This window comes from Eutrigla gurnardus, assembly GCF_963514095.1.
Source record: "Eutrigla gurnardus genome assembly, chromosome: 7".
Lineage (NCBI taxonomy): Eukaryota > Metazoa > Chordata > Actinopteri > Perciformes > Triglidae > Eutrigla > Eutrigla gurnardus.
The window spans coordinates 19,335-90,691 of NC_139921.1; the positions used below are offsets into that span (position 1 = coordinate 19,335).

Here is a 71,357-nt window from a genome sequence, read left to right on the forward strand (position 1 = left end):
CACCAGAATTTGCTGGTCATCTCTTTGCAGTAGCATGACTGTCTTCTTAAATCCTTGGCAAAGCCTGTTAATCCATAATCCCACTGGCCCTTCACTGCTCCCTTTAGTCTCTGTGCAGGGCCTGTCCAACAACACACAGGTCTGGGTGTGATGCAGAGCGTAGAGCAGCTCTGAGGTTTGATTGGCTCCCCCATAATTCTTCATCCCTCATTGGTTCATCATCCAACCTATACGAATGAATGGAGAATGTTGCTGTCAATAGCAATTAGGAAAGTGGGCCAGGTGGGTTTGCATCAGTTATAAACAGACTGCATGACTGAGATTAGCTTGTGAAGTGACTTAAGTTTACTCATGAAGAAATCATGTATGTGCCATATGTATCACTTTTAATATACAATTTATTGGAGTGTTACTGGAGACTACTGTGACAAATAACCCTTGATATACTCAACATTTAAAACATAATGCATTACTGAACCCAGAAACACCAAGATAAATACAGTAAAATGCAGAGAGATTAAAAAAGACAGGCTTTATATATTTTACTCTCTAGCTGATGTCGCTATAATTCAACTTTCAACAATTATGGCTAACTTTTTGGAACATGTATATATATATATAGCTCAGCAATGTAATACTGATGGTTATATATGGTTATATATATGATGGTGTGTGTGTGTATATATATATATAAAATATAGCTCAGCAATGTAATACTGATGGTTACACTTTTCAATTGGTCTTTCTTTACTAGCAGTTTCCTACTTTTCCTACAAAGGATTTTTCTTTTTCTACAAAGGATTTTTCTTTTTCTACAAAGGATTTTTCTTTTTCTACAAAGGATTTCCTAAAACGTAGCTGGATAATTCTTGGAAAGGGTTGTGTAATTTGGTAGTAAATGGAAAGTAAAATGATCAGGTTCAGTTGGTAGCTACTCGCTCATGTACTTAAAAAAAAGAGTATAATATGCAAATATGAGGTTTGACAAACAAAACTAAAAAGTTTCAAGAAAACCACAGTTAAACATACAATTAACCAATTGTGAAGCTCAACTGGACTAGTTCCCAGTGGATCTTTATCAGTTGAAAAATAAGAATCGTATAAGATTAAATGAAAATGAAATGATTGATTTAGCATGTGTAGATTACAGACATGGTAAACACTCACCCCCGAGAGTTTATTGCTGGCTCACTTCCACACGTCTCAGCCACTGAGATGCCTGGTGATCTTGGTGGAAGATTTAGACTTGGCCTACGGTCTGAATGGCTACGTCGGATAAAGGGTCGAAGTCCTTGAACAGATACAGGAAACCTCCCACGACTTCCCCAACAACGTGAGAGAAAGGAGACCCCGGTAGATGTCCATGCTTGAGGGGGCCGAGGAACTAGACAAGGCTGGGCCTCAAACAAGGATGGAGACACAGGGCAGAAGACTGAACGAGCATTACTGATCATCCGATCACTAGATGAATCTTTGCTCCTCTCCCTTGACCATCTTTGTACTTTTGGCGAGGCTGGTGGAGATGGTGCTTTTAAAGGGTAAGAGGAGGATGAGTTTAAGATATTCTGATTAGCAACAGGTGGGCTGGGGAGCCTCCCTTGAACAGCCAGTGATGTGGGGAGTTTAGCAGGAGGGCTAGCTGCAGAGGGGGGAGTCGGTTGCCTTTTGAAGTTATGGGGACTGGGAAGTCTTCGATGTAGACTGCTTGGTGTAGAAGGTGTGGTGGGCAACATTCGCCCCCTATACATGGGTGGTGTAGCAGGTGGTTGGCTCCTGATCACTGAAGGAGGCACTGTACACACTGTAGTGTTAGATTCAGGCACTGAAGGTTTGCCACCATCTTTAATGGCTGCTAATTCTTCTTGACTGGCAGATGGATTTGTTGCTACATTGCTTGTCGATGATCTCTGTACATCTGAAGAGTGTCTTCGGTGTATGATCTTTCTATCTTGCTTGTAAAAGTATTCTTTTTCCTTTCTTGGGTCTGCCTCCAGTTGGACGTCTGATTGACAGGCTTTTGATGGTGCAAATGCGTTTTGTTGATTCGCTTTAGGATGGGAAATAACCTTGGACGCTTGTGGCAGACCTCCTTTACTTGGCAGCATTGTCACTGACTGAACTGAAGCCCTCAGTCGTTGCGATACTGTAGCCCTTTTTAATAAAGGTGATTTTCCAAGTTTATCTGCTAGGCCATTTGAAAGATTCTGGGCACTCTCAAAAGAATTGTCCATTAATACTTCCAGTGGAGGCGGAGGAAGACTATCCAGATCAAAATCATTAGTTTTCTCAGATGAAGTGGATTCAGATTTACAGCTGGTTATCCCTGTACTAAGCACGGCTTCAACATTTCCTAAACCAGGTAACACAGGAACGCCACACTTCCGAACTCCTTTGAGAGGCCCCAGAAGTTTAGGACCTTCTAGATCCTCTATACCTTGACTGAAGGTATCAATCAGCTTTTTGACTGAGTTCCTGCCTCTGTAAAGGCCTGAAGATGGCCGTGGTGATAAAGGAGGGCTAGGGGGTGGGGTTGCTTTTAAAGGACCCTTGGCTGTTTTCTTATCCTTCAGTTTATCATCTTCAACATCACTGACTACCTCCTTATTTTTACTGTTGCACCTTGTAAGACCTGATTTGTTATTAAGTGGTTGGGAATTGCTGTTCTTCTGTAGAGAGGAATTTTTACGATATATTGCTGGAGACCGTGCTGGTGAGGTTCCGTGATTTTGTTTGGATGGACCAGTCTTCATGTTTCCACCTGCCTTGCTTTTACTCATCCTCTGCAACCTCTGGTTTAAATCCTTCTGGGTCCTTTCTAGTTCAAGCAGAGTCGGATCTTCACCTTTGCTCCGCAGGGATTCTGCTGACTGGGAACGTCGCTCTCTAGCCACTGCAGTCTTATTTACCACTACCTTCTGAATAGGTACTGTTGTTTGAGGCCTCTTTGGAGATTGTTCCTCCTCCTCCATCCACTGCAGTTTACTGGTTTTTGGGCTGCCTACTACCTTTGTTTTGGCACTCGCATTCTGTGATGGGACAAACTCTATCCTACCACTTATAGCATTTTTCATTTTGAGAGTCATTTCGACATTTTGAGGATTTTCGATGCGCTTTGGGGGTAAGCACTGTCGGTGCTGTTGTTCACGGTTTACAGGTGAAGAATTTGATCCCTTCCTTAACCCTACATCTCCCAAGCCTCTATCCATCTCCTCCTCATCATCATCATCATTATCTTCTTCCCCAAAATCTAAGGAGACTGATCCTAGCAATGAGTCACTTCGGTAATTAGCCATTATGGTGCATGTAGAACCTAATGAGTTGAGTGAGGTGAGGGAAACACTTGGACTTATCTCTTTGCCTTGCCTAATGTTTATGGAGGTGAAACCCACAGGACTAACAGGAGTTGTTCTATTTGTCCCAGAGGACGCACAACTCTCTCGTCTTTGGCGTATTTCAGATCCAGCAAGGGATTCACTCTCAGCCCCAATACCACTGTCCTCACTAAAGAGAGCAGAATCCTCTGGCCCAGGCTTTCGCAGAGAGGCCATTTCAATGCGAGACAGGAGTCGCATTAGCCTATTCTCTACTGCACGTTTGACTTTCAGTTTCTCCTCTAAAAGCTCTGAGACAGAGGCAAAGTACTCCACTGCCTCCTCCAAAGCACACTCCCCAATTGCTGCAACAGTCTGGCTCACATTTCTCATTCTCTGTGTGGTGTACTGAAGCAGCTGCTGCAACAAATCTGGTGGGGGCTCAATATTAGCAGAGCCGGACTTCAAAGGTGTAGAAGATGAGAGGTTTTCCATTTGACTTGGCCAAGCAAGATGTTCTCCATTTTCTTTTAAAACTTTTTCTCCCTCATCTGCCATCTCCTCCATGCCGTGAATTATTTCCTCATAGCGTAGAGCCACAAAAGCAACCATAGTCTGCACAGAAACCTGTGTTTGGGTTGCTTCTTCCAAAAGTCCTAGTAAAACTTCATATTTGTTTATGCTAGGATTCAAAAAGGCATAAGCAGCTTGGTGAGCTTTTACTAAAGGTTCAGGGAAGTCCACTTTCTTTTCCAGTGGTTTGTCTTTGTCCTTTAATTTCTTTTTCAGCCCCTTAATGCCTCTGGTATTTTTGGGGGGTTTTCTGCCAGGCTTTTTTTCTGTCACATCCTGCATGTCAACATTTTTGTCTTTTCTCCGTGTAACTGTGCTGTTGTCCATTCCTTGACTCCCCAGTTTATCCATGTTTACTGCTTCAGGGGCTAACTCAGTCACATATCTCTTTTTCTGTGTCATATGAGCCTCTTTCTGAAATACCTGGGTTTGTCCGGTTGCCTTCCTCTCCTTTGTATCCCCATCTGTTGGTACAGTTGAATTACCATTCTCTCCATCTTCTAAGTAGGAATCTCTGGGACTTTCGCGGGGTGCAGGAGGAAGCATTCTCCCCTTCCTCATGGGACCCATAGTCCCGAAATGGTTCCCTTTGGATGGTGAACAGCCCATTTTGGATGTTTTCAAAGTCAAGCAGGTTTTTGTGTCTTCTTTGAGGCACCAAAACCTATTTGCAAGGAATAGTCAAGGTCCTTAGCCACCTGCTGTATCGGTCATTTTCAGATGGCTGAGCTTGTTGAGTTTGAAAAGATCCCTCTCCAGAAGGATGCTACCCAAACAAAACATTGATGCATCCATTTTACAAATCTCCCCCACCTGTCAAAGAAATAAATCCACAGATCGATGCTCATGTTTATAAAAATGTCCTTGTAGTGTGCGCTGAAACACACCCTTCACTACCTTACAAAGGACAAGCAGCTGAGAGGATTAGTGAGGCTTTCAGTGAACTCCTCAGCATGCACATATGTCACGTTAAAGCATATAAAACTCACCTACTCGTAAGACTATAATCTCATTTGCCTAAGGAGAGTTGGCCTTAGGTGGCTTTTTATAGCCTACAAAACAATATCTCCCAATTTAGCCATAGGGCAATTTCCATTGGAAAAACAAACAAACTAACAAACAAAAAAATCGGTTTGATTTATAAACATGAAAGTGTTGTGTGCCCCCCCCCCCCCACACACACACACCTTTGCATTGAATGCAGTTGCAGTTGATGCAGAAGACAGGTACTGCTTATATTCTACCAAATGTGGAACATTTGTATCATTGATATTTCAATAAATACTAAAAATGTTTCTGTTGACATAATACCTTAAAACAACCTTAAACACCATGTTATATAGTTACTGTTACTTTGGTGACTTGCTGATCTTCTTTTAAATTGGAAATCTAGCATCAGTTCACTGGAACAGTGAGGCAAACTTTAAAATAACCTCTGAAGTAGAGATTGTAATGAATATAAAACAGAGGATTGTAATAATATTTCCTCTTAGGCCTTTCTTTATAATCCAGTCAAGGAAATAATACAAATAATTAAAATCAACAGAAGAAACATGAATAAATAAGAAATAGATTTAGAGGGGGGAGCGCTGTCATTTACGTCAGAATGAACCAATGTACACTTAACAATGATGTGATGAAGGCTTTTTGACAAAGACATAATTTGTAATATTCGGCACATTTAGCAGCCATTCCTGCAGGCTGGTAGGAACGCTGAGTGAACGCTGAGTGAACGCTGGCGCGACTAGCTGCCGCTGCTCTCCGGTTATTTTTAAAGTTTTTATGTTTCTATGCCTCGCTCTCAGCAGACCTTCTACTCATGATGAAAGTGCTACTGTTGATTCCCACCATGGGCCTAGTATAAATGCAATTTGTTTTATCGGCCTTGTGTTTGTGAACGTTCGGTTTTCCGTACCTGGAATACCTGGCTACTGCTACCGCTGCTCGGACCAACAGCCCGTGGATCATGACGTGGATCTACAACCTTGCTGTGAGCTCTGTGCTCTTGTGGACTGTCCTGTCTCTTCTAATAAACCCAGCGTCAACCTTGATTCAGTACATGAGTGCGGAGCTCCTCCAACTGCGGTATCACTACCGCCCTGCTCCCCCGTCAGTACTGCACCGCTTCCCCTACATCGCTCGCCGGAGATACACCCACCGCGGAGCAGGACGGAGTTATAACATCGATGACTCCACTGCCATACAGTCCATCTGGTCCTCCTAGCTAGGCCGGCTAACGTTGGCTTCTCCAACCAGCATTCTGACGTCAACTTTGGACTAATCAACACCCGCTCTCTTACTGGCAAGGGACAACTACTGCAAGACCTCATCCTCGACCGCAAACTCGACTGTCTCTGTCTTAGTGAGACATGGCAAACTCCTGATGATTTTTCTCAGTTGAATGAAAGTACACCACCTGGGTTTGTTTACACCTGCAAACCTCGTCTCTCCGGAAGAGGAGGAGGTCTCGCGATACTTCACCGCGAGACTTGGAAGGTCGGTCATGTTACTCTGCCTGTGTCACAGTCATTCGAGGCTGTGGCTCTTCAATTAATTGGACCTACTCCCACTGTTTTAGTCAACATTTACCGCCCACCCAAACATAACAAGGACTTCATTGATGAATTCACCACACTTCTCACCCACATCTGCTCACTCTCATCCAATATAATTTTGCTTGGTGACATAAATATTCATCTAGACAACAACAATCTGGCATCTACTAAGGACTTCATTTCATGCCTGGACAGTTTTGGTCTCACACAATATATTGATTTCCCCACCCACTGTAAAGGTCATACCTTGGACTTAGTCTGCTGCTCAGGCTTCACTCCTAAAAATTGCTCTGCTGCCGACCTCCCCATCTCTGACCACAAACTTGTCTCATTTAACCTATGTCTAACACTGTCCAAAACCAAGCAACACCGTGTCATATCCTTCCGTAACATAAAAAATATCAACCTAGCCGACCTCACAACTGGCATTGAAAATCTCTCCATTATCACCCCCCCATACACCCCGGATCAGTTGGTTGAGTTGTACAATCTTGGTCTCAAATCTCTGCTCAACTCACTTGCCCCTATTAAAACCCGGTCTGTCTCATTCCCCCACTCTGCCCCCTGGTTCTCCCCCCATCTGCGCCAGCTAAAGGCCAAAGGTCGTCAGCTGGAGCGTCTTTTCAATAGCACTGGACTCACTATACATAAACAAATGCAGCATGCTCACATCCTCCATTATAAAGACGCCATTTCATCTACCAAATCCCAATACTTTGCAGACATCATCAGTTCTAGTGCTGGCAATACCAGGGCCCTGTTCTCAGTGGTCAACAACTCTCTCCGCAGCCCTGATTCCCTCCCACCACACTTCTACTCCACTGACCACTGTAACTCCATAATGGCATTTTTTGACTCCAAAATATCCACCATCCACCAGCAACTGACCCCTCACACGTCTAGTCATCCGCCCCCCTTTGTTCCCAATCCCCCCCTCTCCGTACCTCTCTCCTGCTTTCAACTCCCCTCAGCGACTGACTTAACAAAACTCATCCGGACTTCCAAACCATCTACCTGCCAACTTGACCCCCTGCCATCCTCCCTGGTTATAGCCTCCCTTCCCTCCCTACTCCCCCTGATAACAGCCATTATTCATTCCTCTCTCACCTCTGGTTCCGTCCCATCCCAGTTCAAATCTGCTGCTGTTACACCGCTACTGAAGAAACCTGGTTCAGACCCCAACATTTTCAATAACCTCCGCCCCATCTCAAACCTGCCATTCATCTCAAAAATTCTGGAAAAAGTCGTCGCATCACAGATTCAGGCCCACCTCTCCAACAATAACCTCTATGAACAGTTTCAATCCGGTTTCCGCCCCCGTCACAGCACAGAAACAGCACTCATAAAAATTACTAACGACCTCCTGATGGCAGCTGACTCTGGACATGTATCCATCCTCATCCTCCTTGATCTGACAGCAGCCTTTGACACCATTTCCCACTCCATCCTCCTCGACCGACTAGCCTCCATTGGCATATCCGACACTCCCTTAGACTGGTTCCATTCCTATCTCTTCGGCCGCACTCAATTCATTCAGTTAAAATCATTCTCATCCCATACCTCCCCCCTCTCCTCCGGTGTTCCCCAGGGCTCTGTCCTTGGCCCCATCCTATTCATCATCTATCTCCTCCCACTTGGTCAAATATTCCGTAAACACAACATTAATTTTCACTGCTACGCGGACGACACCCAGCTCTATGTCTCCTCCAAACCTTCATCCGCCCTCCCACCCCCCTCCCTCTGTGCCTGCCTACAGGAAATCAAATCCTGGTTTTTCTCAGTTTTCTTCAAACTTAACAGCAACAAAACAGAGATAGCCCTCATTGGCTCAAAATCCACACTCACCAAGCAACCCAGTTTCACCCTCTCCATTGACAACTCCTCAGTTTCCCCCTCCCCTCAGGTCAAGAGTCTGGGTGTCGTCCTCGACAGCACCCTATCATTCCATACCCATACCAACAACTCCATCCGGTCCGCCTACTTTCACCTTCGGAACATCAACCGCCTCCGCCCGTCACTCACTCCCAACAGCACCGCTATCCTGGTCCACTCTCTGGTCACCTCACGCCTGGATTATTGCAACTCCCTTCTGTTTGGTCTCCCCCACAAACTCCTCCATAAACTCCAGCTGGTCCAAAACGCTGCTGCACGTATCATCACCAAAACCCCTGCCATCTGTCACATCACCCCCATCCTGCACCAACTTCTTTGGCTCCCTATCAAACACCGTATTGAATACAAGATCCTCCTCAATACATTCAATGCCATACACAACCTCGCCCCCCCATATCTGTCTGACCTCATCCAAATCAACACTCCCACCCGGTCACTTAAGGCAGGAACACACCGGCCCAACCGTTGGACGTCTGAAGCGTTTGGAGAGGCTCGGACGAGGTCGGGAACACATATGGTTGGTGTGTACAGCTGCGTCGGAAGCTTTCGGAGCCGCGCGGACGTTGTCTGATCAGACTGAGCATGCGAAGTCTGAGGAGGTGGGCTGTTGGACGTCTGAGCCATTGGATACTCTGATTGGCGGTGTGCTAGCGAATCAGAGTATCCAATGGCGGTGTGTGGGCGGGGCGGAAGTGACGATGGTTTCTCCGTATTACTCGTTCCCTATTGAGACGACGTCTTCGTAAAATAATGAGCCCGAGAGCACACAACGCGAGTGTCACACTAGCCAGAGCCATCTTTCCAGAAATGCCAAGTATTTAGTCCACAAAGGTCTTCTCGAGTCGAACGAATACTGAACCAAGACTGTGTGTGCATTGTTTTTATCTGCACTCCGTTCCGTCATTTCCTGTTTTCCTGTTTTGGAGTACTGGCACGAGACTAGCGCCACCCGCTGTTTAAGGAGGCTTATTGCATCTCGCGCAAGCGCAGAACGTACACGCTGCTGTGGTGTCGGAAGCACGTCGAAGCGGTGTGTACAACGCAACTTTTCTGCCGAACGGGTCAGACGAGAGGCAACAGAGTGGGCGGAGAGTGGTCGGATAAGGCAGTTGGACGTCTGGGCGGTGTGTAGGGGCCTTTAGATCCGCCTCCTCCATCAACCTTCACGTCCCCCCTGCTCGTCTGTCCACCATGGGGGCTCGAGCTTTCAGCCGCTCCGCCCCACGCCTCTGGAACAGCCTTCCCCCGGACATCAGAAATATGGACTCACTTCTCACCTTCAAATCCCACCTTAAAACTCATTTATTTAGACAGGCATACTCACCAATGGACTGAAAATCTGCTGCAAGCTCTGTGCTTTTTAAACTTGTTTTTAATTGTGTTTTTGCATTGTTTTCTGATTGTTAGGCGACCTTGAGTGCCCTGAAAGGCGCCATATAAAATAAATGTATTATTATTATTATTATTATTATTTATTTCCGTGAGGGAGTCATCCCAAAGGGATCAATAAAGAGAAGTTTAAGTCAAATACAGTTGATTTTGGGTATATATTACCCTATTATATTAGAGAAAGAAGAAGAAGAAGAAGAAGAAGAAGAAGAAGAAGATGAAGATGAGGATGAGGATGAGGGGGAGGAGCGCTGCGGTTGGTCGTCCCGTCCCCACGTGCACGTGTACTGATGAGTAACTGGCGCGCGGTCATCTGAAGCGCGTTCCGACGACTCTCTCCTCCGTCCGTGTTTTGTCCCAACTAATGGCGGCTTTATCCTCAGGTTAGGGGTGTAAATGTGTTAATTATTAGCGTTCCTTCCCGTTCTCAGGGGTATTATCTCCTCCAGCTCTTAACGCTGCTGAGTATTCTGTCCCGTTGTGTTACTGATGCGGGTTTTAATACTGAAATCGTTGACGTTTCATCGATTTTCAAGGCTTTCTACTCAACGGTGCTCCACTCACTGAAGTGAAAAGGACATAGAGGTGAGGACTTGGTTGTTACTGCTAACTTTAACTTAACTTTAAGACCGGTTTCCCAAGTTCACTGAGCCAGAGCTAGTTCGGAAATATCGTGGAAACCGGAAGCTATCAGCTAGCGTTATTTTGCTAGCTGGATGTGACAGCTAGCTTAGCTTAATTCTGCCCGTCATCGTGATGTGACGTTATTGGGTGAAAAGCAGGTGCTGGGTTAAACTTTTTATTTTAATTACGTTTTGTGTGTGTTGAACAAGCAGTAGGAAGACCACGTGTAATGTTTTTCTACCTCAAACCTCTTCTCTATCTGCTCCCAGAACAAACAAGTCAGATTAAACTGAGGCATGATGAAGAACACACACAATGGTTGCCAGGCTGCTCCCCCAATCAAGCCCAGCAGCTCACACCAAACCAGAAGAAGTCTCCGGCTCAAAAGAGCCAACGACCCCGTCGCCCAGGGCCAACCAGGGAAGAGTCAGCCGAGCCAGCGTCGGGAGAAGATGGATTATGCCAAAAGGGCCCTGGTCCCGACTATTGCCATCCAGCGGCAGGAGATGGCATCGTTCTTCAAACTTTTCGGTATATATACCCCCCAAAAGCCTGCTTCAATGGCATCACTCTTACATTTAAACTTGAAACTGACATTACTTGGTTCTGTTTGGGTACAGATGATGATGTGATCCATGATTTTCTGTGGATGGACTGTTGCTGTAAAATGTCCGACAAGGTAAATATTTTGGTGAAAGTGACCGAATCTCTCTGAAGCTTTAAGATCCCTGCAATCAACCGGCTCCAACTTTTATTCCTTATTCACCAGTACCTTCTGGCCATGACCTTTGTGTATTTCAAAAGGGCCCGCTTCACTATTGCTGAATACACCAGGAAGAATTTTTTCATTGCACTGTAAGTTTCAAAGGAAGAAAAACAATTTGCTATCCTGTATCTTTTGTGTGTTGTTATTCTGCTCAAAAAGTTAGCCCTGTGTACGACTGTTACCCTACATCTGGTTCATGTGCTCCATCTCTAGGTATCTTGCCAACAATATGGAGGAGGATGAGGAGGAGAGTAAGTATGAGATTTTCCCGTGGGCGCTGGGCAAGAATTGGATGAACCTGTTTCCCCGTTTCCTCAAGCAGCGAGACCAGTTTTGGGCTCGCGTCGAGTACAGAGCTGCTGTCAGCAGGCGCTGTTGTGAAGAGGTACACACCAGTGGGATGGCATCTCTCTCTCTGTCTCTCGTTATAGATAGATAGATAGATAGATAGATAGATAGATAATAGATAGATAATAGATAGATAGATAGATAGATAATAGATAGATAATAGATAGATAGATAGATAATAGATAGATAGATAATAGATAGATAGATAGATAGATAATAGATAGATAATAGATAGATAGATAATAGATAGATAGATAGATAGATAGATAATAGATAGATAATAGATAGATAGATAGATAGATAGATAGATAGATAGATAATAGATAGATAGATAGATAATAGATAGATAGATAGATAGATAGATAATAGATAGATAGATAGATAATAGATAGATAATAGATAGATAGATAGATAGATAATAGATAGATAATAGATAGATAGATAGATAATAGATAGATAGATAATAGATAGATAGATAGATAGATAATAGATAGATAATAGATAGATAGATAATAGATAGATAGATAGATAGATAGATAGATAATAGATAGATAATAGATAGATAGATAGATAGATAGATAATAGATAGATAGATAGATAATAGATAGATAGATAGATAGATAGATAATAGATAGATAGATAGATAATAGATAGATAATAGATAGATAGATAGATAGATAGATAATAGATAGATAATAGATAGATAGATAGATAATAGATAGATAATAGATAGATAGATAGATAGATAGATAGATAGATAGATAGATAGATAGATAATAGATAGATAGATAGATAATAGATAGATAATAGATAGATAGATAATAGATAGATAGATAGATAGATAGATAATAGATAGATAGATAGATAGATAGATAGATAGATAGATAGATAGATAGATAGATAGATAGATAGATAGATAGTTTTTGCTGCACAGTGCAATTTTCATGGTTTTTGATTATTGCCAACATCACTGTTGTTTTTTGCAGTGCTTTTTTTCTGATGAAGTTGTATTATGCATTTCTTGGTCTGTGTCTCCCTGTCTTTGTCGTCAAGGTGATGGCCATCGTGTCCTCTCACTTTGTGTGGCAGCGAGAGCGGTCAGAGCACCACAGTGGCGCCCACCGGCAGTATGGGGACCAAGACCATACTCGTTTTCCCCGCGGGCCCCTTTCCTCCCCGGTCTCATGTGCCGTCTGTAACCATGGCAGCAGGTTGGATCAGGGCCCTGGCTCCTTTTCTACCTCCAGAGGCTCTTCTACCCAGATCGCAAACCCCACCTTTTCACGCCCACTCACCTCCGCACTGAGTTTGGAGTTCACCCCTCCCAGGGTTGCATCCTCTCGCAGGAAGCTGGTGGAGACTAAAATCCAGACACAACATTCCTTCTGCTACTGGGCTGAGGAGGTTCCAAGTAGGTGTCATGTTTCTACATAAGGCTAGATCTTAAATCCACCCCAAAACCCTTTGGGCTGTCTTCAGACAACTACTAGCATTTACTATTTATTACTATATATTACTACCATTTCTGATATTATTTAGAGCGTATATGCCGTTTGCCACACACCTGTATACAGTAAGTCTGATATCCAACTGAAAAGATGACTGAAAGACACCCACAATTGATGCATTGTGCATACCGTATTCATTCATTTGTCTGCTGCGTTTAAGGTTTATTTGGGGTCTGCCTCAAGCAACAGCGTTATTAATCAAAGCTCCCTTTGTTGTGCTTGCCTGGGTTTTGTGTGGATGTGATGTATCTGGATTACACCTGAAAGGTATTTCACAAAGAAGGATTAGAGGGAAAACTGGGAAACATGGTACGATACATATATATATATATATATATATAACCTTTGATACAGACTTGAAAAGCTTGATTAGGTTGAGTAATCGGGTTTGAACATACATTTTATTTTCACTTGCCCATTCATCATAAATCTCTCTGACTGAAGTTAATCTTTACCTAAATAATAATAATAATAATAATTCATTTATTTTATATAGCACTTTTCAAGAACCCAGCGTCGCTTACAAAACAAAGAAAGTACCACGGACAAACCCACATACATACAAGACACGAGCAGTAGTGGAGTGGGGAATAACTACTAAATAATAATGGTACCAACAACAAGGACAGGAGAAATGGTGCAATGAGGAATAAATAATAATAATAAAGACAACCAGGACAAGACATAAAAGACAAGACGGGAGCAGTAGCAGTCCAATGGTGGCAGAGATGCAGTGGAGAGTGGCGGGGTGGGGATGGAGGGGCGTGAGGAGGGAGGAGAGCCAGGAGGCGATGGTTATGGATAGGGGAGGTTGTATGCTTGTGAGAAGGGTTAGGTTTTCCAGAGTCGGGGTGCTGCTGAGGAGAAGGCTTTGTTGCCGAAAGCTTTTAGTGGGGATCGTTTGGTGATCAGAGTGAGAGTGGAGGAGTATCGGGGGGCTCGGGAGGGTCGATTGGGGGTAAGGAGATCGGACAGGTAGGGGGGGGGCAGGTGATGGAGAGCTTTAAAAGTCAGGAGGAGTATTTTGAAGGTGATGCGTTGTTTGATGGGGAGCCAGTGCAGAGAACAGGAGTGATGTGTTCACGGGACCGGGTGTGGGTGAGGAGGCGAGCAGCAGAGTTTTGGACCATTTGGAGTCTATGGACGGAGTGAGAAGTGATGCCAGTGAGGAGGAGTTGCAATAGTCCACATGTGAGGAGATGAAGGCATGGATGAGGGATTCTGCAGCAGAGGGGGAGAGGCAGTGTCTGATTTTGGCGATGTGGCGGAGGTGGAAGTATGAGGTCTTGATGATGGAGCTGATGTGGGGATCAAAGGAGAGGGTGGGGTCCAGGATGATGCCACGGTTGCGTGTCAGGGGGAGGGGGTGATGGTCGAAGTGCCGATGGTGAGTGAGATAGCCCCGGTTTTATTGAGGGTGGATTTGGTGCCTATGAGGAGGAGTTCTGTTTTGTCGCTGTCGAGTTGGAGAAGGTTGTGAGTCGGCCATGATTTTATTGTAAATGACCTCATTTATATAGACCAAGGTGGAAGAGGTAGCAGATGAAGAGCAGGGGGCCGAGGACTAAACCCCACACCAACTGTTATGTTGTTGCACATAACAAAGACCAAACTTAATTGTCATGTTTAATCTATTTCTATTTAAGTAAATTGATCTGAAGTAGGGGCTGCACGGTGGTGTAGTGGGTAGCACTCCCGGGTTCGATTCCCGGTTCGGGTTCCTTCTGTGTGGAGTTTGCATGTTCTCCCCGTGTAAGCGTGGGTTCTCCGGGTTCTCCGGCTTCCTCCCACAAAGGTTAATTATGGTTAATATAGGTTATAAGTTAATTTGTGACTCTAAATGTCCCGTAGGTGTGAATGTGAGCGTGAATGGTTGTCTGTCTCTACATGTCTCCCTGTGATAGACTGGTTACCTGTCTGTCTCTACATGTCTCCCTGTGATAGACTGGTTACCTGTCTGTCTCTACATGTCTCCCTGTGATAGACTGGTTACCTGTCTGTCTCTACATGTCAGCCCTGTGATAGACTGGTTACCTGTCTGTCTCTACATGTCTCCCTGTGATAGACTGGTTACCTGTCTGTCTCTACATGTCTCCCTGTGATAGACTGGTTACCTGTCTGTCTCTACATGTCTCCCTGTGATAGACTGGTTACCTGTCTGTCTCTACATGTCAGCCCTGTGATAGACTGGTTACCTGTCTGTCTCTACATGTCTCCCTGTGATAGACTGGTTACCTGTCTGTCTCTACATGTCTCCCTGTGATAGACTGGTTGCCTGTCTGTCTCTACATGTCTCCCTGTGATAGACTGGTTACCTGTCTGTCTCTACATGTCGGCCCTGTGATAGACTGGTTACCTGTCTGTCTCTACATGTCTCCCTGTGATAGACTGGTTACCTGTCTGTCTCTACATGTCAGCCCTGTGATGGACTGGTTACCTGTCTGTCTGTACATGTCTCCCTGTGATAGACTGGTTACCTGTCTGTCTCTACATGTCTCCCTGTGATAGACTGGTTACCTGTCTGTCTCTACATGTCTCCCTGTGATAGACTGGTTGCCTGTCTGTCTCTACATGTCTCCCTGTGATAGACTGGTTGCCTGTCTGTCTCTACATGTCTCCCTGTGATAGACTGGTTACCTGTCTGTCTCTACATGTCTCCCTGTGATAGACTGGTTGCCTGTCTGTCTCTACATGTCGGCCCTGTGATAGACTGGTTACCTGTCCAGGTGAACCCTGCCTTCACCCAATGACAGCTGGGATCGGCTCCAGCCCCCCCACGACCCTGAATACAGGATAAGCGGTAGACAATGGATGGATGGATGGATGGATGATCTTAAGTACGCCACCAATCTAAACTCCTCTTCCCAGGATAATGAAAATTCCCACTAGCACTTCAGCCCAAACTATGTATTTAGCTGCAGCCATTTTCTCAGGCGTGAGCAGTGCACATGAAACTCAACCGATGAGAATGAAGCGAGATGGCTCACTCTTTAGCTGTTTCCATCATCAGCTCAAACACAATGTCTGGGCATTTCACCGTCCCCGGGCAAGCGGGCAGTCCTTATTGTCGAGCCCTGGGAATAGGATTAATTCTAGCACAATGATGATGCCTAATTATATATTCTCAGAAGCCATTTCATGTTTCCAGTTGCTCTAAACTACTTGTCTGTCCTCCTCCTTTGTTAGGGGATGAGTCTTCCTGTGGGTCCACCCTTCATGACCCCTCCATGGACTGGATCAGTAAGGAGTAGAGTATCACCACCTCAGCTGCTCTGTCGCTCCTCTTTCATGCCCCTTTTACTCTGAAGTAAAGGTCAGAAACTCACTGGTTTGTTTACCTCCGTTACATAACTTTGTTCTGACTAATTTAATCAGCTGATGGAAACATGCAGGATGATACCAAAGAGTCTTTTAAAGATGTTTACTTCCTATTTATTTATCTATTTATTTATGTACTGAAGCACTTCTGGGATTTTCTGCTCCTCTTATTTATACACAGCTGTTACATGACTGTCAAAGGGTTCAACAGTTTTGGCTGAATCAAAATATAACAATTGATGCATGTCATTTGTCACATAGGATTTAACAGTGTGTTTTTAGTATTGTTGCCAATAAGCATGTTTTGTGATACAACACTGCCTTTTGAGTTTTGAATAAAGACTTGAACTTAAATGTGTCTATGACAAACTTCTTTCATGCACTATGCAATTACATATATATGTTGTGTCCAGTGGCAACATACCGCCCCCCATTTACAGAGCCTTTTCACTCAGTTCACAAATCATTTATTACCCAGGATTTTTTTTACTTTTTAAAGAAAGAACTCATTGAAATGAATATCAAAATAGACTACAGTGATGATTTACAGTAAAAATTAGGTTGATAATCCTTGTTGTCCGAGGTTCTTTACAGGCAGAAGAGCTACCGCACACACTTCCTCAGTTTCACCAGGAATGCTGAAATGTAAGGAATACAATGAGCATTCATCGCAGCATCCACAGAAACACTGCTGCTGAACTGGTATCTGACCTGTGTGGCTCATTTGTTCAGGATGAGGTCTGGCAATGTAGGGAATACTCCCGAAGGCTGGCTGTTCCTCCGTGGACTTCTCTTCTGGAATGCAACAGTAAAATGAAGGGAAAAAAAGCATCATGTATGACCCATACATACATACAGTCGCTTTGATGTGTCATGTCACTTTAAGTCAGCCTCACCTGACGTGTCACCTGCCTCCCTCTGGTCTTCCTCCAGGATCGGAGCTTTCCTGATGCAGAACCTCCCGTCTTTCTGGAGGGCTGGAGCCACTGCCCATTCTCGGACCGGAACCTCGATGATGCCTTCGCACAGCAAAGGCAGCGGCAAACATCGCAGCCCTTCCAGCAGGTCAATGACCTGCGTTATACTGTGTCACACAGAGGGACAGTCAGAGTTCAGTGTATGCAACCTGCATACATTGAACATCAGCCCCTGGTCTTAGGTGTGGTTTAAAAAGTGACAGTGGAGATACACACTTGGCCAGGTAGACGGCACATACGGCTCCAGGGTGCAGATGTGGGGTCACAGTGGGTAAAACCAGGTGAGGGTTGATCAGGTCCAGAGCCACCTACAACAGGCAAAAGTCTTTATACATAATATCAGGTGTTGGTTTCGTTTCAGGCTCAAACTTCTTTACACCAGACAACTGACCGCATGGAATCCCTGAGCAGCGAGGAGCGAGGAGGCCTTGCCGAGGTTAGCGTTGTGAAACTGGACATTGTCGGGCCACTCCTCCCCCCGTCGCAGACGCCACGATGTCCTCCAGCGCTTGTAGTTCAGCACCGCTCTCCTGTGGTGGTCCTCCCTGACCTCCACACTCAGCACGCTGCCTCTACAGCCAACTGGGCAAAACGTACACTGGAGCGTCAACTTCTGTTACCTTCAGACAGAGAGTTCCTCGTAGCATACAGGAATACACTACACACAGTATTACATTCATTGGCAAAAAAATAAGTTCACCTTTTCTAGATCACTTTTGTGACATTTTTCGTCACCTCAGCCACTTCCCTTCATCTCATCAGTAACTGCAACTATGTATTTATGTATGTAAGCATCCATACATTGCTATGTAGTGGATGCAAACTAGGGTCAGGACACTTTATCGCAGATTGGGATAAAAAAAACAACTTGAATTGATCGCGGTGAATTTCCATAATCAGGATAATCGTAAATGTCATAAGGAGTGACTTAAACGGTCTAGTTCACTATTCTGGTAGAGACACGAACAATAAAAACTAAACATGGAGGATATTTGATCTTTTATTTATGCAGGAGACCTTATGATTTATGATGTTATTGAAGAATATTTGATTATTTTTCCACTTAAAAGCATGTTCACTAAAAACAGATGTGTGTCTTATCTGTGAAAATACAAATATTTGTTTCTGAACCAAATTTAAAATGGTTCCAGTATGTTTAAGTGCAATTTTAAGGGTTTCAAGCCAACTTTGATGATTGTCTGGATAATTTGTGAATCGCTGTTACTGAATAAGCGTGGAATAACATTACGGTCCCATGCCAATCGTAATGGAAGACAGTGTGATGGCTGCAGACCTGCTCTTGACAGGATCAGAGACATGGCCCCTGATCCAGATCCCGACTCCAACACGCAGTCTCCCTCTGTGACGTCCATCATCATTAGCATAGTTGCTGCATCCTGGGAAAAGAGAGAGAGACACAAAAACAACATCTGTAAGCAGGGCACAACAGGAAAGCATGTGGGACCATGAACAAATACTGAACCTTGGGGTAGGCGATGGCTGGCCCTCTCTTCATATACAGGACATAATCCTGCAGACTGGCCCGACGCACCAGGATCAGAACCCCCCTGCTCGTCTTCATGAAGCGACCCGCAGGCTGCCCCGCTATGTCGTCGTGCAGGATGACCCCCCAGCTGCTCATCAGTCGCGTCCCCGTCTGAAGCTCGAACATCTTCCTGAACTCCACCCGCCCCTTCTTGCGATACTCGGCAACGAGCAGCTCCCCGAACGCCAGCACCCTGTCCCCGGGGAGAGTGGGCGCCATCAAACTCATTTTCTCGCCTATGGCTCCGTCCAGCTGAGTGTCTGAAGTGCTCGTATCCACAGCTGCATCTGATGCATGATGGGTATCGTCCTCTTCACGTGTCGCCCCATATTCGTCCTGTGTGCCCGGTACCTGGATGTTTGGGTCTTGCAGGTTCTGCTCCCTCAGCTGCATCACCTCGGGGCTCAGGGCATCCTGGGGCAGCAGGCTGCTGAGCCTCTCCAGGGGGGACAGGGCCCGCCTCCTTCTGGGCAGCAGTGCTTGCCTGGAGTCTGATTTGTCCCACTTATTATTCTCGTTACATTTCATAGAAGCTGTGGAGAAATGTCTTGTCTCACTCCTACATTTATGGAGCACGTCCCCGCTACTGAGATGTCTTCGACTGGAAGTGCTCAGTCTCACCAGTCTGTGCATAACCAGGAGTCCAACAAAGGGCACAGCCATTACTTCAGATCATAACTTAATATATGCGCTAAAAGCAAGAACTACGTCCATCCTGAGACCCCATCCAGTGAATTAAACGTCACCTGTACTAGTTAAATATAATATGAACGCCTGGGAAATGACCAACTCAACGTAATTATAAGCAGGAGGTCACCATGCTGGGAAAACACACGTGAGCTACGTCATAACTGAGCGACAAGTGTAGTAAATTAAGTCTACCAGCAGATGGTGATATTATACCTACCGGTATTCATGTTTCATACCGGTATATACATTCATGGCTCCCTAAGCCCAACCTCATTAGCATTGCAGTGTGGAATTCCCTTACCCTTCCTAGAAACGTCCTTTCTGACCAATCACTAGGGCCCTGTCCACACGAAACGTTTTAGTGCGTACACGCAGAAGTCCTGTGCGTTCCGGCCTGCCGTCCACACGGTCCGGCGTTTTTAAACCAGCTCTCAGTGTGGAAAAGAAAAAACGGCAGCCCTCCGCTTCGTGTTCGTGTAGACGGCGAAGACTAGTGTTGTTACGAGATGTGCCGAGGCTTCAAAGCGTGTGTCGAGTAATGAAGGGGGCGTTTCCGCGAAGCGCGTATCGAGGCTTGCTTCATTTAGAGGAGGAGCCACAAAGAAACAGCGCCACATATAGGCCTGGAATATGTACTACAGCGCGCTGAGTCGTTTTCAGTGGATTCGTCTGGATGCAGATTTTATTGAAACGACGCCAAGGCAAAACGGAGAAAAAAAGTTCGTTTTAGTACGTGTGGACAGCACATAGGAATACACGGCCCTTTATTAGTAATACCAGAGAACTTCAGTCTGAGAGAATCCATGTCAGTGTGAAAATGGGTCTTTCTTTTGAAGAAATTCGATTTTCCACTACATGAAGTATGCACCTTTCCCATACTTACATTCATTAGTTAGCTTGGGTTGGGTAAGTGGCTAATATGAACCCAATTTGGCCTCAAAACCGATCTGGATTCTTCTACGCAGAGTCCATGGGTGCAGTCGAATAGTCAAAAAATAAGGTCCTAACTCCTATTCCTAACTCCTATTCCTTGACCTCTGGGGAAAAGGTCACGGGGTTAAAGAAAGGCGATAGGAGAACTCAAAAGGACTTAGGAAAAGTCGACCGCGGTGCTCAGAGAATCCGACCGGACTTTTACTAAGCTACGTCATTATAATGCGGCCGCTGATGATTGACAGCTGATGATCGGCACCGGCGTTTGACGTGCGTCTGCGCTGGAGAAACTACAATAATGGACTACAAAAAGCGCATCGTCCACTTCTCCCCATGTTGGTTTTATCAACAGCTGGTTCACTGACCGGCTTCAGGTCCAGCAGCTCCTCCTTTCTGTTTGACCGTTGTTTTATTTACTTTTCATTTGTGGTTTTAGTTTCGTTTTTGTCAAACATTTGTAACATGATTGAAATAAATGAAAAAAAAAAAAACATTCGATTATTATCACTGTCCACACATTTATTATCACTATTCCAATTACTATATGTCTGCATGAAAGTAATTGTTAAATATGTAAATGCACATATCGTTTGTTTTCATGAACGGCCGAGGTGTGCGGCACTTTAAATGTTGCTCTCGCAAAGAATTGTGGGTCGGCGTAATCTCCTTTCCTATGGCATAGGAAGGTCCGTTGCATCCTATGCTAAAGGAGCTCTGAAAGGAAGCATTGGAGCTCCTTTCCTTTGCATTTAGAGAATTCGAACAGCTCTTATCATGGCGGCCACTTGTTTACTTCCGGGTCACTTCTTCAGTTAGGAACCTTCCTAAGCAAAAAAGACTATTCGACTGCACCCCAAGTGTTGTGATGCGTTCATGTCCTGTAAAAGTCGTAATTCTGGACCCGACAAAGTAATGCAGAGATAAACACTTACATTGTATTATGTATTGGTAGTTGTTAAACAATTTGGTGTAATGCCCCTTTGTACAACATTTGGGAAAGATTTGGAGGTTTGTATATATATATATATATTTTGAACGTGACTAACAGTTTATGTTCTATTGCTAAGTCTTTGGGTGCAGTCGAATAGTCAAAAAATAAGGTCCTAACTCCTATTCCTATCTCCTATTCCTTGACCTCTGGGGAAAACGTCACGGGGTCAAGGAAAGGCGATAGGAGAACTCAAAAGGACTTAGGAAAAGTCGACCGCGGTGTTCAGAGAATCCGACCGGACTTTCACTAAGCTACGTCATTATATCGCGGCCGCTGATGATTGACAGCTGATGATCGGCACCGGCGATTGACGTGCGTCTGCGCTGGAGAAACTACAATAATGGACTACAAAAAGCACATCGTCCACTTCTCCCCATGTTGGTTTTATAAACAGCTGGTTCACTGACCGGCTTCAGGTCCAGCAGCTCCTCCTTTCTGTTTGACCGTTGTTTTATTTACTTTTCATTTGTGGTTTTAGTTTCGTTTTTGTCAAACATTTGTAACATGATTGAAATAAATAAAAAAAAAACATTAAATTATTATCACTGTCCACACATTTATCATCACTATTCCAATTACTCTGTCTGCATGAAAGTCATTGTTAAATATGTAAATGCACATATCGTTTGTTTTCATGAACGGCCGAGGTGTGCGGCACTTTAAATGTTGCTCTCGCAAAGAATTGTGGGTCGGCGTAATCTCCTTTCCTATGGCATAGGAAGGTCCGTTGCATCCTATGCTAAAGGAGCTCTGAAAGGAAGCATTGGAGCTCCTTTCCTATGCATTTAGAGAATTCGAACAGCTCTTATCATGGCGGCCACTTGTTTACTTCCGGGTCACTTCTTCAGTTAGGAACCTTCCTAAGCAAAAAAGACTATTCGACTGCACCCTTTGTCAATTTCATAAGTTAATTTTCACATTCCCAAAGCTATATTTCTAAATTCAATCCCATATGTTGAAGTGTAAACATAAAAACAGTCAAATGCAGTTATAAGCAGTTATTTTGAATGTTAATTAATTGAAATGATATGTAAAATATATGTGATAATGTAATGAAGGGGCAGGACATGATAAGCATAGCTTCCTCCTGTCCCTCCTCGAAGTTGACAGATTTTACTATTAATGTTTTTGAATTTTTCATAATGATATATTTCATGTCATGCAATTATTGTACTTTGTATTCGATGAAAATAAAGGTCAAATCAAAATCTTAATAAAGTTGTTTCTAATTGAAATCTCTTGAGGAAACAGAAAGAAAGCGACGTCAGTAGCTAATTTACTTATTAATTTATTATTATTTGTATTTATATCACTTTTGTTGTTGTTGTTAATGTATGCTTTTGAAATGGTGTGTCTGATTATACATTCATACAAAAAATAAAATGAATAAATTAAATGAAAAAATGAAAAACAAAATGCGTTTCCTACTGTCTGATGGAAACGCATTAAAATGACATTAAAGGTAGTTGAGGTTATTCCGAGGAGCCCTGAAGGCACCACGAGTGAACGCGCTAACGCGCATGTCCTCGGAGGTCCACACGTGGTCGGGTCGTGTAAACCACGCACGCAGACTCAAGCAGCGGGTTCAGAAATGGCGGCCGATGCTGGCAGCGCTGCGCTGCAGCTCCCCTGCGTGTTTTCACCAACATCCCGACAGTACTTAGCGTTGTGCGCCCAGGACGGCAGACTGCGCATCTGGAACACAGACAGTAAAACACTTCAACAAGAATACGTGCCTTCGGCCCATTTGAGTGCAACTTGTGTCTGCATCGCCTGGGGACCATGCCGGACAGTCAAGGTACGTGAGGCTGCTTCAGCGAGGCCCGAGCGGGCTACTCGGGATGGTTCCGTTCAAAACGCGCACAGTAAACCCACAGACGTGTCACGGGTGTCGAAGGAAACCAGCAGAGAGCCTGGAAGCTTCATCTACGGGGTACTACGGACGCGCTCGTGTATCCGACGCGGACTTGGTTTAGCCACGTTAGCAGCTAAGTAGCTAGCTAGCTTCCAACAGCTGCGCAGGACGCACATGTTAGTCCCACATGGTAGGCGAGAAGAACGCGTGGACAATGTCTTCATGTGGGATTTCAGGGCGAAGTAACCCTGAAAGAAACGTACCGTGGCTACGTCGAGCCGGCCCATAACTTCTCCCTCCATTTACACCGCCGGTACTGCAAATAAACTCTTTATGAAAGTTAGCATTAGCCAAGCAGAGCTTCAGAAGCGTGTTCCACCATGACACCTCAGGGTGCACCAACTTTTACCTCCGTGGCTCTACTGTCAAACCCGCTCCAAAATAGCCACTGTTTAGTGGCAAGGAATATTAAACATTGACTTGTGAACGCTGTATGAAACATGTTGACCAGTATATTTGACCGTACTCATGTCCAGTAACTTTACTTACCAGGGGGCCAAGCTCATATTTAAAATGCAGTTGTCAATATGCTGGTGTAGGATTTCAGGTCGAGAGATCCGAGATCTTGTCAGTGTGAAGCAGGCACACGTGTCACACTTATCATTACTATATCCACTATTACTACATCATTACTTCTAAATGTGCTGCGACTTCAGGAGGGACCTCAGAGGAAGAAGAGGAAATCGGATGCTCGGCAGGTGGAGGAGAAGGCAGACCTGCTGGCGATGGGCACGGCAGCAGGCAGCATCCTGATTTACAGTACAGCGAAGGGAGCGCTGCACTGTACCCTGGTGAGTCTGACACACACACACACACACACACACACACACACTGGGTAAGGTTATCTTAGACGCTTCCCAAAATTATATCTTGGCATGTGGAGAACCTGTAATCTAGAATTGAATGTGTGTGTTGAAAAAACATGCTTGTGTCAAGGTAGCGAGTATATTACTGTCCAGTTTTGTGTAATAGAATAATGTACCACTGCTCACTATGGTTTGTGTCTCTGCCAGGATGGAGGCCACAGTGGAGGGGTGAACTGTGTCCAGTGGCACCCTGAAGACGGTTTATTATACAGCGGCTCAGATGATACCAACATCATTGAGTGGGATCTGCAGACGGGCAAGAAGCGAAGGTCAGTATCTACTAGGCATGCAATACAGTTAGCCCACGGTTCAATAACTACCTCGGTTCTTGTGTTACAGATTCAGTTCTGTTTCGGTACACATTTTATACGAAAGGAGAACAAAATTGCTATTTATATATTCTAAAATTATTGCTTTATTTTGCTTATGAGCTAAGAATTTTGTTTTGCATTCACACATTCAAGTCTATTGTATGATAAAATGAACGCTAACACTTTCAAATGCAAAAGTGCTTCTAGACGACTGGTACAGGCTAAAAGGGGGTAAAACCATTTCAAAAGTAAATGTACATATTTGAAATAAACAAAGTCTAAATACCTGTACTTCAGTAGCCTATATATGACTTTCATGTAGGGGACGGGTCTGAAGTACTGCTTCATCTCCCACTCGACGCATAGTGGACCGTCAGTGAGATAACTCCAACCATCCGGGTCAGTGCTAGGCTCTGTGCTCATCGAGCGGTTTGATTAGGTGATGGAAAACCGCAACTACAGAAAAGGGCTGCAAGTCTTAGAAATGAGCGTCCCACAGCACTTGTTATGTTCTTGTGTTGTTCTGCACCGGTAGAATCGGCTTGTTGGAAGGCATCAGCAACAGACAACTGTTTTTAACTCCGGTGTTACCTGCTCAGCTGGTAGGTGCACCGGCACATCATCTAGGTTAGGGCTGAACGATTCATCGTTTTCTGACCAAAATTGCGATTTCAGAAGATGCGATCATGTGATCGCCAAAGCTGCGTTTTTTGTAGCGCTCCTGACTGACCCAGGATCTGTTGTGTCAACTATTTTACACATACATGCCGTTTTCCTACCATCCGCCGCGCTAAAGTTGCAACATCCAGTGGAAACGCAACCAATGATTGATTATATCAACGCAACCGGTGATATAATCTCCCGCGAGAGGGTGCATTTCACGGCAGGGGTGCGGTTTACGGCACAACACCGGCACTTGAAAAATCACCACAGACATTTGCATGACTGAAAATGTCCGGTGAAAAGTCCGGTGACTATGATGATCAGGCCCACTGTAGCAAACAGACTACAATTACAGCATCGTTTGCCAGTGTAACTCGGTATGATAAGAGCAGCCGAAGACACCGGGAGATAACGACGGCCATAACACACTATATTGCTAAGGACATGGTTTCTGTTAACGCGGTCACCAAAGACGGATTTATAAACCTCCTCCGCATGCTGGACAGAGGATATATAATTCCCTCCCGTACCTTCTTCAACCAGGCTGCCATCCCACAGCTTACAAAGTGGTAAGCCATAAATGAATGACCCACCTATTTTAATGTCTGACATATTTTCCAAAAGGGTCATTTTATTTTAATAAGTTTTTGTAATTTATGCACAATTAAATTACAATGAAGGATTTTTTGCATTATTTTTTTAAGTTAAGACGGTCAAAGATGGCTTTTCGTTCATTTGTAATAACTGCCGTTGGTCAAGGACTTTAAAGAATGTACATGCATCCATCCATCCATTGTCTACCACTTATCCTGTATTCAGGGTGAATGTACATGCATGTTTCTTGTTAATAAATACATTTGGAAGCCATTTTTAACTTTAGCTTTCATCCTTGCATTAGAGTAATAGCATTTAATGTTTTAATGTTACTGTGCATTGTGAATATTGCACTGAAGCTTGATTTGAAGGGAATCGTGAATCAAATCGAAATCGCAATAAGATCTTTTCCTGAAATCATTCAACCCTAATCTAGGTGCACCCAAAGTTTTTCACTTTTGGCACCACAATAATACACCTATTACATCTTTTCTTTACACTTCCCATATACACTAATGATTTCCTAATACAGTATGTAAATGACTATTGAGACTAAAATAAATCTCAAACAAACGCAAAATCACAATAGCCTCAATTGCTTAAAAATGAACTTAAAATGCTCTTGTGAAATTATAAGCTGTGTTAAATGTTATCATATCTGACTGCTGTGGGTTGTGGCTGCCTGTTGCTGGGGAGCTGCTCAGCCCACCATGCACCTATACACTTTAGGCATTAGGTTTTCAGCAATGAAACCTCAGCCTGAAACATGTTACAATTTGATTGTAATATAACTTCACTCCATTTAAGTCACATTCCAGCCACTCTGACTCTGCATCCACAAGCACCGCCATAATCACAGCCATTGTTGCGCACTTGTCTAAGTATTTATCTTTTATTATCTTTTTCAGGTTAATATAGCAAATGTTATATTACATTGACAGTTATTTGCCAGAATTTGTATTTCCTCATAAGTTTATTTTATGCACCATGCGCTTGATATGACGCATGCAACATGCTTTAAAAAAAGTTTTTCTGATCGTGGGAAGGCCAACTCATGATTACGATTAATATTCAATTAATTATGCAGGCCTACATCTGCCTGTATTAATTAAACTGCCAAGCCTATGAGATTGTTGGGTGTTGTAAAAGTTTGGCCACCCCAAAAGTCAGGATCAGCTAAAAACAAGAAACTTGCAACTTGAATGATACCCGTGTTTAGGGCTGCACAAAATCGCGATCTCGATTCACACATACACGTGATCTCATTTCTACACACAGCGATTCTGAAGCATTTTATATCTCGAGCTGCATCACAAAGCGCCACATTTTTGAAGCGCCCCCAAACGCAGCACTGCCGCTGCCTCCTCCCTCAACCTATGGTAAAGCGTCTTTACAACACGTGATTCAGTGGAGGAAGCCGCCTGCAGTTGAGTGTTTGGAAAGAGAGAAGGTTGTCCACAGGCAGCGGTGTTTCCCCGCGTCCCATTCATTGCGCCGGGCTCGACTCGCCGCCTCGGGAACCCTCGCGAAAATCTTCTAAACTGAATGTTGTCGATCTAAAATAAAGACAGATTCAGCAACTGCATAGCTTATTTCTCGCTTAAAATGTTTTCAGAAACACCTTTCGGTGAACTATTTTCATAAAATAAGAGAGTTTCCAAACGAGCCGCCATGTTGGTCTGCGTGAACTCCGGAGCAGAGAGGACAGCTGTGAAAGCGATCATCCAATCAGGTGCAGCCATGAAGTGTGCGCGTGATTGTATGAAGGAGAGCGCCTGTCAATCATCCTCTAGTGGCAGCCCACCAAGCGTGCAATACTGGGAAGCGGCGCGTCCACTCGCGTTTAAAATCGCCCCTGTGGAATTTTTTTTTTTTTTACTTTTGTAAAAATGACTTGTCTTCCAATGATAGAACTACTACTATGCCTCTGCCAAAGCAACAAACGTGTTTTTGTTTTGTCAAAGTTCATCAGTGCAATAAACATTTTGTGGAAGAAAATCGTGCAAGAGAATCGTGATCTCAATTCTAAGCAAAAAATTTGTGATTCACATTTTTTCCAGAATCGTGCAGCTCTACCCGTGTTGCTCTTTGCGAACTTTACAAAATGCTCTTTTACAACTTAATTGTGACTGACAATTTTTTGCTTAAAAGTTTCTAAAGCAATGGACCAACCACAAAAGTCCAAGTGCAGCTTTCAGATGATAGTAGCTGGTGAACCCAACCAAAGCATCTCTGCTGCCTTAACTCCCACTCTGTGTAAACCTTAAATTAAACTACGTGAAAGTTGTAGAAAATATCTTCAGGTTGACTGGCAGGTGTCCTTTAAAATCATGCAATGTGACGGAGTATCTTTATTCTATTCCCCCCAGGGAAATCTCAGCATCCAGTAGCATATACGATGCACCAAAACAATACACACAGGAATAAAAAACATAATAGAAGGAAAAACAAAAACACACAGCAGTGAAGCCAGCAGAAGTGCGACAGAGATATGTTGCTATAATGGAGTGGAGTTGATGGAATCTGATGCCGTTGTTAATCTGTCAAATAGAAATGGCATTCCTGCAAACTCAGCTAGAGAGAAAGTTCTGCCTGCAAAGTGACCTGAAACTGTCTCTCGTCAAGTACATTTTATTTATATAGCTCAATTTCTCAAATTACAAAGTAGCCTCAGGGGGCCTGAGGATGTGTACAGCACATAACACCCTCTGTCCTTTGACCCTCCTCGTTTCTCCACCCCGCCTACTTGTGCTCGTCTGAAGGCGAGAAATCAACACCACTTGAAGCATGACACAGCAGAGCTTTCTGCTTTCGAGACGCCATGGCCACTGCCGGAGTTGGAAACAATCTTCCTGCATCCCTAAAGTCACCCTTGTGCCAACATTTTCCATATAAGTTATGTAAACAACAAACTTGTCATTGACAAAAAATAATTTGTAGGCTGTAGAAAATGTAGAAACTACAGCGATCAATGGAGCCCAGCAGCAAAGCAAACGGCACTCAGCCAACCGTCGATTTCGGCTGTCGTGGCGTATTTTCTCTTGAAATTTATTTAGCTAACGGTGAGTTCGTGGTGCGTTCAGATGTACCTCGTAATCTCTGAGAAACCTCCTGCTGTCTAGTGGATCCTCTATTTGTTATTTCAGTTTGTGCCCAATTTAGTGGTGAAAGTAGTTATTACATACCGTAGATGACCAAATAATCGCCCGCGTGCAAATACGCGCCTGGTTCTTATAAACGCCTGGGCTCCAAGTCGATTTAGCATATTAAACGCCCGGGCTACTAAATGGTCATCTACGGTATTTAATAAATTATTTAATTTTGACTGAATAAAAAGCTTGATTCTACAAAGTTTGTCCTTCAAAGCAGAACTCAGGACATAATCAATGATCGTTTTAAACTAATCAAAAATGTATCGTCTAACTATGGCATAGCTGTCAGTATTTGGGGGGGTAAATCGACCGTGAATTTGTCGGATCGTACATTTTGGGGACTTGCGACACCCCTGTAGATGATGAAACCTAGAATGTGGAAAAGAAGAAGAAATGTATCGGGGAGGTTGTCGAGCCTGACCCACACAAACCCAGAAAATAAAAGTAGTCTGCACAAACACAAGACGTAAAACTGAAGCACATCATTCACACTGATGGAAAAATTCAGCTTGGGTTGCAGCGATCGGATATTTTTGTAGTCGAGTAATTACCGATTATTCCATCGATAAATCTGATAACAAATTAACATCGTATATAGTTCCCATATACACTGTTAATTTCTTAACACATTCGGTCAATGACTATAAACGGGAATAAAGATGAGAAAAAAGGGGAGGGGGGGGCTAAAGATGGATGTTTTTTCTTTATTTAAATCTCAACACAAACAAGAAACCAAAATAACCTTAAAATGCTCGTCTTTGGTGACTATCATTTCTGACGCTGAGACACTGCGGGGAGGGAGGAGCTGCTCGGCTCACCACACACCTGTCCCGGTACCGGTTGTGTCTCTGGTGCTTTTTAACGATTCTGGACGACGACGCTCCGACGAAGGCAGCGTTCCCAGCCTGGCTCTGGCCATCTGCATAATGTTGACCCGCCCGCAGCGAACCGGAGACCAAATCAAACGACCGGTTCTTAAAACTACACCTGACCAGACCGCCCCGTTCTTAAAACTACACCAGACCGCCCCGTTCTTAAAGCTACACCTGACCAGACCGCCCCGTTCTTAAAACTACACCTGACCAGACCGCCCCGTTCTTAAAGCTACACCTGACCAGACCGCCCCGTTCTTAAAACTACACCTGACCAGACCGCCCCGTTCTTAAAACTACACCTGACCAGACCGCCCCGTTCTTAAAACTACACCAGACCGCCCCGTTCTTAAAACTACACCAGACCGCCCCGTTCTTAAAACTACACCCGACCAGACCGCCCCGTTCTTAAAACTACACCTGACCAGACCGCCCCGTTCTTAAAACTACACCTGACCGGCCCATCCAGTTCTTAAAACTCCACCCGACCGGCCCATCCCGTTCTAAAAGCTACACCTGTCCAGACCGCCCCGTTCTTAAAACTACACCCGACCAGACCGGCCCATCCAGTTCTAAAACCTACACCCGACCGGCCCACCCAGTTCTTAAAACTACACCAAACTTTTGGCTTTTTATCTTTTAACTGTGTAAATGGCAACAGGTTAAACGGTTAACAATTAATATCTCAACTGCAAAATCTACTGTTTGTATCAGGAAAACACAAAGTTGAATGTAAAAATATGAGCAAGAGGATCATGTTTTCAATTTCATACAGTCAAAGTGAGGGCTATCTGATGAAACCTAAAAATGTGTTTTCAAAGTTATAGTTAGAACTGTAATGGTATTAAGTACTCATCATTACTCAGTATCGGCAAGTACTGAATTCAAGTATGTGTACTTGGTCTGATCGGTGCATCCTTACCAAAAATCCATTCAGAAATCAATGATAATTTGCAGGAGCCTCGGCAAGGTTTCCCTTATTTTAAAGTATAATAAGTCACCTTCTCCTCGTGTTCAAATTGTTTCAAGTCGTTTATACATTGAGTGCCTGCGTGCGCCTCTTATCGAAGCCGACATGCCGTCATAAGTGGGAAGCACCGGGCCTGGGAAAGATCATGGGGGAAACACTCAAGTAGGACTGGCTATGTGTGTAGGAGCAGTTAACCAGCCAATGCTGCAGCTCTCGTAGCTCACATGACGAGATGTATGAAATTAAGCCTCCGTCGTCTCTGGAGTTATCCTTTTGAAAAGTGTTGCAGGCAGAGACTAAACACCCGGTGGAGGAATGTACCATTACAGGTTTGAATTTAAAACAAATGGACAGAAATAACTTCAGTCTGTTGCTCCGTTTTGTGATGAGACCTGTAGAGCTGCTAATTAATAATGAATAATCTGTCATGAAACATGTCCCTTTTAGATCACATCCCTCCTATTGTGTGCCTATCTAACAAAAACATTACAATTCTACTGTCGGGTTTTTATAGCAATATACAATATTTTTTCTTCTTATTGGGAAACAAAATGTGCCGCATGGTTACATCAGCTAGTACCAACCAATAATATCACAACATCCATCCATCAATCTGCAACTTCCACTCTGCACAGAGCAATAGAAGGCCAACCTTGTCTCCATATGGAGAATGTTTACTTATCTTTCAGCTCAGTTTTAAAGGGAAAACATGCATCATATCCAATTTAATAATTGAAATAATCAACAGTTGACTCCCAAAATAGTGTTAGTTGGAGCAGCAAAGACTCCTTGGGTGGAGGTTCAGCGTGCAGGAGAATAACGCCACAGTGTTTGTATAGTTCTGTATGGGACGGAAGTGGACGCTAACAGACAGCTCAGGGAGTTTGCCTGTATGTATTGCCACAAGATACTGATTGAACTAACTTACACTTTCTCTCTTCTGGTGCGCAATTTGTCAGCGTTATTGCTGTAAACTTTCAGCCACTTTCATAGTTTCAAACTAGCAGTTATGTTGGTAGTTAACGGGAAAAGAATGCAGAATGTTTCAAGAGCACCTATCTCTAACTATTGTAACTTTGAAACGACACACGTTATGTCCTTACCAAAGCCGTCTCTTACCATCTCGGCTTCTCATGTAGAAAAGACTGATCGTTTGATTGGGGGGGGGGGGGGGGGAATGCAACCTAATGCCAGCTCAACCACAAACGCCAGGACCCGACACCTGCAACCGCTGAAATACACCAAAAAGCCGTACCATGGAAGGTGGTACCGTCATGCATGTAATATCGCTGTACTTAATCATTAACGCCCGTTTCTCTGATAGCAGCACAGCCAGCTGCACAACAGTAAGCTTTAGTGTCACAAGGAATACTCACTGAACCCCATTTGTGGTCCACAGAATAGTCCTGAGAACGTGTTGTACTGCTTTCAGGTAGAGCACAAAAGTACATGGTTTACATTGAATGTAGACGTGAAGTTTCAGGCTCTTCACTTAAATATAAAAAATATGCATTCTGATGGAGAACTCCAGCAGAGGAAGTGCTACTAGGATCTGGCAGTGGAGAACTAAGCTTCTGATGCTCCTGATGCTGTTGAATGTCATCAGTTAGAAGATAAACCTTACCCACAATGCATGAACACACATTGTTATTGTGTTTCCCCACAGCAAGTGGAAGGCGGACCGCGCAGCAGTCACCAGTCTGTGTGTGAGCCCCGATGGCAAGCTGCTGCTCTCTGCTGGTCGGATCATCAAGATGTGGGACCTGGACACCAAGGAGGTTTACAGGGTGAGTGACAGCCCAATTAAAATTCACATTGGTTGAGGATCGTGGCTGGTGAAGGGTTCTGATCCCGGTTCTTTATAAGAGCATCTATGAATGTTATAAACATGAGTGAGATATTTTCAGCAGCTGATTGCTCTTTGTCCCCTTTGCAGAAGTTCACGGGCCACTCCACAGCTGTGACGACCCTGTGCTTTGCTACCGCGCGACCTCCTGACAGCAACGGTCTATACTTCCTGTCTGGAGCTGCACACGAACGGCTGCTCAGTGTTTGGTGAGTGCACGCATCATACCCAGACCCGTTCCCCGCTAGTACTGCTGTGGTCTGGCTGCGCCGGGCTTGTTGTCATGGATCTGATATGATGTTGTCTCACTGCAGGCAAGTACGAGAAGATGGGAAGGACAAGAACTCAGTGGTTTCCTTCACACTGACGGACGAGCCACGACACATCGACCTGGTGGCGTCTAACAGCAAGGAAGAGGTCTGAGCAGACAAATGTTATCAATGTCAATTAATTTGGCATGCGTCTTAATATGGGGTCTCTGATGAAAGCTACTTGAAGGGTACAGGGTCATATGGAGGGCAACCAGTTCCATAGTATCTTCCTCAATAATATTTGCTTGGTTTACCTTTTTTAAATAATCAGTATTGGGCATTTAATAGGCTACATATATTAGGCCGTATTTAACGATTGATTTAATGATTCCTCACAATCTTTTCTTAATGTTTCTGTGTGATCACAGGAAAACGGAAATCATTATTATTATTTATGCTTTCTGTGAGGAACATTTAGCTCGGTTTAATATTCATGCCTCTATATAACGACATAAGGAATTGAGACCATCAGCGAGACTTTACAGGGGTTCTTTACTTTAGGTGTTTCTTTATAGTTAGTAGGGATGTCCCGATACCGGCCGATCCAAGCATGTATTAAAGATTAAAGATATTTACTTATTTTGTTGTGAGACTCATGTTGAAAAGGGTTTCACTCTTAAGAACAACTAGCCAACTTAATTAGGTTAGTTTGAATAATCCACAATGGTTGGTAATGAGAAGCTGACCTGTTTATTCTTAACAGGGTTAAATAAACACAAAATAGTAGTCAATTAACCACACAAACTGAATTGGCATCAGTGCTCTGTTCAAGAGTGTAAACCAAGGCTTAAAAAAGCCATCACTGTAAAATAACAATAGTTTTTTGGGTAAAAACTGAAGAAAAAAGCTGGAATGGATTACCTACATCGGTGTGCTGGAAAACACGGACCGGAGCTTTGAAAACTGTCGGATAACTGTCGGACAAATATCGGATCGGGACATCCCTAATAGTTAGTTCATACTTTATTTTGAATGCTCGTCATCGGTGCCACCATCTTTCATTCCTCTATGAAATGACACGAAATCACCAGAAACTCCATCAGCTCATAACCAAGCAAGTAGAAAAATTTCTGTTCATCTCAACAATTAATCAGTTACACGTTTGAAAGTCATGAAATGTCACATGACATTTGTCACATATGAGCCTAAAGTGTGTCCACCAAAGCATCCCCATCAGCTGAAAAACGTGGGCGACTCGTGGGCTTCCTGTGTGCGAGCAGTAACTTGTGGGTGGCGTTTTGGCTACAGCTGACTTAATGTATACAAGGACAATGATTATATTTATTCAGAAAGAGCTTAGGATTCAAGCAGCTGCGTGAAGCTGTGCTCAAGTGTTCGTCCCTGTGGTGTCATTTTGCTGGAGCTATATTGACATATTGCCTGTTTTATGAAGCCTATTTACCGAATGCAATTTTATTTATTTGTTTTGCTTTACACAGGCGGTGAGGCTGGCAGTGGTGTGTAAGGATGGTCAGCTGCATCTCTTCGAGCACTTTTTAAATGGGTAAGCCCTCAAACCACCGTGTCATGTACAAGGCAACATATGACAAGGTAGCTAGGAAACATTTGGTATTCAGGGAATGACTTTCTCTTGAATGAGAGACATTTTGTATTCCACTCTTACCTTTTAACTTCCATAAGTGTGTCCATACCTACAAAATGTATTCAAACAAAGCCAGCATCTCAACAATAGTGTGTGTTGCTCTTCTGTTGCATCACCCCCTCGATTGCACTTTGAAAACGGTGTTTCTTCAGATCATTGGAGGCTGATTTTTCATACTTGTTTACTTGCTCACATTTGGTGTTTGCCCTCTCATAGCCTTTTTACTTCCCACAGATTACACTAACGAAGCAACATTTACTTCCGTTTCCTGCAGTAATCGTACATTTGTGTTGAATAATGATTTTCAGCGTCATCATGTTTTGGGGTTTTGCTGTATAGTAGCCGTGCTCACGGCCTGTTTGAATTTCTGTCTCACAGGCCCTGTAAGAAGCCACTGTCACCCTCGTGTACGGTGCAGATGGCCGACACCAAGGACTCCCCGGTGCCGATCCCCCTGCTGGCCGCTGCCCTCGGAGCTGATCCGGGGTCTGTGCAGCTGGCCTACGGCAACCACCTACAGCCTGTGATGGAGAAAGTGGTAAGTATACCAAGTTTGACGACCAAGATTAGACCGCTAAGATTTGAGAAGGCAGCTTTGTTTTGTGCAGCTTGTAGGGAATCTAAATGGTTGCTTTCTCACTTTTAGCCGGGCTCAAAATCTCAAAAAGATTGACTGCCAGTCTCAAGGCAGCCACACCCAGTGCATTGTATGGGTGGGAATCTCTTGGCACCTCACAATTCGATTCTAAGCCGATTATCGATGCATCTCGATGCAGCAATCCTTTTTTGTGTACACTTCCATGCATGATTTAAAATAAATGAATAAATCTGAGTTTGCTACTCAGTTTGCCAGTCACTTCCTACTTCTCACTCTCGATAGATGGATGGATGGATGGACCTTTTCTTTTAGAAAGTGTCATGCTGCAAAACGTGCAGCCTCAACATCATATTTTTATTTCAAATTATAAATAATCAAACTCGTATTAAACATTTCCATGTGAAGACTTTTTAAACAGAAATTGTTGTATTTCTGGCCAACAGTGAAACAACTTTTAATAATGTATGGTTATGAGTAGTTTTTTTATTAATTTGGGAAAATATGCTTATTGCCTCCACATTGACAAGAGGAGAATATGCTCCTTTCATTCTCGCCTTGCAAAATAAAACCCAGACATGTACATGGCATCACTGCTCACCAGGGGAACTTAAATTACACCAAAGTAGCTTACGATATGTATTTATTACAAAAATGGGTATTTAGCAGCTGCCGTTGATCCGGCAGGTTTTAATGCTGTGACACCAGCGACGTAATTAACAGTGCAGAGGAAACATTCATTTTACATATGAGCTCACTATATATTCCTCCACATAGAACTCCCTGTATAGTGAGGAGGGAATGAACAACCCATGTCTCAGACATTCTTGCTTCATTGTATACAGGCAGGCATTTCTCACATACACAAAATCCACATACTATATAGACTATATAGTCAATTTAGCATCATTCTTATTATGGATAGTGTGTTGGTATGAAATATGCTCTGTGTTCTTCCCAGAAAAGCTCATCCTGTTCTTCGTAGGAAGGCAGAGAAGTATGTTTGTGTCTTGTTGTTGGATGATGATACACAATCACATTGTGATAAGTCGTTGTCAGATGAAGCTTTGAGCCTGAAGATGACACATTGTTGGTTACAGTCCGTGTTGGTGCATTGTTCAGTGTGAAGATGTCCATCAGGCTTAGTATTTACCCGCCGTCCTTCTTATCTGTGCAGGACATCAACACCGCTGAGAGACACGTCTGCTTGACTCGGGATGTTCACACCAGCTTGTCTCTTTCCACAGAGACCACCGTTTCCAGGGTAACAATCACGGCACACTGTTTTTGATTTGCATCAAGAAGACTGACTTCATGAGGTTCATTTGCCACACTATGGGCACCCTAGATACTTTCAGACCAAACTATTCCCCAAAGAAATGTAGTTTCCAGATAATTTCCACATTAGCATGTTTATTGGCTAGTGTAGTAAAAACGGTTATTAAATGTATTAATGTTAATAGTGGTGAATTGTTACCGAGTACATTTACTCAATTACTGAACTTGATTACAATATTGAAGTGCTTGTACATGAGGGTTTCAATGTAATGTTAGGGCTGTTGGAATGAACTTTGGCAATCAAATATAATTCGAATAGTAAAAAAGTCAGTATTTGAATGCTGAAATTAGTTTTATTTTATTTTTTCTCTTCTTTTTTAGGGCATTTAGCAGAATTAGTATTATATGACTTGAGCATATTCAGTAGGCTCACTTCCTGTTCCTGTAGCGCTGCCATTTCTCCACTAATCATCCAGCTGTATGAGTGAGTGATTTTAAGATGAAACCCTGAGAATCTTTTTTGTCCTCCAGGTGAAAACCCCTATTGTCAACGTCAAGAGCAAAGTGCTAGTCCCAGGACTTCCTGGTCACCAAGCCCCAGTCAAGGGGACCCAACAGGGATCAGAGAAGAGGAAAAAGGACACGGACACCAAAGAGGTGTGTGTCCAGTAGCTCGCTGCGTCTGAGACGACGACACATGTCCACCACAGTATTGCTGCAGGCAGGGCTCCAGACTAACTTTTTCCTTGGGTGCACTGGTGCGCCTAACTTTTTAATTTGGGTGCACCAGCACATATTTTAGGTGCACCCAAATTACAATATTACATTTTCAGCGTCAGTTCACATAGACATTACGTAAACTGAAGTAAAGGTGTAGAAACGTTTATTTAAATCACAGCGCACAACAACAACTTGGACAAACAAACTTAAGTGAGTCTTTGCGCATAGGTTCGTTAAGCATGCCTGTCTGAATTTGTACATAAAAACATGCCACAAGCTGACAAATAATAATAATAATAATAATAATTTTCATGTTGGGCAAATGGCCCAAAAAAAAAAAAATTTTTTTTTTAAGTGGGCGCACCAGTGCGCCCACGTAAAATATCTGGTCGCACTACCCCGATTTCTGGGCGCACGTGCGCCCAAATTAGGCGCACTCTGGAGCCCTGGCTGCAGGGATTAGTCACATACCAATCTTCTGCTGGTGTCGGCAGATTTGATTGACATTCATGATGAGCAATGGAAATAACATATTACATTAAGAATAATAATAATAAAGAGAAAATTATACCATGAAGAAAAAGTAACATGTACAACTTTATGCCCCCCATTATGCTTTATTATCATTATTGTAAATATGTACACACAGGACACTGACTTGAGACTTGCATCAGTTCACTCTTCATTTCACATCGTTTTCTCAATGAATCAAAGCGGACTGCACATTTGGAGGAGTGTCAATTTGCCGTTATGCATTCAGACTGGTTTCCTTTTGATGTGGTGGTGGTGTTAAACCTGGCTTTATACCACACCTGTTTACCTAAAGTCCCTGTTCTCCTGTAGATGTCAATAGCAGAGCGTCTTGGTGAAATCGATCTGTCTGCAGTCTCCACCGAGAAGGGGGCTCCTAAAGGGACGGCCTCTTTACAGACAGACAACTTTGTAGTGCTGCTGGTGCAAGGCCTGGAGAGCAGCGATGCCAACATCCTGAATGTAAGTGTTCCTCCCGAAGTCTGAGCTCTGAACAAAAACACTTCCTACATTGGTTTTGCATAGATATCCTGCTTAGTTGCCATTCAACGACGTGCCCTACCAGCCATTCATTAAATTGACTGGGTGTGAAGATGTAAAATTCTATCCATAATCCATATTCTCAAACTGGTAAACGCTTTTGTAATTGAGGACGTTGACCTGATTGTCCTGGATGTTCCGCTCATCTAGCTCTATATGAGATCTTGACTTGAAATTGGTAATATCGATAACTCTGATCCCCCCTCCCACAGAAAGTTTTTCAGACTCGTAAAGAGATGGTGATAAAGAAAACCGTTGCTCGGTTACCCCTCCCTGCCGTTTTACCTTTGGTGGAAGAGGTGAGTTGGTTGTCTGTGCAATGAACAAACCGCTGCCATATTCCTGTGGATTCCTTGGTGAAACTGTGTTGGCTGCACTTTTTCTAATCAGCCCTTCATCTCCTCTCCTGTAGATCACAAAGAGGCTCCAAGGGCACCCTTTTACGTAAGTCAAAGCTTGACAGAGCAACTGCAACGAATGATGGAATTCATGGGTATTTACGAGCATGCAGTTCTGGTTCCCACTCCACCGCGTACTAATGTGTTCCTCCTTCCAGGGCGGTTTTAATGGTACGATGGCTCAAGGCTGTACTTCTGCACCACACATCATACCTGGCATCGGTGAGTCTGCTTCACCAACATGGCATCCTGCTTGTAGCACCGTTGTGCAGTAGTGCCACCACATCGTTGCTGTTTGTTTGACTCTAATGGTCCTCCACCTGGTACCTGCACACATTCAGCAGTTTAAAGGCGAGTCCACACCGGAAGAACTGCCAACTCACGTCGGTAAATGAAGTCGGGCTACTTAATATGGCCGACTCGAACAACGACATGGGCGGTTCACACCTACGGAATTACAGCCGACGCCATACGTTCCGCGCTTGCGCGAGATGTAATGTCTCCAAAACAACAGGGGGCGCTAATCTGTATTGTGGGCCAAAAAACACGAAAACCGGAAGTAGCCGGTCCTCTCTAGACCGCCTTCTTCGATTCCACTGGTTATCTGGTATGTTTACCATCGTCACTTCCGGGCTTCACTGATTCGCTAGTCAAGCTGCTAGCCTCCACCAATCAGAATGGTAAAAGAATGACCGACTCGAATGGCGGATTACACATTTGAATCGGCTGAAATGAACGCCGACGTGGGCCGATTCGAGCGACCACACAAAGTAGACTCATGTCACGGACGCCGACTCTCTCAAAGACGCAGATTTTCGGTCCGGTGTGGACCCGCCTTAAGACCATGTCCACACGTACCAAAACAACCTTTTTCCCCCCGGTATTCCATGGCGTCGTTTCAAGAAAACCTCGTCCAAACGAAACATCTTTCAGTAACCAGCAGCTGAATATCCATTTACTATGGATACCACATTTACACATTGGTGCTGGGAATATGGAAGACCTTTGACCTTTATCATCGCACCGACCTTTAAGGTCATACAGACGGATCATTTGCTCTTCAGGTTTAGCCTACTCTGAAATAACTAAATGTAAGTCAGTGTGCTCTAGATTCTAGGAAAGCAAGAGCTATGAGGAGTTTTGTGCTACTGATTTTTTTTTTTTACCTTCAACGGAACAATCTGCATTTCCCAACAGCTGCCAGACCTGGTGAACCAGCTGGGAGTGCTGTATCACATGATCGAGAGCAGAGTGAAGATGTTCCACAAGCTAACGAAGCTGCATGGGAAACTCTATCTCCTCGTCACGCAGGTAGGTGGCGCCGCGCACAAGTCTTCTGGTCGATACTGAGATCACCATAATGCATTTAGAATAACAGTTTGAGTGATTGCATCCATTTAAGAGCAACATTAAGTGGGTCGAGCTATGAGGAACTTTGTTCTCTTGTAAATCCTATGATATGATAATCTGTCGATTCTCATTGCAATCTAGAGATGGGACGATTTAGGATTTTATCATCGATCGCGTTTTAAGAAAGATACCCGCAATAAGTTTATCGTGGTGAATTTCCATTACTGGGGTAACGGGGCTCCAGACCAGCTGTTTTACATTGGTCACACTGGTGCACCTACAATTTTAATTTAGGTAAATCGCCCCATCACTCTCATTCTGAACGACGACGCTCCGACGAAGGCAGCGTTCCCAGCCTGCCTCAGGACCGGTATCTTACGGGACACAGTGAGACAGGACCGGTATCTTACGGGAGGGGAGACAGTGAGACAGGACCAGTATCTTACGGGACACAGTGAGACAGGACCGGTATCTTACGGGAGGGGAGACAGTGAGACAGGACCGGTATCTTACGGGAGGGGAGACAGTGAGAAAGGACCAGTATCTTACGGGACACAGTGAGACAGGACCGGTATCTTACGGGACACAGTGAGACAGGTCAGGTATCTTACGGGAGGGAGACAGTGAGTCAGGACCAGTATCTTACGGGACACAGTGAGACAGGACCGGTATCTTACGGGACACAGTGAGACAGGACCGGTATCTTACGGGACACAGTGAGACAGGTCAGGTATCTTACGGGAGGGAGACAGTGAGACAGGTCAGGTATCTTACGGGAGGGAGACAGTGAGACAGGTCAGGTATCTTACGGGAGGGAGACAGTGAGTCAGGACCAGTATCTTACGGGACACAGTGAGACAGTACCGGTATCTTACGGGACACAGTGAGACAGGACCGGTATCTTACGGGACACAGTGAGACAGGACCGGTATCTTACGGGACACAGTGAGACAGGACCGGTATCTTACGGGACACAGTGAGACAGGTCAGGTATCTTACGGGAGGGAGACAGTGAGACAGGTCCGGTATCTTACGGGAGGGGAGACGGTGAGACAGGTCCGGTATCTTACAGGAGGGGAGACAGTGAGACAGGTCCGGTATCTTACGGGACACAGGAGGGGAGACAGTGAGACAGGACCAGTATCTTACGGGACACAGTGAGACAGGACCGGTATCTTACGGGACACAGTGAGACAGGACCGGTATCTTACGGGACACAGTGAGACAGGACCGGTATCTTACGGGACACAGTGAGACAGGACCGGTATCTTACGGGACACAGTGAGACAGGACCGGTATCTTACGGGACACAGGAGGGGAGACAGTGAGACAGGACCAGTATCTTACAGGAGGGGAGACAGTGAGACAGGTCCGGTATCTTACGGGACGGGAGACAGTGAGTCAGGACCGGTATCTTACGGGACGGGAGACAGTGAGACAGGACCGGTATCTTACAGGAGGGGAGACAGTGAGACAGGACCGGTATCTTACGGGAGACAGTGAGACAGGACCGGTATCTTACGGGAGACAGTGAGACAGGTCAGGTATCTTACAGGAGGGGAGACAGTGAGACAGGACCAGTATCTTACAGGAGGGGAGACAGTGAGACAGGTCAGGTATCTTACGGGAGGGGAGACGGTGAGACAGGTCCGGTATCTTACGGGAGGGGAGACAGTGAGACAGGACCAGTATCTTACAGGAGGGGAGACAGTGAGACAGGACCGGTATCTTACGGGACGTGAGACAGTGAGACAGGTCCGGTATCTTACGGGACGTGAGACAGGACCAGTATCTTACGGGAGGGGAGACAGTGAGACAGGACCAGTATCTTACAGGAGGGGAGACAGTGAGACAGGTCAGGTATCTTACGGGAGGGGAGACAGTGAGACAGGTCCGGTATCTTACAGGAGGGGAGACAGTGAGACAGGACCGGTATCTTACGGGACGTGAGACAGTGAGACAGGTCCGGTATCTTACGGGACGGGAGACAGTGAGACAGGTCCGGTATCTTACGGAAGACAGTGAGACAGGTCCGGTATCTTACGGAGCGAAGGGAGACAGTGAGACAGGTCCGGTATCTTACGGGACGGGAGACAGTGAGACAGGTCCGGTATCTTACGGGACGGGAGACAGTGAGACAGGACCGGTATCTTACGGAGCGAGGGGAGACAGTGAGACAGGTCCGGTATCTTACGGGACGGGAGACAGTGAGACAGGTCCGGTATCTTACGGGACGGGAGACAGTGAGACAGGTCCGGTATCTTACGGGAGGGGAGACAGTGAGACAGGTCCGGTATCTTACGGAGCGAAGGGAGACAGTGAGACAGGTCCGGTATCTTACGGGACGGGAGACAGTGAGACAGGTCCGGTATCTTACGGGACGGGAGACAGTGAGACAGGACCGGTATCTTACGGGAGGGGAGACAGTGAGACAGGTCCGGTATCTTACGGGACGGGAGACAGTGAGACAGGTCCGGTATCTTACGGAGCGAGGGGAGACAGTGAGACAGGTCCGGTATCTTACGGAGCGAGGGGAGACAGTGAGACAGGACCGGTATCTTACGGGACGTGAGACGGGACCAGTATCTTACGGGACGGGAGACAGTGAGACAGGTCAGGTATCTTACGGAGCGAAGGGAGACAGTGAGACAGGTCCGGTATCTTACGGGACGGGAGACAGTGAGACAGGACCGGTATCTTACGGGAGGGGAGACAGTGAGACAGGTCCGGTATCTTACGGGACGGGAGACAGTGAGACAGGTCCGGTATCTTACGGAGCGAGGGGAGACAGTGAGACAGGTCCGGTATCTTACGGAGCGAGGGGAGACAGTGAGACAGGTCCTGTATCTTACGGGACGGGAGACAGTGAGACAGGACCGGTATCTTACGGGAGGGGAGACAGTGAGACAGGTCCGGTATCTTACGGGACGGGAGACAGTGAGACAGGTCCGGTATCTTACGGAGCGAGGGGAGACAGTGAGACAGTGAGACAGGTCCGGTATCTTACGGGAGGGGAGACAGTGAGACAGGTCCGGTATCTTACGGAGCGAGGGGAGACAGTGAGACAGGACCGGTATCTTACGGAGCGAGGGGAGACAGTGAGACAGGACCGGTATCTTACGGGACGTGAGACGGGACCAGTATCTTACGGGACGGGAGACGGGACCGGTATCTTACGGAGAGGGAAGGAATAACTAGAGAACATGCTACAGCGTGATATCGTTATGGAGATATGGAAAGACCTCTATTGAAATGGAAGATCACATAATAAACACGCTGGCTGGATATGAATCATGACTACATGGCTGAAACACCGGCGCCACAGAGCCTGGTAAATGAGACGGGGGTCAGAGGAAAGCAGGAAAGTGGCCTTCGCTGACATGCCGTTGTAGAGGAAAGGGGAGCGCTGGATTTATAATGTAAGACGGAACAAAAGTATCATTGCCAAATGGTTCTTCTTGGCACAATGATCGTTTTCTTTTTATCTGGAAGCCCACATTGTAATTGAAAATATCCGCAAAGCCCCTAATTTGAGTGCAGTAAGTAGTTCCGTGCAATTCTGCTGCTGCCAGAAATTCAGTCATAATGCTGACAAATGTGAGAGGAGTTCAAGGATGGAGCATTAATTCTGTGTTTGCATACGACTATAGATCCATTAAACAACTATAATTAATACGGCTTGCCCTGAGGGGGAAATACACAGGGCCCTTGTCCCATTATGAATGATTAACAAAAATGACCATTTACACAACTCTTCATGCACAAGGCTTATTTACATTCAACGTTGAAAACTGAATACATTTGCCATTCATCTGTATTTTTAACCTTGAGGTTTCCATGCCAGTCCTGAGGCACATCTGTCCCACAAGGGCTGTTGTCTGTTCCACAAATGCAACGTTGATACTCGCGACCTTGTCGAGAAAGTTGTTTCCCCGTTGTCTCCGATGGGGCAATCTGTTTATGTAAGTGGACAGATTTTTCCAAACGGGTTTTTAGCTCCGTCCCTGACATAAGCATCACACTAAATTCAGACAAAGAGGCATCTGCAGATTTTACAAGGACAAGGACCTGCCGAGGCCATAATCGGTGCTGGAACTACAAAGCTGACAGCTCCTGACCTTGTAGTCGGCCGACGTTCTGCTTGTGAACAGACGTGCTCCCTCGTAGGCTCAGACTGACTCAACATCATCCACGCCATTAATTCAGCCACTAAAGCATCTCGCCTGCTGCATCATACTCCAGCCGTCTCTGGCAGGACTGGACTTCCTTCATAAAGAATCCATCATGTCCACATCGGCTCGTCCACACCTAATCCAGAGAAGCTGTCATGAAAACTAATTGGATCAGGTGTACAACAGTAGGAATCAAAAGAAACTGAATCTTGCATTTAACTGGTAAAACATTCAACCATGTGCGTTTATCATGGTGACGTCCTTGTCAAACTAAACATGGCTCTGTATTGAATCACATTTCCTTTTTATATGAAGATTAATTACGAAGTAATTCATTCCGGGATTAAAACCTGAAAAGCAGAAGAAATGAATCTGCATAAATTCCTATTTACCCATCTTCCCTTTCACCACTAGGTGGCGACCACTGACAGCAGCAACACAGTTACAGATGTTGACCACACAGCGAAGCTGGTGTATGAAGAAGGTAAGTCTTCTTGCCGTGTCCTTCTCCATGCCACACGTTTTCTAACGTAGAAACACAACCTCGGTCACCTCATCAGTCCCAGTGATGAGTCTGGTGAGCAGTTTGAGTGACTCCTTAAACCCACTGGAGGGCAGCAGTCACACCGGCGCTCTGACTGGTGGGGGTGGGCCTATCATATCGTTGTCACATCGTGATATTCGGATTGGTTGGCGTCATGACTCTTATGCTGCGGACATAGGCTCGCATTCAGCTCAACAACATTCAACAAGCAATACTTCAGAAGAAATAATTCCACTTCAAAACCCTGCGAGACCCATTGTAGCGTATACGCTGCAAAAGACCACGTTGTCTTTAGAGCGTCGTCACTCCTTAATGGTTTATGTTAGAAACACACGGTTTTCCCTCTTAAACTAGACAAACGGGCCTAAACAACGGTACCCTGTTGGCCCATGTGAGACATTTATTTCTGACAACAAAACGACTGCGTAAAGTTGTAAAGATGTGACTAGATGTCTCCTCGTCTCCGTGGAGCATTTCTCCATTTTGTTTGTTTATCGATCGTTGTTTTTATCCGCCATCTTGCTCTTGACGTATGGAGTTACGTTTATGCATCGGACGCTCGTATTGGCTCCTATAGTGGCTTTTACAGCCAATCGGAAAGCCTGATTTACGCTTGGCCGTGAGTTGTTTGCCCAAACGGGAGACACGGAGGAGTTCAGAGGAGAGAAAAGGATGGTCAAAAAGTTACTGTAGTGAAAAAGTTAAATACATAAATGGTACAGAAGAAGTACACTATATACACACATATTTAGGGCAGGGAGAGGAAAGGACCATTCCTGGCAAAAATAAAATAACGCCCATACAAAGAATGTCCATATTTCATAGACAAAAGCAGCTGGAAGCTTCAAATAACTTCTAGCATAATCCAAACAAGTGTGCAACTTTCTATGTTGAGCTTTTCTTTCATTATAACAGTTTGCAGTGCAGTTTATTTCTTTTTAATTTATGGGCTAAAATCCCCTATTACGGTGTATATAAGTATTTATTGAGTGATAAACAGTTAGCGGATGTTGTTCTGGGGGTGTGTAGAACTTGATGATACTGTAAATGACAATCTTATAGGGCAATACACAAAAGTATGAAAAGACAGAAAGTTCTCTCTGTGGGTCTCAGAGGGTTAAAGCTGTTTACAAACTGACTAAACTGAAAAAACATAACTGAGCAGTATAGATTTGTTTTAGTATTTACGGAATATTTCAAGGTGAATTGTATGTCCTTGAAATGAATAACCTATTTTTCAGTATTTTGTCATATGGTCAAATATATCGTTATTGCCTAAATACCCTGAAATATGGTGATCTTCTATTAGGGCCACATGCCCGCCCCTACAGACTGATGTCATTCTTTATCTCAATTCACCATGCGCTGCTGTTGGGAAGACTTCACTGAATCAGTTGAGATTTATGAAGCCACTGCCGGCCATCATGCAGCCACTCGGGGTGATGCGCTGCATGCAAGCATGACTCCTGTTGCCTGGCAACCTGATGGCAGCGTTCAGACCCTCCCCTTTGAGTAGAGCAACAATGCCCCGCTCTGTTCACTCTTCATTTCTCATTACCGTACTGTATAAGACGACGCTTTATTGAAGCATGGAGAAAGAGAATTGGGTTTCATGGAATAATTAAGCTGTGCTTTTGAGTTCCAATACCCCCATCAGTAGGGTTGGGCATCGAGATCCGGTTCCTATTTGGAACCGGATCTCGATGCCCAACCCTACCCATCAGTGGTCCAGGATGTGAAGGTTCATTTAGAGATGAAGGGAGCTGATGAACAGCAGGTTGGTACAGTCCTGTGAGATGGGCTGATTATGGCCCCAACATGTGAAGCTTCAGAGTTGTCAGACTAGTTCCTGAAGTTGCAAATAACTGTTGCTGCTTTCTGATTGAACTTATTGCCTGTATTGGCAACATTAATTATACTGTGATTAACCATCGTGCAGCAGGAGCTGGTACAGTTGGAGTAGCTGCAGACACAGAATACAAGATTAGCTTTATTCCTCTATTCATGTACAGCAGTAACCCAGGGGGGCTGCAGAGAATGGTGCTGCGAGGTAGAAAATGATTCATGTTATGGAAAAACGTTTTCACAACAGACCAGTTATTTCATTCCAACTGCTCCAAAGTGTAACTACCACATTCATATGATCAGTTTACTTTATTATAGTCATCTTTAGTGGTTATCTGCATAAACACAATCAATTAAAATGAATAGGAAAAAAAGCTTACTATAGAGTAGAGCTGTCGATAATTAATCTAGTGATTATTTTTTCGAGTAATCGATTAATCTAATTATTTTTTCGGTTAATCTAACAATTTATTTTTCAGTTATCGATTATTTCAGGGGCCAGTCCGGCCCGATGACCGCCACCACTGGACTGGAGTGTGGGACAAGAGTTAATCTAGTTGTTTGGGACGACGTGTTTATGTACTCGATTACGCCAACGAGTCGTCCCAGCCCTACTATAGAGGATGAACATATAATGTAATTGGATGGAGCCTCCATGTGTCAGCATTTCAAGCTTTCCTCCTGCTGAGTTCAACACAGATTTGTAGAATTGGATCTGTGTGGATCAACTACGGTCGGTTACACTTGAAATGTCCCGTTGTGTCCCCGGAATAAACGGTGGCCGTTCCTCTGAGGCTGCTTGAATTCCCCAAAAGCAGTTCTATTTTTGACATTTCCCTCCACCTCATTCTCCTGGTCCACAGCCATAAGCATATTTGCAGTTGTAGTATTTGTATTATCTGTTTCAAAGTCCGCCGGGCGCCGTTTGCTGCAGATGATGCCTGGCTGACCTCAGCGGGCAGATAGCCTCAGCAAATCATATTGACATTCCTCACTCCTTCAGCGCACAGTCGGCATTGTTGTCATGACCAAACGGCCCGCTGTGGTATTGAAATGCAAATATCTGCCGTCTCTTGCATGATATCTATACACAAGTGAAAGCATGAAAGGCCTTTTCCTTTGTCATTCCGTTGCGCGGGCGTGGGTTGCACCAACGTTGATGTAGTGGAAACGGCTTTGCAGTGTCGCTGATGGGTTTGGTTTCCTTGTGTCCTTTTTACAGAATCATCTGATGAAGATGAGGCCTCTGGTGACGAAGGTCTCCGCGATGGTGACTCTGATGTAAGTTCCAACAAGTGTCTGCTTGAAGAAGTGAACACCGTTTTATTCGGAATGAGCACTAAGATGTTTTTGTTTGGCCCCACAGAACTGGGAGGAGGAGGAGGAGGAGGAGGAGGTGAGGGAGGAGGAGGCGATGGAGGAGGAGCAGCAAGCAGACGAGGACGACCCAGAAAACAGAACTGATTCCAAAGCAAACGGGGACGAAGACATGGAGCATGGAAACGAGAGCGAAGAGGAGTGAGAACCGATGAGGAGAAATGATACAATCGTACATAAAACGGACCTGAAAGAGTTATATATACTTTCATTTTATTTTCATGCTTTTGATTTTATTATCCGAACTAAGTGGTTTTACAAAATCAAGGGACACGGTGTTGAAACGTGGGCTGCTTGGCACCCCCTGCCTCACCACATGACAGTTCGGCCACAAAGGTCAGCCCCCCACCCTTTATTGAAAACAACTGTCCCGTTTGCCTACATTGCAACGTGCATTCCACATTGTACAAGTTTTCCAGTATATCGTGTGACCAGTTAACAGTAAATGATGGCTTTATTCTGAGGCGGTCTGGAGTTGGCCTGGTTTACTGAGCCCACATCCAAACACGGTGCATGTGTTGGGATGCAGGGCCCCCTGGCTGTTTGTTGTACAGAATACTGCTCGATCCAGAGGTGGGCTTGCCAGGCCAGACCATCCATCATGTCCCCACAGTGTAAATCTGTATGTACAGTGAAGTGTTTGTATGAGCTCTTCCCTCTACAGCTACCCCCACCCAAATGCTTGGGATTAAATGAACTCCTGTAAAGTCTCTCGAATGCTTTTTTTTTTTTTTTTTTTTTAATTTTCAGTTTTGTTGCAACCCTCTTGTTTTAACTCTGTGCGTTTAATTCCTGGGCATGATCTGATGTCTACTGCCTTGAACCCATTATTCACGGGGCAACTCGGAAGAAGAAAATGTGAACTTTGCTTGAATAGGTGAATAAATGGGTTTTCAAATTGGCTTGCCGTGTCTGATGGGAGTGAGGACTGGAAGTCCTTGCTGAATAAATAACTTATGAGGGGCCGATATACTGAGGCCGCCCAGGATGCTGCTTTTTTTTAATTTTTTTATATCTGCCCGTCTGCTGAATGTGCCGCAATAGCCAAAAGGGAAATGAGGTCGTACATATATACAAGTGTTCACATGCAGCCGGAAATATGGCTACAATTTGGTGGTTTCTATCATTTCATTGTGCTATTGACAATTTTCTGTAAAGTCATTTTTGAAATGACCCTGAGGTTCAGTCAGTAAATGAAAGACTTGATTGACTTGATGTAAAAATCCAATATTAAAGCAGTTCTGCTCATTGATCCATCCCATGACGCACAAAGGCCAAATGTTAGTGTTGCAGAATCCCTTAACGAGAAATCTCAGCTGTCATTGGTTATGGGGGGTTACAGATGGTATAAGATTACTTTATTGGTGATGCAATTCTACTGTGTTACGGTATGATCCAAGCTTGCTCAGAAGATTAACGTTGGTAATGGATGAGCTGTGAATCTGCAGCGAGTAGTTAAACACTTCTGTTGTCTGGGATCAATGGCCAGTGAGGAAAAAACACTGCATGGGACCTTCTGTCCTTCATGTTCAGCTGCCAACGCCAGCCAATCCCCTGTCACTTAAGTGTGCTATAATTGGCTGGACCTTCTTGCCTCTTTGACCAATCCTTTGGGCTTTTCTGCCTTAAGACATTATTTTTCAAAACATGGCGATTGTAATCTTAAAAGAAATATTATTTTCAGTCATGGTGGCAGTTAAGATAACGAAAACAGATTAATTCATTTTTATTGTGCCTAGTTTTAGTGGATTAGAACATATCAAGCATAGAAATCATCTGCAGATGTCCAGTTCAGAATAAAAGCAACCTTTTCTTTGCACGTCGATACTAATCAGACCAGGGGCCCGCTGCACAAAACTAGGATAAGGGATTAAGCCGGGATATCTTGGTTATCCTGGTTCAGTTTATCCGTGATCCGGTTGCACAAAAGCGGGATAGGGGGCAGTAGGATATGTTATGGTATAGGTAACCATGGAGATTCATTCTGTGGAGTGAGCCTGCTCCAGACCAGGCTCAGTTCCAGGATCTATTTAATCTCATCCCTTATCTCAGTCAGCAGTCACCACAACCGGAAACCAGTAGTTATTCCACTGCCCACTACACATTATCACATATAACTAGACCCACTGTCATTATTTAAACGTTTGTGATCATAAATTTCAATCATTTTGGATAATTATGAGTTTAGGTGATGTTGCTATCATTAGGTAATTTACAGTTTCCCATAGACTATAAGGCTATATATAAAATGACGTAGTATTAGAGCCACAGAGAAAAAATAAAAATTCTCAGACTTCGAGAATAAAGTCATAATATTGTAACCCGTTGTTTTAGAGGAGGAGAGTATTAAAGTACGTTTTCCTAGCAAAAGATCTGCATTTTGTTCTCATATTATTCCTTCAGTGAATGTATATGATCTTTCGTTGGTTAGGGTTAGGGTTAGGTAAATGCTAACTAGGAGGAACCAGGGATCGAACCGGCAGTCTTGCAGTTGCCAGTAAACCTGCTCTACCTCCTGAGCTAAACCCCCGAGGGTTATGGTTAGGTTTAGGTCTAGATTTACGTCTGATGCTCTCATAACCAGCATAACATGACCACGGCTCTGTGTAATACGCAGGAAAGCATATGAAAACATCGTGCTTTACTTTTCATACTTTTTAGTACGAAAGCTGAGTGAGAGCAGCCTGACCTCCTCGTATGCCTCCATGAGGGTTTCTGCCTCCGGCGGGGAAAAGTATGCCGCTCTATTGGCCATGGTGCATCAGTGAATCTGTGATCGGCGGCGGGGTCTATTTGAGGGAGGCGTGAGCGCCACCTATCCAGGATTGGTTTCACCTGGCTTGATGAATCCGTGTCTGCTCATCCTGGCTTGGTCTTCGTGCAACCAATTAAGCCTGGACGCTCTTGTTTTGGATCGATTGAGCTCAGCTCAGTCACTTATCCTGGATGTCTTAATCCTAGTTTTGTGCAACGGGCCCCAGCAGTCAAACTGGCTCAATCTTTAGCCCATTGCCAGAAATGCATTGTGCTGCTGAAGCGGATTACTCCTGGAACCGAGCCGTTCCGGCTGTGCCTACATGTACCAGGATGCATTGCACTCGAGCGGCAATTTCACTACGGCTCACAAATAATCAATATTCCAACACATTTTGTATGAAGGAATATTCTTACAGCTTAACCAAACAATACAACTGTAGACTTCCTGAATTCAAGTTTCTCTTCTAGCAAAACACACTGAAGTCAAACTGGACTTACACTATAACCAAGATGGGTTAGGTGAGTTTTAGCTAGTCTCCCCACTGTTCCAACTATCAGCCAAAATAAATTCTTCATTCACTGAGTAACGTGCACTACTCACAAAAAGCTAGGGATATTCCACTTTCAGGTCAAATCTCAGGATGAACCTAAAATGAACTATAACCTTTACAGGTGACCTTAATTTGACCTTCTCTAAACTTTTGAATGTCCGACTGTTCAATGTTCCAGTACTTTTTGCACAACTTGCTGTTCTCTAACACGGAGCTGAACAGCAACACTCACAACAGCTGTTTGATCCTTGAATCGGCCAATCAATGTGGTTCTATTAGAGTTGGTAGCTGGTTCTGGTCCAGGTCCAGCAGCTGGTTCAGGTCCAGCAGCTCCTCCTTCCTGTTTGCTGTATTTACATTTCATTTACATGACATGATTTAAATAAATAAAAATACCATTCAATTATTATCACTGTCCACACAAATTTATCAGCATAATTCCAATTACTATATGTCTGCATGAAAGTAATTGTTAAATATGCAAATGCACATATCGTTTGTTTTCATGAACGGCCGAGGTGTGGCACTTCAAATGTTGCTCTTGCAAAGAATTGTGGGTCGGTGGGATCTCCTTTCCTTTATTATAGGATACAACCACAGAGAGACTGGAAGAGTCCCAGAAAGGCAGAGATGTGGACGACAAGTTAATGAGACATTGATATGTTGTTGTGGTATACACACCACTGTTGCTGGCTTTTGTTTCAATAAATAGTTTGAGATGAGGAAATCACCATCACTTAAACGCCCTACTTCCATGATAGAATACCGCTGGTCTCTCTGATTAATGAATCTCTCCCTGCCTGGTCTGTGAGTGTCCTCTCTTAGCAGGTGTTAAATGGTGCGCCGTTAGATCATGTGACAGATCATGTGACACTGAGATTGCACACAGGGGGCAGTTACTTAACTAAGGCTGCAGTCGAATAGTCCAAAAATGAGGTCCTAATGCCTTTTCCTCGACCTCGGGGGAAAACGTCCCGCGGTGAAGGAAAGTTGGGAGGAGAACTCACAAGGATTGAGGAAAGGACGACCGCGGTGCTCAGAGAACCGACCACACTAAGCTGACCTCTGAGGACCGACAGCTGATGATCGACACCGGTGATAGACATGGGTCTGCGGTGGAGAAACTACAATAATGGACTACAAAAAACCCAGCGTCCACTTCCCCCACGTTGTTGGTTCCATAAACAGCTCGTTCACTGACCGGCTTCAGTTATGGAGAAGGGGTACGATCTATTTCACTCCTTTTTGGAGATTTAATGTTTGTTCATATTGATTGTGAATGTCTGCACGGTGGTGTAGTGGGTAGCACTGTCGCCTCACAGCGAGAGGGTCCCGGGTTCGATTCCCGGTTCGGCCCCGGGTCCCTTCTGTGTGGAGTTTGCATGTTCTCCCCGTGTAAGCGTGGGTTCTCTCTAGGTTCTCCGGCTTCCTCCCACAGTCCAAAGACCTGTCTGTCTCTACATGTCTCCCTGTGATAGACTGGTTACCTGTCTGTCTCTACATGTCCCCCTGTGATAGACTGGTTACCTGTATGTCTCTACATGTCTCCCTGTGATAGACTGGTTACCTGTCTGTCTCTACATGTCAGCCCTGTGATAGACTGGTTACCTGTCTGTCTCTACATGTCTCCCTGTCATAGACTGGTTACCTGTCTGTCTCTACATGTCAGCCCTGTGATAGACTGGTTACCTGTCTGTCTCTACATGTCTCCCTGTCATAGACTGGTTACCTGTCTGTCTCTACATGTCAGCCCTGTGATAGACTGGTTACCTGTCTGTCTCTACATGTCTCCCTGCGATAGACTGGTTACCTGTCTGTCTCTACATGTCTCCCTGTGATAGACTGGTTACCTGTCTGTCTCTACATGTCTCCCTGCGATAGACTGGTTACCTGTCTGTCTATACATGTCAGCCTGTGTTAGACTGGTTACCTGTCTGTCTCTACATGTCTCCCTGTGATAGACGGGTTACCTGTCTGTCTCTACATGTCTCCCTGTGATAGACTGGTTACCTGTCTGTCTCTACATGTCTCCCTGTGTTAGACTGGTTACCTGTCTGTCTCTACATGTCTCCCTGTGATGGACTGGTTACCTGTCTGTCTCTACATGTCGGCCCTGTGATAGACTGGTTACCTGTCTGTCTCTACATGTCAGCCCTGTGATAGACTGGTTACCTGTCTGTCTCTACATGTCTCCCTGTGATAGACTGGTTACCTGTCTGTCTCTACATGTCTCCCTGTGATAGACTGGTTACCTGTCTGTCTCTACATGTCAGATATACTGGTTACCTGTCTGTCTCTACATGTCTCCCTGTGATAGACTGGTTACCTGTCTGTCTCTACATGTCAGCCCTGTGATAGACTGGTTACCTGTCTGTCTCTACATGTCTCCCTGTGATAGACTGGTTACCTGTCTGTCTCTACCTGTCTCCCTGTGATAGACTGGTTTCCTGTCTGTCTCTACATGTCTCCCTGTGATAGACTGGTTACCTGTCTGTCTCTACATGTCTCCCTGTGATAGACTGGTTACCTGTCTGTCTCTACCTGTCTCCCTGTGATAGACTGGTTACCTGTCTGTCTCTACATGTCTCCCTGTGATAGACTGGTTACCTGTCTGTCTCTACATGTCTCCCTGTGATAGACTGGTTACCTGTCTGTCTCTACCTGTCTCCCTGTGATAGACTGGTTTCCTGTCTGTCTCTACATGTCTCCCTGTGATAGACTGGTTACCTGTCTGTCTCTACATGTCTCCCTGTGATAGACTGGTTACCTGTCTGTCTCTACATGTCTCCCTGTGATAGACTGGTTTCCTGTCTGTCTCTACATGTCTCCCTGTGATAGACTGGTTACCTGTCTGTCTCTACATGTCTCCCTGTGATAGACTGGTTACCTGTCTGTCTCTACATGTCTCCCTGTGATAGACTGGTTACCTGTCTGTCTCTACATGTCTCCCTGTGATAGACTGGTTACCTGTCTGTCTCTACCTGTCTCCCTGTGATAGACTGGTTTCCTGTCTGTCTCTACATGTCTCCCTGTGATAGACTGGTTACCTGTCTGTCTCTACATGTCTCCCTGTGATAGACTGGTTACCTGTCTGTCTCTACATGTCTCCCTGTGATAGACTGGTTACCTGTCTGTCTCTACATGTCTCCCTGTGATAGACTGGTTTCCTGTCTGTCTCTACATGTCTCCCTGTGATAGACTGGTTACCTGTCTGTCTCTACATGTCTCCCTGTGATAGACTGGTTACCTGTCTGTCTCTACATGTCTCCCTGTGATAGACTGGTTACCTGTCTGTCTCTACATGTCTCCCTGTGATAGACTGGTTACCTGTCTGTCTCTACATGTCTCCCTGTGATAGACTGGTTACCTGTCTGTCTCTACCTGTCTCCCTGTGATAGACTGGTTTCCTGTCTGTCTCTACATGTCTCCCTGTGATAGACTGGTTACCTGTCTGTCTCTACATGTCTCCCTGTGATAGACTGGTTACCTGTCTGTCTCTACATGTCTCCCTGTGATAGACTGGTTACCTGTCTGTCTCTACATGTCTCCCTGTGATAGACTGGTTACCTGTCTGTCTCTACATGTCTCCCTGTGATAGACAGGTTACCTGTCTGTCTCTACATGTCTCCCTGTGATAGACTGGTTACCTGTCTGTCTCTACATGTCTCCCTGTGATAGACTGGTTACCTGTCTGTCTCTACATGTCTCCCTGTGATAGACTGGTTACCTGTCCAGGTGAACCCTGCCTTCGCCCAATGACAGCTGGGATTGGCTCCAGCCCCGCAGGAGCCAATCCCAGCTGTCATTGGATAAGCGGTAGACACCCCTAAGGATAAGCAGGATAAGCGGTAGACAATGGATGGATGGATGGATGGATGGATTGTGAATGTTGTTCACAATCAAGAATTCGTTATTCGATCGTCTGTTGTAGTTAAATTTCATTTAATTTGTTGTTTTCGTTAAATTTTTTAAACACTTGTAATATGATAGAAATAAATGAATAAAAATACCATTCAATTATTATCACCCCCCCACACACATTTATTAACACAATTCCAATTACTTTATGTCTGCATGAAAGTCATTAGGCTTATTTGAGACGAGCCAGGCCTGCACAGAATTGATCGCCAGCAATCACTGCACAATGCATGCTGGGTAGTTTTGTCTCTGACTTGATCCTGACCTGCTCTGTCATCATGAACACGTGGGCAATAGTCTCACGAGATCAAGGCGGCTGCAGTTTTTGGAGCCAGGCACCGCAGTTGCTCTCAACCGACTGCAAGACATGATAGGCATGAAGGGGATCACCTGGTTCTCGCCTCATCTAAGAGCTGATTGGCTCTTAGTTTTGACAAGTTTAGTAGAAAATGCAAATTTGTAATATTCAACGCTAGATCGTGGGCTATTAGTCTCATGTTGTGCAATAAAAGTTCAGTCTGTTAACAAACATCTCATGTGGTTGTTGATGATAATAATGACAATAAAAGAGGTTATTCATATAGACCTTATTAAAACACGAAATTATCCTACAGTGTACTTTAAGAGGCAAAAAAACAGATACACACCCACATATAATACAGTACAGTATAACTGTCAAACTTTACTTATGTGCAATAAGTGCACTAGATTCTAGGGTACTACTACCTCAACAGCAGATACACTACTAGACCACATAGTGTTGTATATACATACATTATATTCATACATTACATATATTTAATGGCATTATTTTATAGGCCTACTTTATTTATTTTTTACTTATTTGATGCATTCTTTCTTGACTCTTATGGAGCAACTGCACAATTTCCCAAGGGATTACTAACATATTCTGATTCTGATTTCCACCGATATTTATGAACAAATATAAATAAATGTGGATGTGGTCGCAAACTACAGATAGCCTACAGATCGTGTCTAACTCCTTTCCTTTGGCAAAGGAAGGTCCGTTGTATCCTAAAGGAGATCTGAAAGGATAATTTGAGCTCCTTTTGCTTTAGTAAAGGAAGGTCCGTTGTATCCTAAAGGAGATGTGAAAGGATCATTGGAGCTCCTTTCCTTTGGTAAAGGAAGGTCCATTGTATCCTAAAGGAGATCTGAAAGGATCATTGGAGCTCCTTTCCTTTGGTAAAGGAAGGTCCGTTGTATCCTAAAGGAGATGTGAAAGGATCATTGGAGCTCCTTTCCTTTGGTAAAGGAAGGTCCATTGTATCCTAAAGGAGCTCTGAAAGGATCATTGGAGCTCCTTTCCTTTGGTGAAGGAAGGTCCGTTGTATCCTAAAGGAGGTCTGAAAGGATAATTTGAGCTCCTTTTGCTTTAGTAAAGGAAGGTCCGTTGTATCCTAAAGGAGATGTGAAAGGATCATTGGAGCTCCTTTTGCTTTAGTAAAGGAAGGTCCGTTGTATCCTAAAGGAGATGTGAAAGGATCATTGGAGCTCCTTTCCTTTGGTAAAGGAAGGTCCGTTGTATCCTAAAGGAGATCTGAAAGGATCATTGGAGCTCCTTTCCTTTGGTAAAGGAAGGTCCGTTGTATCCTAAAGGAGCTCTGAAAGGATCATTGGAGCTCCTTTCCTTTGGTGAAGGAAGGTCCGTTGTATCCTAAAGGAGATCTGAAAGGATCATTGGAGCTCCTTTCCTTTGGTGAAGGAAGGTCCGTTGTATCCTAAAGGAGGTCTGAAAGGATAATTTGAGCTCCTTTTGCTTTAGTATAGGAAGGTCCGTTGTATCCTAAAGGAGATGTGAAAGGATCATTGGAGCTCCTTTCCTTTGGTGAAGGAAGGTCCGTTGTATCCTAAAGGAGATCTGAAAGGATCATTGGAGCTCCTTTCCTTTGGTAAAGGAAGGTCCGTTGTATCCTAAAGGAGATCTGAAAGGATCATTGGAGCTCCTTTTGCTTTAGTAAAGGAAGGTCTGTTGTATCCTAAAGGAGCTCTGAAAGGATCATTGGAGCTCCTTTTGCTTTAGTAAAGGAAGGTCCGTTGTATCCTAAAGGAGATCTGAAAGGATCATTGGAGCTCCTTTCCTTTGGTAAAGGAAGGTCCGTTGTATCCTAAAGGAGCTCTGAAAGGATCATTGGCAGCCACTTGTTTACTTCTGGGTAATTTCTTATGTTAAGAACCTTCCTCAGAGAAAAAGACTATTCCACTGCAGCCTAAGTATGTGACTCCTTTTAATGTTATTCACCAATTGTGACTATGTTGTCAAGTAAAGCCAAACAATAAACACTGAACTGAAACGAGCGAACCCCTTCTGGAAAGTGACGGAAACTAAACTGAATTGAAATCAAAACTTAAAAACAGAATAAAAATAATGAACTAATGCAAAACAGAAAACGATAATAACTGGTGCAGCACCTGAGGCTCAGGCAATAATGAGTCAGAGTGAATTCACTCCAGTCCGACTTAATTCTGTTGGCTCCGTCTCTCAGCGAGTCCCGGCCAAGTTTGTCCATCCTGGGAGAGGTTTTCCAACGGGACGCGGCTAGGATGTAGGATGGACCAGAATTACACTCTGATCCTTACTGATTGATAAACGGCTGTACTGAACCAACGTCCTACTTTAATATGATCTCTCTTCGTCCTTCGGCGTCCCACCATTGGTACAAATGTTTCGATCCGTCCACCGGTTCAACGCAGCCAGCACACCAATGGTTGCCTGTCGAATAAACACGTATTACTTATTACATAAACTGTAATTTTGTGTCCTTTTTTGAGTCATTTTTAAAATGTGTAATTTTGTTGGTGTGTCTTTGGCCACAGGGGAGCAGCATTCAAGACTGGTTACACTGGGACAGTGGGGCTTAGTGGGCTGGTTATACCGGGACAGAGAGGCCGAGTGGACTGGTTATACTGGGACAGAGAGGCCGAGTGGACTGGTTATACTGGGACAGAGAGGCCGAGTGGACTGGTTATATTATCGTTTAAGGATGAACCAGAAGAATGTGGATGACTTTTTACTAGTTTATATTATTTCCACATGTCCACATTGTCTGCTTTGGTGTTTTTATTCTACTGATGTGGTGTCACAGCTTGTTTTATTTAATGGTGGGCACTTTTGTTTAACTGTCGGAGTTTTGTTATTTTCAGGTTACAATGAGCAAGGCAGTCGCATATTTAAAATAAATAATTAATTGTATCGGATGCAGTAAAGTTGAGTTTTAACTCACCCACTTTTTTCTGTTAATTAAGTAGAATTTCCTTTAAATAAGAAGTACTTTGACTTGAGTACCTATGCTGTTAGAACAGAAGTGGAGCCTGCCAGACATCGAGGTGATAAGAGTTTTATTTGGCAGCTACTCTCGATGTGTCGACCACTAATGGGACACATTTTGACACGTTATATGGAAATGCAGTTGATAACTGCCCATAACTGTCACATTCCCTTGTGTTGTGTATTTTGTGCAGAGTTTCGGAGTTAACCATATAAAAGTATGTGGCTTTGTGAAGTAAAGGTGGGTGTTTCAAGGTGACTTGAAAGAGAGGCAGACAAATAGCAAAAAGCATTAATAAATCCACCTAGAAATAATCTTTGATTCTTTTTGCTGGCTCTGTTTTTGCTGATAGTGCTCATGTTTGCTCCTGGATCTTCCCTCATTATTTCTTGTAAGTGTACCTGCCTGCCAGTGTTCATATGCAATATCAGAATTTAATTTGGAAAATGGAGTAACTGTATGAATGGGAGGGGAAGAGGATGCTCTGCAGTGCTTGCAGCACCACTTTGTGATTTAGGCTGACAAGACAAGCAAAAGTACATCCTGGTCATTTGACACAGAATAGGACGACTATCCATCACACACTCAGCTGCTGATCTTTGTTCTCCTCTGAAGGAGCCCGGGCTGCATACCAAACATCTTATGCTGTTATTCAACCTGAGACACGACAGCCTGTCCCCGTATTCTCTGTTGCACTGAGTTGAGTATCACTTGATTAGACGGAGAGCTATTTTTGGCTAAAACGCAACGTTTTTAGTTCACCTCCAGGTTTTTTTTCTTTCAGTGCACACAAAGACAAATAGTTGTTTCCACTTAATGATAAACTCTTCACTTGGAACAAGCAAACACAGAGAGCCAAAGCACTAAGCCGGGAGGTCAAACTAATTCACTTTCATAAAGGAGGTTTACATACTGACTGGACTGAAGTTACCATGACAACACATCCCTCCAGTCTAGCCAGGTGTGTTTTACTAGGCTGGATTACCAGTAAGACCAGTACATAGTAACTCTGTTTCATTGTGATGAAAGCCTGTTTCAAAAAGGAGGTTTGATTGAGTTTGACCGACAATACCATGATGATCCCTCCATGTTATCCAGGGTGGTATGTGTGTGTGTGTGTGTGTGTGTGTGTGTGTGACTGAATGTAATATGGAGCTCCTTAGTAAAAGTGGGATATAAATGCAGGTCCATAGGCTGCACAGTGGGCAGCTATTAAAAGCAACATGTAGAATAAAGGAATTCAGTACAAATTCAACCGTCCTCCCTTCACACGTTCAGCTACATTTTGATTATATTACTGGATATGCTTGAGATCTGTGTGATGGTGACCAGCAGACAGCAGCCTAAAATACACTGTTTAGAAGTCACTGAAACTAGCTAGCTGATTGAGGTTTTAATGAATCCATTGCATTCATTCATTATGGTAAAACATTTATTTGATAAATTACTTTAAACCTACCCATTTTGGTGGACTCACCTTTGTCTCACGTTTCAGGTACTTTACTTCCTGTCCTCGTGTGTTCCCACCTGTGTGAATGCCTACCCACCCTGATTACTTCCACCTCTTGTCTGTTGTAGCTGTTCATAGTGAACGTTGCAGCCGTATTATGACTTCGGAGTGTTTTGGATACCTTTTCCTGTTCCTGGCCTGACCTGCTGTGTACCGAACCCTGTTTACCGGTTAAGACTAGATCTTTTCTATCTGCCTTGTGTTCACAGTCTATCGAGTTTCTAGGCTGTCATCACCAGTGTGAAACTAACGTACCACATGACCCATTTCACCCTGTATTTGATTTATTGTATTGGATTTATTTGGTAGAGTAATGGATTGTGTCTGCTTCTGATATGACAGTTTCCATCTGCATGAATCCAGCCTTAGCAGACAATCCCCCATATATCCATTTAATACGTTTCTCCCCATGAATTCCTGTTAAGTGCCATGGAAGGTTTTCGCCTTGAATTTTGCAACTCTAACCATGCATGTTACTTTTTATACATCTTGTGTATTCATTTCCAGCAAGGACAAAAGAGAATTCACATGATAGGGCTTGACCTGATCAGAGTATCTCAACATGTCAGTGGAAGCACGTTGCAGGTCTACAACTTGCTGCCAAAAGCTTGTTAATCGCAGTGATTATCTGTGTTTTCTGTTTTGTAGCCATTAACGTGGCCTTTTTCTTGGTTATCCTTCGCTGTGCTTTAGTTCTCGTCTTCTTGAAACACCCCTCTAGTTAATTTCAGCCAGATTCCACCTGCATCTGTCTGTAACGCTTTCACAAGCCTGTTTTTGTAAGATGGCAATAAGTCATGGGACTCATCTGTTGTCACATTTACCAGCTAGTCGCCACATTCTCTTTGACCTTGGATGTGTCCCGAGGGTCTCTCTGAGGGAGAGCTGTCCAAAGCTCCAATGTATTGATTAAAGTCCTCCAGAGACACGTCTTCCTGTCATGCTATTGACCAGCTGTAAGGCCCATAAGACTGTAGATGATGGAGAGGAGAGATGTCGGCTCATTAACAGAGCTCATGGTTGAACGGGGGTTGGACGAGTTCAGCCGAGGGAAGAGAGAACCAAAATGACTGCTGATGCCTGGTTACCCAGAGCCACCGGTATCGCCGATTATGAGCTCTTACATAAAACGTCAGTGTTCTCCACCAAAGCTATAATTGTGTGAGAGAAAACACCAGACTTTTTTTGCACATTAAATAATGCATTTATGAGTGTGCATGAATAATGAAGGGCATGCATAATTCAAAGCTACAGCTGCAACACTCCAAACTTTTTAACTGTACAACATTTTAAAGCACGGCCATGTTTTGTCATCTCATTTTAAGTTGCTGTCACAGAGCTGACCTCCGCAGACCTCGTGACATGATGCTGATGTTGCTCTGGAAGGCCAATCAAAAAGGGAGGCCTTCGATCCGACCACTGTGGCGGTGCATGGATGAGTTCACATCCGCCAACGTTCTATCGCGAGAGGTTAGTCCAACACTCACATGCATGGAGGAGACGTGTGAATATATAATATATATGAAACTGAATATGTTTTTTCAACTAAAATGAGTGCATCCATGTGGAAAACAAAATAGTTTTCTTTCTCATTATGAGGATGCCGTGGTGTTTGGTGCCGTTGCACTGGCCTTGCTGTGTAAAATGTTCTGGCAGTTACTTGTATTTTGAGTTACTTATTCAGTCTCTCTTTAACTCAACCCATAGTTGGTGACCGTGGAAGTAAAACATCTAACAAAGTATTGATTTGTTTTACTTCTGCCTTCAGTCTAAACAACTGCTGATATTAGCTGAAACCATTCTTAAACCATTGCCTTTCTTTTCGAAAGAAATCAGTTGGGAGTTGTTTTCCTTCAGTTTTTTTTTTTGTCTCCTTCCTTTCTTTTCTTTTTTGTGACCCTGATTTCCTTTCCTTGGGGAAAGATATGACTGTCATGGTGCAAGTTAGAGCTCTGGCAGTCAATCAACTCACAATTAGCTGTCTTGTTTAGGGGTGGACTAAACTATTAGCGGGGTTTAGCTCAGGAGGTAGAGCGGGTTGGCTGGCAACCGCAAGATTGCTGGTTCGATCCCCGGCTCCTCCTAGCTGAGTGCCTGGTGTCCCTGAGCAAGACACCTCACCCTAATTGCTCCTGACGAGCTGGCTGTCTCCTTGCATGGTTGACTCCACCGTCGGTGTGTGAATGGGTGAATGTCAGCCATTACTGTAAAGTGCTTTGGAGAAAAGCTTACCATTTATTTGATGTGATTTTTTTCTTTATACATTTAAAAATTGTGAATAAAAACACAGAATAGTTTCTATCAAATATGTGTTTTACAATCATCAGCGAGGACAAATTGCTGTTTCTGTCAATGGAGTCTAGTAGCTCTGCGGAGCCCATATAACAGTTTTTTCTTTCCCATCTAACTTTATGAGTCACAGTTTGTGATTTTTGGAAAGACTAGACAACGTAGTTTTGTTGGGTTTTGTTTTTGTGGAGTCTGAATGAAGTGTGTTTTGATGATTGAAAAGGTAGGATGACTGTTGTCTGACTGGAGTCTGGTGTCTTTGACGAGCTTGTTAATTGTATGTTAATTGTAAAAGTTGTCTCTTTTGAATTTTACGGAACCGTTCATAGTCTATGGTCATGAACTTTGGGTCGTGACCGAAAGAATAAGATCCCGGATACAAGCGGCCGAAATGAGCTTCCTCCGCAGGTTAAGCTTCAGGTGATGTGCAGTTGTTCAGACAGAGATGTCAGCCAGACAGTCCGAGATGTGAGTTGCAATGTGAGTGTCAGAGGTTGGGGGAAAAGAGAGGAACAGCATCCATTGAACTTTGTCTCAGCCCCAACTAAGGGCTTCTTTTGGGTCCTCGGATCTCTCAGGATTGTGCTGGGCCCTCATACCTTCACACACAGGGGCGGCAGGGGTGTAGAACAAAACTCTGGGCCCGATATAAAAGCAGTCCCTGTGGGCCCTACTTAAAAAAACAAATAAAAAAACAACTTCTCATCCCAGGCTCTTTGAGGGGCCTCCTCCCTTGGGGCCCCTGGGAAAAGTCAGTGTGCACACTGGCAGGCTGAAACTAAGGTTGGGCCGATATCCAGTTTCACCGAGCTAAACTGGTTGATCCGGCATTTGTCCTTTTGACACATTCTGGAAAATTAAAAACATCAGCGCTGTGCCAACGCCGTCACGGCACTAAATCCGAGTCTTTCATTAGTAATAAGCAGCAATAATGACAAGTGATTTCAATAATATTGTGATCATTTATAAACGGATTGGCGAGTGTCCGAGTGGGCCGGTGTGTAAAGTGCGGCCGCCCCGCTGCCGAGCGTGCCGAGGCCGGCATGACAGAGATCACATTTCAGTCGAGGTGGGAGGGGAGATGCACGCCCAGTACCTTGTTTGTTTTACATCCACGGTTTGAAGACTGTTGCTAGGCGATGTTGTGGAAAAATGAATCTGCCCAATAAAGATCAACAACCAGGATCTGCTTTTTCTCCGAGGTTTATTCCACTAAGTATTCTAATCTGCAGAGGAGGTTCACCCCTGCCTTCTGATACAAAGGTTCAGACTCAGCAGGAACGACCCTGAGTCCAACAACAGTCTCCCTTTTAAGGAGGAGGAACCAAAGGACGGGTCATGTCCTATCTTACAAAGACAAGATGTACAGGCAAGGTCAAGATTTACAGAACACAGGCGTCATAGTCCTGAAATTATCTTATGTCAATGTGGCACTCATGTTCATATCATCTACAAACAGGCATTCATTTTCGTCATAGCATAACAGTCAGATGAGGAGATGCGGATGGCGTCAGCCTGACGAATATTCTGATTATAAAGTACAAACATCCAAAATTCCCATTACAGCGACGTGCCACTGGAGCTGAGAACGTAGATCCAAAGAAGATAAAAAGCTGTGGCGCTGTACACGGCAACATGTATGATGCACAGCAACTATGCTTGTTGAAGAGTCATGTAAATATGCAAGATGAGCAAAAGTTCACCTTTCATAGTTGTTTCCAAGCCACGGGCTAATCGGGATTCTGTATGTATCACTCGGGGGGAAGTGAGGAAGAGGAAGCGTGACGCCTAGTGGGGAAAAAGGTCGGTATCACCGGTTCGGATCTTTGACTTCGTATCAGACCTGTTTGAAAATGTTTAAACTGGCCCAAGCCTTGCTGAAATGTGAAATGATTTGAGTCTATTCTTGATTTTGACTGAATATTACATTTTTTACTTTAGTTTCACTTCATTGCATCATATGCTGTATCATACTTCAAAGACGAAAACACAATAATGGACTTTACAGTGGCAAAAGACATTTTTATTTTATGGTTTTAATGTGATGGCGGTGGAATGACACCATTGTTGTTTGGATAGGTTCTCTATAAGCCGGTTCTATCCTCCATCGGTCTCATCGCCTGGGAAAACCAAGGCTTGATTTCCAACACGAAGGAAGTGTGTCAATGATTGCACAACCCAAACAGTACGTTTCCCCGGTAACCAGAGAGCATCGCTGGAAGCTCTTTGCATTTACTGTCCTGCATGGTGGCACAACCAGTATGAGCACCATGCAGTGTGATCAGCGGGGCTACACGTAAGCATGGGACTGGGTGTAACAGAGTTAGAAATAACCTATTATTATGAATATCTGCAAAAGTGATCTGCTGGCTTTCTATACATGTTTTGGAACCACCTGGTGAGTTAAACGTGCAACTGCATAGATAGTATTCCTTCTCCGCCACCGTAGCCTACGTGACTCAGCAAACTTCTAAGCCGGAGATGGATGTATGAGAGCGATGTTGAAATCAATATTTTGTTTTATGTTTTAGAATGATTATTATGATGGTCAGTAATGTGTTTTGACTGTAAAATGTACAAACATGTAGGAAATGTATGAATGTTGCAGATATTCCTGTGCAGAAATGGAGATTTAATTTTGAGTGTATGTTGAGCTAATGCTAACTAGCTAGCCACGTAGCTTACTGGCTAGCTTGCTACCGGCCCTGTTAAGCTAATGCACTGTATGTACTGTTGATGAACTAACTGGCTTTGTGTCTGCAGTTATCCTTCATATTGATTATTTCAGTTCGTCATTTTTCTGCTTTCTGTTACACAGACCTGAACGCTTGCAGTTGTTGACATCACTGATGACAGCATTGTGTTGCTGCTTTTTATACCTTTTTATAAATTGTGTGTTTTATGTATGTTGTTGCATGGAATCCTCCGAAGCCTAGCTTTGTAATTTACCATGTGTTATGTTGCCTTGCATGGACTAATAGCATTTCAAATCTCATTCAAAGTCCTGTGTGGGGTTTAAAGGTGCTATTGACAACATTGGTAACATCCAGCCACTAGATGTCGCCCTGGTTAAGCCTGGTTAGAACTAACGCCAACTTCCACTTGCGGCTAAACCCGTTCCATTAACGCATTTCAGCCACGCCTTGTTGAGGCTAATTCAAGCCAGGTTAACGTTGTCGTGTGTTACGCCGTTCACAGGATATGAAGCCAGACCAGAACTGTGAATGTCGAATCATCGAGAAAATGGCAGAAAAGACCAGAGCAAAAATTATTGATGGAACTGTATGAGGAGTACAAACCCATCATAACCAATAAAGGGAATACTGTAGTGATAAATAAAAATCGCGAGGCTGCTTGGGCAAGAATTGCTGAGCGATTTAATACGGAAGTACCGTTAAGAGTAACATGTTCTAATATAACACTGACTACATTTTCTCTGATGTGAGGATAGTGTAGAGGTAACGCGCCGGCTTTACATGCGGCCGCCCACGGTTCAATTCCCGTCCATAGTCGTCTCTTTTTCTTTCTTTGGCCGGAACTCTCACTCTCTCACTCTCTCTCTCTCTCTCTCTCTCTCTCTCTCTCTCTCTCTCTCTCTCTCTCTCTTTTTTAGATAGGCCTAGTAAATGCATCTACATTGACCAACTCATTTATCTCAACAATTTAATGAACACATTCAATGAATCTATTAATGAACTCACCTGAAAGGAATTTATGAGGCTGAAAATTGCATGCAGCAATGCCTTTGTCATTGGGATCTATAACATGCTATTAATAATAACATCTTTATGCCTATCATGTCTTTGCAAGTTATATTTGTGTTCTGGGGAAATTGTATGACATATTTATCATAGTTAAAGTAAAATGTTGGTCTAATTCTCTGATCTACAGAGAATTATGCAATCAACAAAAAAATTATTTGTAAGACGTCCTGGCCGGGATGTGAACACAGACTGCCTGCACCTGGGGGCAGGTGCACCACCACTCACCCAACTGGGAGACTAGCAACACACGAAATAGATATGTATTTAGATAGTCGGTGTTCAGGAAATAAACGATTTATTCATATTTTTTAATTGCAAGCATGTATTCTTAGACACTTGATGCAAATATAGTTTGTACTTCATATATGTAATTTTTGGTCTTTCACGTGATGAAATCACGAGGACTAGGCTTGGCGGAACCTTCTGCTGGTACAGTTGTTTCCGACAGACGGACTTCTCTGAAACCCCCGCTAAAGTAAGCCTGATGGTTAGCCTGCCCCGGGGCAGGCTAGTTTGGTCGGATAAATTCCCATGGTTACTTAGCGGAGAGTGCCTCAAGTCACGTTGATGGAACGCAACTCTCGCTAAAGGTAGCGAGGCTTATCGAAATTAGCCCGGCTTTGCGCTTAGCGAGTTTGATGGAATACCCCTCTGGTCTCCCCCCTTCCAGTGCATCCATGTCAAGTCTTGTGCACAGAGATACCACGTGATACCAACGTGGTTATTCTATTGGCCCACAAGCCTTGCTAGAAGCCGCAGCCGCACGTCACACATTGACACAGAGGTAAACAACACATTCATTACAGACCGTCAAAATGTTTAAAATGATTCATTCACAATAAAAGCTTTTTTTTTCACAAGAAGTGACACTTTGATTCTGCACCTTTTTCTTAAAAAAAACAAAAACAAAAAAACACTGTGGATGTATTATTATGACCTTTAAATAACATGGGATTTCTATGCAGAAATGCTTTACTGTCAATGAATGAATGCTCATTTCATGCTGGTTTTGAATTATTATGATTGTAAGAAAACATAGCTGTTGTTAACTCTGTTGGAATTTATATAGGAAATACCACTATACATTCACATGTTGTTGTATGTTGTTTAAATGGGCAAAGAAACTTCTAAGTAGGGCTGAAACGATTCCTCGAGTTGATTACAAAAATGCTCAAGATCTGCCTTAAGCTTGGTTAAATTCCTATCTCGGCATTATGCGGCTGCTCAGCAGAGATCATTGTTCAACACGGACCGTTGTTGAGGAAGCCAGGGCTCCAGAGTGCGACCATTTTGGGCGCATATGCGACTAAATATCAGTGAAGTGCAGCTAAAGATGTTCCTTGTTCACCTCCATTCAGCTGGGGTGCAGTCGAATAGTCATAAGGTCCTAACTCCTATTCCTAACTCCTATTCCTTGACCTCTGGGGAAAAGGTCACGGGGTCAAGGAAAGGCGATAGGAGAACTCAAAAGGATTTAGGAAAAGTCGACCGCGGTGCTCAGAGAATCCGACCAGACTTTCACTAAGATACGTCATTATAACGCGGCTGCTGATGATTGACAGCTGATGATCGGCACCGGTGATTGACGTGCGTCTGCGCTGGAGAAACTACAATAATGGACTACAAAAAACGCATCGTCCACTTCTCCCCATGTTGGTTTTATCAACAGCTGGTTCACTGACCGGCTTCAGGTCCAGCAGCTCCTCCTTCCTGTTTGACCGGTTGCTTTATTTACGTTTCATTTGTGGTTTTAGTTTCGTTTTTATCAAACATTTGAAACATGATTGAAATAAATAAAATTATAATTAAATTATTATCACTGTCCACACATTTATCATCACTATTCCAATTACTATATGTCTGCATTAAAGTCATTGTTAAATATGTAAATGCACATATCGTTTGTTTTCATGAACGGCCGAGGTGTGCGGCACTTTAAATGTTGCTCTCGCAAAGAATTGTGGGTCGGCGTAATCTCCTTTCCTTTCGCATAGGAAGGTCTGTTGCATCCTATGCTAAAGGAGCTCTGAAAGGAAGCATTGGAGCTCCTTTCCTTTGCATTTAGAGAATCCGAACGGCTCTTATCATGGCGGCCACTTGTTTACTTCCGGGTCACTTCTTCAGTTAGGAACCTTCCTAAGAGAAGAAGACTATTTGACTGCACCCCTGGGTTCCGTTTCACAAAGCAGGTTTAGTGAAAACCTTGAGTTAGTTAACCCTGAGATGAGGGAAACTCTGGTTTTTCGGTTTCACAAAGCCAGTTCAGCATAAATCTGAGTCAGTTACCCGGGTAACATACTCCGTGAACCTAACCTGCTCGCTAGCAGGTTAGGTTAAAAAAACCCTGAGTTTCTCCCTACATGTCTCCGCCTTTTTCCGGAATCTGAACCAACTCTGAAAAATTGTGCCGTCCTTTCATCGTCAACCTAATCGATATGGAAATAAAAGTGATTCTAGCAGCTTTGCGTCGGGAGAGGATTTTGATTACCTTTCCTTCCAATCACATTAGATATTATCTAAACAATATTCTCCGACATTTTCAACATTTCATATCGCGGACATAATCCGCAACCAGATTCTTTGCGGAGCTAGCGTTTTTGCGAACGGGAGATTTATGAAATGTTTAAGTACATTCCTGTGTTGAAATACCTGCTTATATTTACATTTAATATGTGAAATATGATTAAAATCATATGCCTTAGTCAACGTATTTGCGCAATATTCTTATGCTTAATTTTCAACTGACGCCACTTTCTTTCTGTGCCTGGGGGGATTACTGCCAATGAAAATATTAAATTATTCATTGCACTACTTTGTGAACTGCGGGAGTCGAACCGCTGTCGCCTGCACCGTGGGCAGCGTTGCTAACCACTACACCACAGTGTCGCTCTGCAAACATTTATTACCTTTAGATCAATAGACTGTTTCATTCAGTTATACACATTAGATCGGGCAGTAATTGTCTGCCACGGCAACTATCGCTACTTTGCTGCAGTTACGTTGCTCCGCTTTCTCAGGATATGCTCATTTTCTACATAAACACGCACAACGCTCTCCCGGTTGCCATGGTGAATCGTAGTATCGGAGCTCCATTGATGATGGCTTTGTAGAGTCGGCAGGCACGCGCGTAACTCAGAGTTTACATACTCAGAGTTGACTGAACTAATTCAAAACCACTGTTCTGAAACCGAAAACTCAGAGTTGCCCATCTCAGAGTTGGTCAACTCAGAGTTCAGGATTAGGTTCAGAGTTTGTTGAACCTGCTTTGTGAAACGGGCCCCTGGTCTGTTAATGTGTGTAGCTTAATCCACAGCATATCACGGTCTGAGCCAATCAGAGGCCAAGTAGGGGTGGGTCTTCGTCTCTGATTGGCTCTGACCCAGTCTCTTCTTTGCTGAATGTGTGTGAGGAAACGTAATCAGGCGGAGTGAATTGAACTGTCTCACCGTCTCCCCTCCCGTAAGATACCAGTCCTGTCTCACTGTCTCCCCTCCCGTAAGATACCGGTCCTGTCTCACTGTCTCCCCTCCCGTAAGATACCAGTCCTGTCTCACTGTCTCCCCTCCCGTAAGATACCGGTCCTGTCTCACTGTCTCCCCTCCCGTAAGATACCTGACCTGTCTCACCGTCTCCCCTCCCGTAAGATACCGGACCTGTCTCACTGTCTCCCCTCCCGTAAGATACCGGTCCTGTCTCACCGTCTCCCCTCCCGTAAGATACCGGACATTTACATTTACATTTAGGTCATTTAGCAGACGCTTTTGTCCAAAGCGACTTACAATAAGTACATTTGTCAAAAGAAGGAAACAAAGAAACCACAACGAATCATTGCCGATAAAGTAAGAGCTAAAAATAGAACAAGTGTTAGGTCCTCATCTGAGTAAACTAGTAGTTCAAGAGCAACAGTGCTACGTGCTTTTTCTTTTTTTTGGGGGGGGGGGGGGGGGGGGGGGGGGTGTTAGTGGGTCATGCTAGTCGAGGTGAAGTCTGAACAGGTGAGTCTTGAGCCTTTTTCGGAAAATGGCAAATGACTCAGCTGTCCTGACATTAGTTGCGGACCTGTCTCACTGTCTCCCGTCCCGTAAGATACCGGACCTGTCTCACTGTCTCCCCTCCTGTAAGATACCGGACCTGTCTCACTGTCTCCCCTCCCGTAAGATACCGGACCTGTCTCACCGTCTCCCCTCCCGTAAGATACCGGACCTGTCTCACTGTCTCCCGTCCCGTAAGATACCGGTCCTGTCTCACTGTCTCCCCTCCCGTAAGATACCGGACCTGTCTCACTGTCTCCCCTCCCGTAAGATACCGGACCTGTCTCACCGTCTCCCCTCCCGTAAGATACCGGACCTGTCTCACCGTCTCCCATCCCGTAAGATACCGGACCTGTCTCACTGTCTCCCGTCCCGTAAGATACCGGTCCTGTCTCACTGTCTCCCGTCCCGTAAGATACCGGTCCTGTCTCACTGTCTCCCCTCCCGTAAGATACCGGACCTGTCTCACTGTCTCCCCTCCCGTAAGATACCGGACCTGTCTCACTGTCTCCCGTCCCGTAAGATACCGGTCCTGTCTCACTGTCTCCCCTCGCTCTGTAAGATACCGGACCTGTCTCACTGTCTCCCCTCCCGTAAGATACCGGACCTGTCTCACTGTCTCCCCTCCCGTAAGATACCGGACCTGTCTCACCGTCTCCCCTCCCGTAAGATACCGGACCTGTCTCACCGTCTCCCCTCCCGTAAGATACCGGACCTGTCTCACTGTCTCCCGTCCCGTAAGATACCGGTCCTGTCTCACTGTCTCCCCTCGCTCTGTAAGATACCGGACCTGTCTCACTGTCTCCCCTCCCGTAAGATACCGGAACTTTCTCACTGTCTCCCCTCCCGTAAGATACCGGACCTGTCTCACCGTCTCCCCTCCCGTAAGATACCGGACCTGTCTCACCGTCTCCCCTCCCGTAAGATACCGGTCCTGTCTCACTGTCTCCCCTCCCGTAAGATACCGGTCCTGTCTCACTGTCTCCCCTCGCTCTGTAAGATACCGGACCTGTCTCACTGTCTCCCGTCCCGTAAGATACCGGTCCTGTCTCACTGTCTCCCCTCCTGTAAGATACCGGTCCTGTCTCACTGTCTCCCCTCCCGTAAGATACCGGACCTGTCTCACTGTCTCCCGTCCCGTAAGATACCGGTCCTGTCTCACCGTCTCCCCTCCCGTAAGATACCGGACCTGTCTCACCGTCTCCCCTCCCGTAAGATACCGGACCTGTCTCACTGTCTCCCCTCCCGTAAGATACCGGACCTGTCTCACTGTCTCCCGTCCCGTAAGATACCGGTCCTGTCTCACTGTCTCCCCTCCCGTAAGATACCGGTCCTGTCTCACTGTCTCCCCTCCTGTAAGATACCGGTCCTG

The 71,357-nt window shown here is 44.4% G+C and overlaps 4 protein-coding genes across 7 annotated transcripts in view; 2 read left to right on the forward strand and 2 right to left on the reverse strand.

Annotated features, from left to right (window-relative positions):
- Positions 1-4,804, reverse strand: part of pcare1 (photoreceptor cilium actin regulator 1) — a 4,815-nt gene extending 11 nt beyond the window's left edge. Inside the window, exons 1-2 of the mRNA XM_084013131.1 lie at positions 1,168-4,804; positions 1-227 (exon numbers count right to left, since the gene is read on the reverse strand). The exon at positions 1-227 is cut by the window's left edge and continues 11 nt beyond it. Coding sequence (XP_083869257.1) covers positions 104-227; positions 1,168-4,493 — 3,450 coding nt within the window. The 5' untranslated portion in view covers positions 4,494-4,804 and the 3' untranslated portion in view covers positions 1-103. The remainder of the gene's footprint in view (positions 228-1,167) is intronic.
- A 5,306-nt stretch (positions 4,805-10,110) lies between these two features.
- On the forward strand, positions 10,111-16,276 carry spdya (speedy/RINGO cell cycle regulator family member A). 2 transcript variants are annotated; one of them, XM_084013911.1, is made up of 7 exons: positions 10,111-10,317; positions 10,625-10,876; positions 10,966-11,024; positions 11,115-11,200; positions 11,325-11,496; positions 12,549-12,870; positions 16,154-16,276. In XM_084013911.1, the coding sequence occupies exons 2-7, from the start codon at positions 10,642-10,644 to the stop codon at positions 16,216-16,218; spliced, it is 939 nt and encodes a 312-aa protein (XP_083870037.1). In that variant the 5' UTR covers positions 10,111-10,317; positions 10,625-10,641; the 3' UTR covers positions 16,219-16,276. The 2 variants fall into 2 exon arrangements, with proteins under 2 accessions (XP_083870037.1, XP_083870036.1); XM_084013910.1 differs by having other exon boundaries at positions 10,113-10,317; positions 12,513-12,870.
- Positions 16,277-16,745: 469 nt separating this feature from the next.
- trmt61b (tRNA methyltransferase 61B) lies at positions 16,746-19,954 on the reverse strand. 2 transcript variants are annotated; one of them, XM_084013909.1, is made up of 7 exons: positions 18,746-19,954; positions 18,557-18,659; positions 17,654-17,844; positions 17,479-17,570; positions 17,182-17,369; positions 16,997-17,077; positions 16,746-16,923 (listed from the first exon to the last, which is right to left on the reverse strand). In XM_084013909.1, the coding sequence occupies exons 1-7, from the start codon at positions 19,469-19,471 to the stop codon at positions 16,889-16,891; spliced, it is 1,416 nt and encodes a 471-aa protein (XP_083870035.1). In that variant the 5' UTR covers positions 19,472-19,954; the 3' UTR covers positions 16,746-16,888. The 2 variants fall into 2 exon arrangements, with proteins under 2 accessions (XP_083870035.1, XP_083870034.1); XM_084013908.1 differs by having other exon boundaries at positions 16,748-16,923; positions 16,997-17,080; positions 18,746-19,946.
- Positions 19,955-22,974: 3,020 nt separating this feature from the next.
- wdr43 (WD repeat domain 43) lies at positions 22,975-48,777 on the forward strand. 2 transcript variants are annotated; one of them, XM_084013514.1, is made up of 18 exons: positions 22,975-23,220; positions 23,994-24,128; positions 24,351-24,472; positions 32,432-32,552; positions 32,702-32,820; positions 32,926-33,028; positions 34,362-34,426; positions 34,904-35,063; positions 36,298-36,384; positions 36,930-37,055; positions 37,962-38,111; positions 38,402-38,488; positions 38,602-38,633; positions 38,746-38,809; positions 39,785-39,898; positions 44,524-44,593; positions 47,721-47,779; positions 47,865-48,777. In XM_084013514.1, exons 1-18 carry the CDS (start codon positions 23,014-23,016, stop codon positions 48,018-48,020), a joined length of 1,977 nt encoding a protein of 658 aa, XP_083869640.1. In that variant the 5' UTR covers positions 22,975-23,013; the 3' UTR covers positions 48,021-48,777. The 2 variants fall into 2 exon arrangements, with proteins under 2 accessions (XP_083869640.1, XP_083869641.1); XM_084013515.1 differs by having other exon boundaries at positions 47,874-48,777.
- Positions 48,778-71,357: the final 22,580 nt, after the last annotated feature.

Coding starts and splice junctions, on each gene's coding strand:
- spdya (XM_084013910.1), top strand. CDS start 10,642: ATGATGAAGAACACACACAATGGTTGCCAGGCTGCTCCCCCAATCAAG. Junction 11,025..11,114: donor GCTGTAAAATGTCCGACAAG/GTAAATATTTTG, acceptor CTTATTCACCAG/TACCTTCTGGCCATGACCTT. Junction 11,497..12,512: donor GCAGGCGCTGTTGTGAAGAG/GTACACACCAGT, acceptor TTTGTCGTCAAG/GTGATGGCCATCGTGTCCTC.
- trmt61b (XM_084013908.1), bottom strand. CDS start 19,471: ATGGCTGTGCCCTTTGTTGGACTCCTGGTTATGCACAGACTGGTGAGA. Junction 17,845..18,556: donor TCTGATCCTGTCAAGAGCAG/GTCTGCAGCCAT, acceptor CGTTTTGCCCAG/TTGGCTGTAGAGGCAGCGTG. Junction 17,571..17,653: donor CTGCTCAGGGATTCCATGCG/GTCAGTTGTCTG, acceptor TGCCTGTTGTAG/GTGGCTCTGGACCTGATCAA.
- wdr43 (XM_084013514.1), top strand. CDS start 23,014: ATGGCGGCCGATGCTGGCAGCGCTGCGCTGCAGCTCCCCTGCGTGTTT. Junction 34,427..34,903: donor TTCGAGCACTTTTTAAATGG/GTAAGCCCTCAA, acceptor TCTGTCTCACAG/GCCCTGTAAGAAGCCACTGT. Junction 39,899..44,523: donor TCTATCTCCTCGTCACGCAG/GTAGGTGGCGCC, acceptor TTTCACCACTAG/GTGGCGACCACTGACAGCAG.